Source organism: Desmodus rotundus, chromosome 1 (assembly GCF_022682495.2).
Source record: "Desmodus rotundus isolate HL8 chromosome 1, HLdesRot8A.1, whole genome shotgun sequence".
Classification (NCBI taxonomy): Eukaryota; Metazoa; Chordata; class Mammalia; order Chiroptera; family Phyllostomidae; genus Desmodus; species Desmodus rotundus.
The window spans coordinates 187882314-187954402 of NC_071387.1; positions in this window are offsets into that span (position 1 = coordinate 187882314).

The window sequence follows — 72089 nt, forward strand, 5'->3', positions numbered from 1 at the left end:
TGTATGTTGAAATGCAACTTTATTGCAATTTTATTACCCTGGAGGCATAATGGTAAAACAAGCAGTTATGCAAGTCAACTTTAAAGGAAACCGTGCAGGAAAGATTAGAGCACTTATGTAGAACTTCCAAGGGGTGAGACTAGAGTTGAGCCTTGAAACCTTAGGTATTAGCTTCCCATTGCTGCTGTAACAAACCACCACAAACTTAGTGGCTTAAGACATGCATTTATTCTTACATTTCTAGAGATCAGAAATTCAAAATGGGCTAACATCAAGGTGTCAGCAGAGCTGTACTTCTGGTGGGTCTAAGGAGGGATCCATTTTCTTGCCTTTTCCAGCTTCTGCTTGTGTTTCTTGGCTCATGGCTTCCTCCCTCCATCTTGAAAGCCAGCAAGTACGTTGCTCTAATCTCTGCTTCTGTCTGTATGTGTCTTTGCCTGATGCTGCCTCCCCATCCCCCTCTTTCACTAATAAGAGCCCTTATGATTACACAGGCCCCCGGAGGTAATCCAGTATAATCCCCCCTTCTCCAGATCATTAACCACACCTGCAAATACCCTTTAACCCTGTCAGGCAAAGTCATCATAGCTTCCAGGAATTAGAGCCTGTTCTGCTCACCCCCACTGGGTAGAATTGGGATAGCTACACAGGAATCATTTTCCAGGTCATAAAGGAATCAGTGTAGTGTGCTCCAGGGCAATAAGGAAGCTTTGTGGTGGGTTAAGAGTCTCATGTTGGGATTTACTGAAAGAATCAACAGTAACAAGGGAACCAGATTATGAGGAATCTTGGTTGCCAGGATGAGCAATATTTTGACTTTTCTAAAATCAATGGGAGCGTTTTGAAGCTTTTAAAGTGTGGAGTGAACGGTTCTAGAGAGGCACAGGATCATAGGGGAAGTTCTGACCCCTCCTCTGCTGATGAAAAAGGCTCGCTGCTGCATTACCTCAGCCACAGATATGGAATATTAGCTTAGGCTTTTCTCGCCATTCCATGGTGTTATTCTTCTTTGGAAGTCATGGTACGAGTTCTGTATGCGTTATCTGGCAGAAGTATTGATTTTAACTTTTCCTTCGGCCAAACGCAAAGAGATGGAATGAGTCTGGGCTCCTTTGCCAATCAAAACTTTTTGAATTTACAGATGCCAATTTCAATATAGGTACCATGACGGTCAATTAACATGTGCTATTTTCACATTTCGTGACACACAACATTGAGCCTTTGAAATCCATCAGGATTCGAGGGGGATTTTTATGACAAACTTAAAAGAATGCTTGTTTTGTTATTAAACCCTGAGGAGAATTTAATTCCAGTGAATATTCTCAACCTTCAACTGTATCGAACAAATTTCTTCTCAACGGTTTTGTTCTTTGAAATTCTCTTTCTTGTACCAACTTAAACACGCCACCCAATATTCTCAGAATTCCTTATACAAACATGCCTTAATAGGAAGGCCTGTATATTTATGGCTATAGACAGGATTTTCTTTACTAAGAATGGAATCAGAAATATAGGTTGTAAAGGAAACTGATACTTGAAAGGTTTAGGGATCAGTCTTTAAAAAAAGAACGAGCAGGTTTAATATTCTTATCTAGTTATTCTTCTTGATGCCTCAACTGGCACCATATTATTTCAAAGTTAGATCTGTGTAAGATTCACTTCAGATTTTAAAATCTTCCCCCTCCTTAATTTGTATACATTCATTTTGTTTAACATCTTTTTTTTATTGTTGTTCAAGTACAGTTTTCTGCCTTTTCCCCCCACCCCTCCCCACCACCCCAACCCTCCTCACCTCCCTCCCATTTCCAACCCCCCTTTTTATTCTCCATGTGTCCTTTATAATTGTTCCTGCAAACCCTTCACCCTTTTCCCCTACAATCCCCTCCCTGCTTAACATCGTATGAGAAATATGATATTTTTTAAAGTGAGCCCTTAATATCACTTTAATAGCAACATTACTGTGAAATCTAACAAGACTTTAGTTCTTAGTACTATCACAATAGCTTAAGCAATTAATATCTGTTGGTTCCTCAATAGGTACCACCTTCTTTTTTAAAGCTATATTTTTTCTACAAATGGAATAATCTTATACCTTGAAAATGTTACTTTTCTGAGCATAGCTCAATATACAATTAGCTTTTAAGGTCCTGGCATAATTGCTGTCATAGCATAATAATCTAGGAACTGGAGTTGCCAATGAGATGCCTCAATGGTTTTTTTACTGTGAGGGTATGAGGAAATAATTTGTTGTTTAAGTAAAGTATTGCCATATGCAGAGCATTCAGAGAGGTTTTGCCCCTTGATGTTTAATCGTTATACATTTCAGTTCAGTTGAAATGATAGCTCTTCATCATTGTATAACATATGAAAGAAGGTCATCATGTAGAAACTTGTGTGTCTTTTGTACATTGAAATAAAGGATGAAGGACCACACTGTTGTCAGGTCCTCATGCTCCAATAGACAAGATGTAGTAGCAGGGTAAGTAGAGGCCCATAATTTTCAGTCTAGGATGGCTCCTTTTCCCCTTAACAGGGAGACTTTTGACCACATCAGGGAGATTAGGAATCAAGGAATGATGAGCAGCTACTGGGATGCTTGCTTACCACTTTACACATGTCCTTATTGATCGACTTTCTGTAATCAATGAGATAAGCAACAATGGTGCTGTGACAATGGCTAACAATGCATGGTGTAACAGGCCCAGAGTAGGTGTGGATTATCCATTTAGAAAAGTTATTAAATCAGTTTCTGCAGAGAATAGAATATCAACGCATTGGTTCTGTCTCCAAATTTACCGCTGGTTGACCTTGTTTAAAGGCAGCCAATGCTAAAATTGCTGTAAGATAACAATGATTAACATTTAGGGCAAATTCAAACTGGGAAACCAAGTTCTAATGTTCCCTTGTTGAGGCAGGTCTGATGGCGAGCCTCTGGAGATTATTTTCTGTATCCCCTGAATAGGTGAGAGTCCCCTTGGATCAGCCAAAAACACTGTTTAATAACTCTTACACTAGGGGTTGGATTTTACTGTCTACAAATTATAGATGAAGTTTAAGACTTATCAGCTCTGTTGTATGGTTTGGGCTCTACAAGGTGTTCTTGTGGACTGGACTGGCGCAGCAGTGGTTTATCAGCTCCTGGATCTGGGATCTGAGAAGCTGGTAAATGGCTTTGGGTGATGTTGTCTTGTAGTAGAGTAACTGGATTCACTGTGGAAGGCCTTGGCCATGGAGGGCAGTGTCGGCAATCAGTAAGTTTTGGTAATGAGCCTGGCAGTGGGATTAAAGTGACATCTTTCTTTGACAGACTCCATCATGCTCATTTCAGATATTTGCATGGTTGTCTTATCTCCTTTAGTTTTTTGCTTAAGTGTTACTATTTAATGGTTACTCTGTATAAAATGGCAATGTGATGTTCCCCACCTTCTCCACGTTCCCAATACCTTCTTATGCTGCACCATTTCTTCCATTTTTCATAGTCCTTATTAATTTCTAATGTACCCTATCACTTTGGTTTTCTCAAAGATGAAACCTAGGGACAGTGACTTTTATACAGTAGATTCATGTAAATATGTTTTAAATGAATGAATTAATGAAAGGAGTGAATTTGGTCTTTGATATATTTCGATAATACTTTAAAATAATGATAACCTAGCATTATGCAACACACAATTGTTCTGCCACTGCGAGGCCCCAGGTAATAATAGAAAATCACAAAAAAACCCCACCCATTAATATTCAAAGCAGGGAGAATTCCAAACTTTTATTTACTGAATATCTCTAGCTCATCTAAGCCATGTGTGGGAAGAGTATGGCAACCTCCTTACTCTGCAATAGTTACTTTAAAGAAACGCTTAGTCCTTCAACTGAGCTCTTTAATTTTTCTTTCGGGAGACAGTTTCCAAGTAGACAATTATATTAGTCCTGGGCCTTCCGATTGCTAGTGTAATTAATACATTTTTGTCAATAACCTTTGGTGCAGGAAAATCTTTATCTGTAAGATCTGTGAAGATCAATATACTTTGGTTATGAGGGGAGATAGGGTTAATGAAAATTTAACTGTTTTGGAAATTCTATATGGGCAGGTTTTAGATTGTTAAAGATTTGTTTGTATTTAGTTATCACACATGTCACTAATTTCCAACCTTTCTTAAAAATTCATATATATTTATATATGATACATAAACATATATAAGCAAATGTGTGTGCAATATACATGAATGTTGTACACATTTAATATTAGGAATTTTATTGAGATTTAAGTTTTTTCTAGACTCTTATTCACCCTAGATTTTGCATGGTTGCTGTAATGAGATCATTTTTTCCCCATGGCTGAGAGTCCTCTTGAAGGGGAAATTAAATTCAAAGCTTTAGAAGTGTCTTTATATTTTGCTCAAGACTTTTCACAAAGGCATACTTTTTTAATGGAAGTCTTTAAGTCTCCCAACTTAAAAACTCTTGCTTAGGAAGAAAAGAAAAGGTCAAAGATTTCAAGCAATGAAAGAAATAGGTATTTTATGGCATTCTGTACTGAACAAACTTGGATTGGATGAGTCAAGACTGGAATTCAGACAGTCCTAGGTAAGCTAACAAGGATCTGCAAATTTCTGCTTAGGTTCAAGGTGCAAGAGAGGTGCCATCATCAGAAAAATCTTGGTTTCCAGGAGAGAAAAGTACAGGACAAAGAAAAATAACCTTTACCTGCAAATCCTCTCCTCACTCCCCAGATTTCATGGGTACCTTTGTGGAGAGGGGCAAAGCCAGGAGGGCAGCTTTCACCTCAGACAAGCCAAGCTTGGGCATAAGAATCTTTTTCAAGGTGGAAGCACCTACCAGCTTTTCCATTTAAGGTTCTAAGACTTCCTCAAGCCAATTGCATAAACCAGGCACTGGCCTTACTATTCATGGACCTGTAATGTCCCATTCGCCACCCTTGAAGTCTATGGAAGGGCTCTCAAAATCTCTCATTTCTGCACTGGTCTACTTCTGCCCACTGAGATGTTGAGACACCCAGAAGTCAGGGTGTTATGGGTGCTTCAAAATTTCTATTTTCATCTCTGTGATTCCAAATCCCAAGGCAAGAAACTCATGACTAAAAACACAATGTCTTGTATAGCTTCCTGGCTAGATAGAGAGAAGACTATCTTATTCTCTTCAGTGTTCTATATCTTTGAACACAAAAACTTAAATAAATATTTCAATTCATTACCCTGGCACATTTAATTCTCACAATAACCCTATGAAGTAACATTATAAAGCCTATTAAGAAGGAGGAAGTTGAGGCTTTGCGAGGTTTTAGCAATATACCAAGGTTACATTGTCAGTGGGAAGTCTGTCCAACTTCCCGGTTATAGCACCTAAAAACTATGTATGTGGTCATTTTAATTTTATTTGATAGTCAGCTCCAAGTTTTTTTCAAATTCTGAATCTCTTGGGTGAGGCAGGAAGGCAGTCTTTTGAATGTTTTGGAGCACTGAGAGAATGAAGGCATGGAGACTTTTGAAGAGGCTGGCTCCACGGAACTGTCAAAACTATACCCTACAAAAAACCACAAAAAACTCCACAGTAGAGTTTTAATGTTAGATTTCAACATCTCTCCTCCCTCCATTTCTGAATGTCTCAGGAAAATATTTGCTTTTTCTTACATAATTATCATATAAATGGCCACATGAAATGTTAAAATCTAATAACCCTGCCATCGTGTTCCCAGGCCAATTTATGTATAATTACCATTGCATCTGAGCATCAAATTTGTCTGATGAAACCTAGGGTCAATTTGCCAACAGAGCAAATGCTTTCATACTTTGGTTGATATTGTATTAAGTTTACAGAATAAATTTTACATGAGTTGGCAGGTTTATGTTATTAAGATTATCCAGGTTAGAACATGAAATACTTTTGTATCTTTTAAATTTTTCATTTATGACTTTTGGTGAAGTTTACATTTTTTCTTTCTATCGAGCTTGAACATTTCTCATAAAATTAATTTCTATACATTTTGTGTTAATTGGTGTAATATAACCAGGTTTGGTCTTGTTATATTATCACAGTGACTATTGGTAACACAAAAGATGTTGATTTGTTATATTTATCTTATATTAGACACATAGTTCTTAACAGATCTTAGGGGTTCCAACAGTTTTCACTACTTTTCTGGGATTTTTAGATGGATAAATCATATTATTTGAAATAATAATTATTTTCCAAGAGTAGTAACTTTCCCCCTGCCTTGGTGCATTGGCAGGAAATATAGAAAATGGTGATAGTTAAAAGGCTTAAATTTTTGTAGCAAGTGATACAAATCTGATGAAATCAAACTTCCAATTTAATCCTTTAAATTATTATTTTGGATTTGATTTGTTGAATACAGGGTTGTAGATGAATTAATTCAATAAACTTTAATTCCAAAGCAAATCACTTAAGAAAAACTTATCATAAATAGGAAATGGTTGAATTCCATGAAACACTAATATCTTCATGAGGCCAGATCTCTGTACCTGAAATGTCTAATACATGACACATGGCTGAGTGGTCCGTGTCCAGAGACTTCTGGCCCACTCGAATGCAGCGATGCTGCTTTTGTGTAATGTCTCCTTTGGGTGTGGAGTAGTACACTGGGAAGTTTGTATTATCAAAAGCAGCAGTAAATACAACATATCATTTGTTGTTAAAGGAATTTGGGAGTTTATTCATATTAGGTACTTATTTCAAGCAGGGATATATATACATGTAAGATTGTTCACTTTTATTCTTTGCCATGTACTCAAATAAAATGACATCATTAAAGATCATTTGAAAATAATGAAGATTGTGTCACTCCTTGGATTCTGAATGGGAACAAGTAGGCACATTTGCAGGGAAAGTGATGTGAGGTAGTGCTGGGGAAACGCCACACACTGGAAGAGACGGAGTTTGTTCACTGTGGTCTGACGTGGAGTCATGTGCCCAGGGGAGGAGGCTGGAGAAGTTAGACCAGTGGGGACGACTGACCCTGGCTGGGAAATGAAACAGGTGTCCAAAATCAAAAAATGGAAAGTTGGCTCTTAGGTTGGGACAGGAATCAAATCCCACGACGCAAAAGAAGGTTTCATAATCACCAAGACCAAACCTCCAAAGTGAATATAAAATGGATAATTGGAACAATTTTGCCTGATGTATTTTCTTTATTTGCCAAGGACATGTTTTAGTGGTGACTGCACAAGGTTAAAAGTACCTGACAATAAGCACCCAGGGGTTCTTATCTGACCAAGTCTAGATACTTCATTACATCTTTTCCTTGGTTTTAGATAGGAACTCTTGATTAGGCAACTGAGAGCAGAGCTATGAGTCTACACTTAAATGATCCCTTTGTTAAGAAAAATAGGTGCTTCTTGGAGAAAAATTGGCATGAGTAAGTTAAGATAAAGGGAGTGGATGATGCAATAGAACAAAAAAGAAAGGAATGAAGTACACATAGTAGAGCCTCAAGAAATAGCACATACATGGAATTGAGTTAACGATGGCATGAGACATACAGTTCAGCCTCGCTTCACACGGAACAGGTGTTCCCAGGCCTGTGAAATCTGTGTGATCTGCAGGATCAAGTGTGCACCTTACTCAGGGTTGGCCAATGGAGGATTTGTTGAGTAGGCTTTTCACACCAAACCCTGTGTAAATGGTACTTCCGTCATTTTGGTCCTTGATAAGACATATACTTGTTATGTTGTAACATTTCTTTAACTGACAGTGTAATACTCATGATGCAAAGAATGGTATTAATTATATTTAAATAATAGTATAGAAAACTTCCACTTATCTAGAATCTTAAAATTAGGATCTTCCAGTAAACCAATCATTTTGATTATTTAAGGATTATGTATTGACAATGCAAATCCTGAACAGAAATAACGTGATTTAGTCCACTTCCGGTAGTCCACAGGGACCCTGTTGCTCCTTAAGGTCCTTATTTTGCAATAATAATCATTGTATGACACCGTGTACAAAATCTTGTCATCTGTGATTTGATTTAACTGTTACTTAAATTTTAAGTAAATACAAGTTCTGAATATATATAATTAATTATATATATAATAATTCTGAATTAATTTCCAGAGGATCAAGACATGTCCTGAAAGAGCGAATACTTTTTCGAATGGCTTTCTTTGTTGTAATGAAGGTGTATTTCCTGGAATGTTGTATGTCTCCGTGAAATTTGTTGCCCAAAGACCTTACACATGATCAAACCTATAGAGTTTATTTAATTTTGTAAAGCACAAGGAGAAGCCTGTACTGGGAAGAGTAGGGTCCCAGTTGCTGTGGTTTCAAAAACCCTTCCAGCCTCATGGTACCTTAAAATAAAATCCGCGTGGGTCTAGTACAACTGGGCAAAAGAGACCGGATTCAATTTTCATAATATGAAGGACAGATTATAGCATAAATTAGTGGTGATTGTACAGGTTCTAAACACTTTCCACATACCAATAAATGCCAGAGCTGAAAGAAAATATGTAACGAGTGCCATAGCAGCCCTTATCTACTGCCAAATTCTGCCGCCCAGAAAAGAAGTCCCAACACTGCCACACTATTATTACATTCTGTGCTCTAGGTAAATATTTTGTTTTCAGTAAAAATCCCCATATGGCAGAAAGATTTAGCTTACTTTTGAAAGTCTTCTGGTATGACTTTAGAAGCAGCCGCAAAGAAGAAATCTTCAAAGTCCCAAAGCAGCTGTGGGACTCCTGCTCAGGAAGGATGGAGAATGTGCCCTAGGTCTACAGCGCCTCTCCTGCCTTTCCAAAGTGGGAACTTATGGATGACTGGCTCAGCATCCCTTTCTGTGTGACAATAACTCAGCTATTTAGACGACTGCCCACTCCTTGTCCAGTGAGAGTCCTGTCTGCCAAAGTTCCCTTCCTGTGCTGAAAACACGCAAAACTATTTGTCTTTATCCAGTTTACATAGTTAATAATAGTTAGCAACTGTAGCAGATAAAAACGAAATATCATAGTGAAATTTAGATCAGATAAATTTGACTAGGGAATCTTTGTTGGTATTAACAGTGGACAAAAAAATTACAATGACATAAACTCTCATCAATAAAATAATTCTCAAACTAGTTGCTTCAGAAAACAAGCTTACTTCAGCTTTCAAAGAGGGCATGATAAAAACTATGAACAATTTATGAAGAAATAAGCACATGCACACACGCATATAATGTCATACACGCGGTCACATAGAATATCAGAGATGTCCTTGAATAACATCCCTGAGTCGATAGAAAACATGGGCTCTGGATTGCTGATAACTCTTATTATTCCATTTGGTGTTCTTCAGAAGAAAGAAAAATTCCCAGATAATTGCTTCATGTTTTATACATATTGGTTTCTTCTGCATTAATTTACCATTATGTACAGACTATTTTAAATGTATTAATTCTCAATTTGGGACTTCTTAGCATATAGATGGCATTTTAAGCCATGAAAAGAAATTATATTTCCTACATGGACAAGGTAGACTGACAACAAAAAGTTTTCAGAACCAGGCCTTGGGCCATTCCAGCATCTCTAGATCTTTCAGAGGAGAACTCATCGAAGAAGATCAAAAAGGAAGAAATTTTTTTTTGTTGTAGAAGGAACACCAAAAATTAAGGTGGTGTGATGTCAGGAAGTTAAAAGAAGATGGATGTTGCTGAGATGTGAAGTAAAATGAATTTGGATAAGCAGCCGCTGTATTTGGAGCAGTGAGGTTATTGACTGGAATAGTGTCACCGAAGCAGTGAAGACGGTAGCTATAGTGCAGTGAATGGAGAAGGGCAGCTGAAAAATTAGAAACAGTTCCAATAGACAAGACTCTTGAAAATTCTTGTTTGAAAGAAAACAGGTAAATGGTAGGTAGAAATGGAAATGTATGTAAGGACAAAGAAAGAATCTGTTGTTTAGATGGGATGTACCAGAGCTTGACTGTATACTGCTGAGAATTATTTAGGAGCAAGGCAAAATTTGGTGGGGTAGAACTGAAGCCCTTGGGAAGGTGAGAGATGATGAGATCCATAGATCCTGAGAAATCTGTCCTGCTTCAGTCCCTCCAGCTCTCCTTACAGGAAGCCCTATGCCCAGGTCCCCCCTCCAGGGCACACTGGCATAATCTTACTCCAGAATCCTCTGTGTGATATCACTCTCTTAAAGATCCTCTCCCTGAGAAAACATGGGTTCCTTCAGTCAAGCTTGTTTAGATCTTAATCTCCTGCAGACAGATGCTGTGTCTGTTTTTTCTGTTGCAGAAGCAACCTTGGTAAATCATCCTTTGCTTTAAGACCAGCGAAAATCAGTGAGAGGAAACGTTGAAAAGCAGAGGCCAAGTCAGCCAGGAAGGTATCTCTGGGTGGAGAATTCCTTCCTTCCTCTGGAAGAATGAAGGAAATGGTAATGGAGGGGAAATGACAAAGGCCCAGGGGCTGGTCTTGAAGACAGCAGTTAAGATTGCAGGGGTGATTGCTTACTACATCTGCTAATCACACAGTCCTGGGGTGCATGGCCACATGGCAGAGCCTGGAAAACTTTCTTCTGTATGTTTGCAGGAGAGGAAATTCTTATCTTTTCATGTGTGTCAGGAAAGGCCATGCCCCTGAACTCTGAGCATAACCCTGAAACTCTTCATCCTTGGGTTCTGAATGCTGCTGCTCAGTGGTCCCACCCCTCTCTGTTCAGCTTCTCAAAGAGCTGCTTTTCTAAGGACCCTGACTAGCACTGCTTGTGCTTTCTCAACTCTTTCCCATCAGAACAGCTTTAAAATAATTATACCTTTTAAAATTAGAGTCATGGACAGAGAGCTGATCTGGGGTCAAGTCACTCATTCTGGCCTTAGTCCTGCTACAAATTAAGAGAGTGACTTAGACAAGGACACGTTGCCTTGCTGGCCTCAGTGTTCTCTTCTGTAAAATGAGATGATTGACCTTGGTTCTAACGTTCTGTGAACCAAAAAACGGAATTCCAGGAGGACAGACTGGGTTGTGTAATGTCTCCCTGAAGAAGGTGAAATTGTGCCCTGCTGGTAATGTTATTTTAATTGTTGTTCATTGAGATAATAAAGGTAAAACAAATGAGTGTCTTGTGCTGGTGTAAATACAGGAAAGTTGACCCTCCCAAGTCCACTGGTGAGGGTGCGAAGTGGCACATCAGATTGGACTGCACTCTAACAATAGTGTCGTGACATTAAAAGCATACAAGCCTAGCAAGCCAATGTCTCAAACACTTGTTTATATTTTTTTACTACGTATCTGCTGATTAACTATAAGAAAATAAAAAGAATGTGGGGAAGAAAAGAAGTAGGAAAGGAAATAAGGATGAAAAGGAGAAAGAAAGGAAGGGAGGAAGGAAGGAAAGAAGGAAGGAAGGAAAGAAGAAAAAGAACCAATTCTTTTCATTTATTGAGGTGAGAAAGAATGTATTTTTTTCCAGTTAAGTTGGAGATGGATATTAGACGTAAAAGTATAGTTATTATATAGGCTTCCAGATATAAATAAATTAGATATACCCCATTCTTTTATTCCAGTCTTTTTGCCTGATGGAATGGTTATGACTCAGTTGAGTTTGGAGTTTGGTTTTGGATTATGTAGTAGACTTTAAATGTAATAGTATAGGCCTAAGCCCTATGTGATTCAACCTTTGACTGGTGATCTTCAACTTCATGGTCATATCAGCATCCTTCATATATATAAAATTGACATATTTTGGGCACAAATAAAATTTTTAATAACATAAATTCCTCCTTGTTTGAGAAAGTCTCTACTTCCATAGACTGTTTTCTAGATGAATCAGTCCCATGTCAAAGATTCCTTTAGGAAGAACTGGGGAATCATGCACTTTGTACCAAAGGAATGTTTGCAAAAAGACTTCAAATGCCCGCACAGAAGGCTGTGGGTAAAAGGTGTCCACCATCTCATTCAGGAAATATGTTTATTTCACCATGGGAAAGAGCAGGAGAAATGAATCCAATTGTCATTCTGAAATATTTTACTGAAGGTGTCCTTTCTTGGTTTCAAATAAGTTCAAAGTAAAATCTTGTTCTTAAAATAAGAAAAAGGGCATCATCACTTTCCTAAGAAAGAACATCTCACTGGTTAAGTCACTAGTAAGAGAGAAATGATGATGGTTTTATTTTGCAGTCTTCGCTCACCTTTGACATTTCCTTTCAGAAAACCAAGCGGCCGAACCCTTTCACACACCTTAGCGGAAGCAGCTGTAATGAAGGGGGCGCTGGGGCTGATGAGTTCTGACATGTGATCAGAGGATGTCTGGAAAATTGAGCACCTCAGCTTTGGAATGTGGCATGTTTCCATAAATAGGGTGGTTTATCCTGTGAGTTTAGGGAAAACACTTGATATTTTATGAGGGATTATTAAAATAAAAATGTACAATAAATTTTAAAGAATTGCCCTTGCTGGTGTTGCTCAGTTGGTTGGATGTTGTCCTGCAAAGCGAAATGTCACAGGTTTGATTCCCAGTCAGGGCACATGCCTGGCTTGTGGGTTTGGTCCCCAGTGGGGGAGGGTACGAGAGGCAACTGATCCATGTTTCTCTCTCACTTTGATGTTTCTCTCTCTCTTTCTTCCTCCCTTCCCCTTTCTCTAAAAATAAATTAATTAATTAAAAAATTAAAGAATTAAAAAATATAATTGGTACAAATATTTAAATAACATGTTTCCACTTATGTGGAGAGTATCAGATGAATACACATTTATAAAGGAGAGGACTCGGGCTCTTGCCTTTGTCAGAATTATTTTTAGTGGAAGTGTCAGAAACAGCTCAACGTGTCTTCAACACAGAATGGGATTTGCTGGCTCCCACAACAGCAAGTCTAATGAGGCTAATACCAGGCAAGGCCAAAACCAGGGGTTCACGCAATGATGTCTGGAACCTGTGTCTCCCCATCTCCTGGCCCTGCTTTTTCTGCCTTGGCTTTGCTCTGAGGCAGCTCTTTTCTTCATGGTGACAAGACAAATCTAGCCAAGTAACCTCAAGGAGAAAAAATGCCCCTCAACATGCAACCTGGGACTCACTCTACTTGGCCTGGCTTGGGTTGAATGTTTGACCTTGAACCAATCTCTAGGGCCTGGAGTGGAATTTTATGTTTCAGTGAGTATGGGTCTTCTGCCCATGATTGGATTGCAGGGGTAAGGTTAGGAGTATTCCTACCTGAACCACTGGGCCAGAGTTGGATATTTTAATATATTATAACTTGGATAGTATAACTTGGACCAAAGCATGTGATATCTGAGAACTGATGTGTGTTCTTGCTAAAGGGAGCTCTCAGCTGGGCTAAAAACTGGAGCGGGCGCTCAGCACGTTAGTGAGACACCAGCAGTTCCTACTTTGACTGTTAACCTGCATTCCCACAGACACTGCAGTCTGGAAGGGTAGAGGCAACCAGTTTCAAGACTTCTTTTAAACTACATCGGACATTATGTTTTCCCAATTAACATTTATTTCAGACTTCCTGCCATAGATGGAAAGATTAGACAAAGTTGGCTGCCATTGTACTTGACCCCCTGACCTTTTTCTGAACATAGGAAGTAGCACCATCAGTTCAGATTTATGTCAATTACAAACCAGAGTGGATTATCGCCTACAATTGTATTGCAGAAGAATTAACTTTTAATTGAGGTGACCCAGAAAAGAAAGCTGTTTCAGCAGAGAACTTCAGCCCTGAGAAATTGGCTTTTAATGACCAATTTCCTTTCATGTCAATTCACTAGCGGTGATTAGGTTCAGGAATCTTATTTTTACCTACCTCTGATGGTTTTATCCACCTCTGAAAAAAATGGTAGACACTAATTAAATTTGCTTTTGTGACAGGGAACTGAGAATGCCATAAATCTGCTAAAGAAAGTCAAAAAAAAAAGGAAGACAATATTGTGTGTTGTTAACTAGGAGAACATCTAAACAATTAAACCCCTGACCTTAAAGTTCCTTATTACAGATTAGCTTATTCTGCCAGGATTTATAACATGATTATGGATGTAGGCTCATTAGAAATAATAATCACAGATTCCAGTTGCTATATGCTTCTGTTCTGCTTTCATTCATGGAATCTGTAAAAATGGACACCCATAAAGTAGCCCATTTCAAAATTGATACATTCGTTTAATTTTTTTGTTTCTGGTTTAATCTTTCCATTTTCTACTCCTCTAGGGTACTTAGTAAGAAGGTGCCATCATGGTAAACTTGTGGAACTATTTTCTTTCATGATTTAAGGAAAATTTGCACACTGTTTTATAGGTACCACCCATGCTGTGGGATCATCGTCTAATGACTTCACCTTTAAGGGAGAAAAAAAAGGGTTGTTTGCATTTAAAATATGCAAAACCGCATGGGATTATTTAAATTATAATCATGTTCTTATACTGACTCTCTATGTGACCCAAAGAAAGTGAAGGAACACACAAATTGGAACAAAGAGAACAGCCTGCTGAATAAAACAATTAATACTTAAATAGGCTCATTAAGCAAACACTCTTTTTGAAGGAGGTTCTATGTATAAATATTCAGGCAATTTTGCTTTGACACCCTTTTGATTAAAATGGGATTATTTTTTTCTCGTCACTAACATTTATTTTCTTAGAGGAGGAGTGGATGGAATAGGGGATAAAAAAGTATAATGAATAATTTTATTTTCAATGAATTTTTAAAATTGAAATTTCTAAATGTTACATATTAGTCATAGTAAAGCACATTATGAATCACAGAGTTTTCTTTGATGTTTAAAACGCTACTACATGGATAAAAATAAATATTCTTTTATATCAGTCATGGCAATAACAATTTGGGATTATAATCAGAAATTTTCTTGTTTGAAAGGAACCTTGAACACGTGCAGATGTTGGCAGATAGAAAATATGCGGGCATATTTTCAGTTTCAGAGCAGACAGTATTAGCCCCACCCACTGCTTGAAAACTTGTGTTACTTTAATATCCCAAAGAACAAGCCATTTTCACTAGTGAGCACAGTCATTACTGCAATAGCTAAACATGAAAGGAACATGTCAGAGAGAAAAAAATGAACATTAATTGTCTTACAAAAATCAGTAAGAATATCCATCTATTCTATTTTGTAAAGGGAAGTCAGAGACTTTTAGTAGAGTGTTTTACTTGTGATTTTAACTACTTCTTTCTTTCAATCTTATATCCTAAACTTTTAGGTTGAAAAAAGCAGCGTATGAGGAAATGAAATTGTGCTTCAAAGTAGGCTAGGGTCCTGAAAACTGGGGTCATCAGAAGACCCAGAAGTAGACTGACTGTGGTAGCATGGGAACGTATTATTGGGGTACAGGTACCCAGGGTTGGGGCAGAGGGGTCGCTTATAAGACTGATAATCCAAATACCTATTTGCTTCCCCCAGAAGAAATCCTCATAACAAGATCCCTAAGCCCTGTTAACAGCCCAAAGTGTCTCCATTAAAGAAAATTTATCTTTCATTAAAAAAACCTTCAGTTTTCTGCCAATACTCAGATTGACCTACCCTAAGAATTTTTCCTGTTTCTTCCTTTGAAGATCAGTGTTTTGCTCCTCGTATTCAGAGGAGCCAAGTAGGAAAAGCGATGTTATTTTATAGGCCCCAGGTGAGTTATTTGAAAACAAGAAGGTTATGTGCAGGAAGCCCCCCAGTGGGAATCATTACTTGGATGTTGCATGGTCTTTGATCTCTGTCCTCACTGCTCTGCAGGAAGAGAGGCTGCTCCCAGCCCCAGCTATGTTCTCAGCCAGAGCACTATTTTGATACCTGTGGCTTCCTAGCCTCTAGAGGTGGTATGTTTGGAGGCAGGGAAGGTGAAGGAGCATGGCAGCCGACTGAGGAATTCTGCTTGGAATGTGGGATTGAGATCTAGGAACAAACTCTGAAAAGTCTAGAAATCTCAGGTCCAGGTTTCGAAATGCTTGTCTCTACAATCTACTGAGCCTTCAATACCACTATCTTGGAGTCTGATTTCTGAAGGAAATTTAGACCAAGATGAGCTCAATGAAAGAGACTGGTAAAGATAGTAATATTAAATTTACTTAAATAGGAATAAATAATTAAATGAATTTAAACTGGACAATCAAGGCTTTGAAAGATTGTTATTTGTAAGTCCATTTGTCTATCCATCCCTTTGTAAAATTCAGACCTGTCTCAAGAATGCATCACTGAAATGTAATAATTGGAGTTACATGAACTCACACAAAATAATGATATGAAACATTTTTTTTACAGTAAGTCAAGTAATACTTTCAATTCTTGTTTATATTTAATTCTCTTGGGGTGAGCTTTCTCAATGTTACAACACGAGTCAGTAAATAGGGGCCAACTGGAGACAGAAATCTTGCCCAAAAGGAAGTGGGAAATTTTAAAATTACTACCAGTGCTCAGGAAGAGGTTCGGAAATCAGGGAATAGAAGGCAAGATGGTCACCTCACATTAAGATGAAGGATATCTTGGAAACGGAGAGAAGGTGGTTTCTCTTTGGTTTCATTTGTGTAAGTTAGGAGTATTCCCAGAATATTCAAAATAATGTCATATACCACTGCAGTGACTTCTAGAAACCACAGCTTTAGTTATGTTTTGAACTCCTTCATGGCTCTGTTGATTTCGCAGCTCTGGAAATTCATCCAGACAAGAAAATGCGTGCTAAGGGAAGCTAGGAAACCTCTAGAGGGTTACATAGCATAATATGGAAAGAAGAACGGAAGCAAAGCTATTTGTTAAACATATATTTGTTAAGATTCAGGAAAGTTTATTGGAAGCAAGATTGTATTTACCAAGTCAATATAAATTTCTTTCACTGGCATTAAGCAATCACACTTAAAATTTCTAATATCAGTTTTTGAATTGCCTTTGAATTACCCTTAATACTTTTTATATGACACTCATTCATTTCATTCATTCATTCATTCATTCACTCATTCATTCTTCTTCTTTTCATCAAAGATGCCCTTGGACAAAACAAAGGCCATCCTATCTTTGCTGTTGATGAGCCGGGTATCTAGTAAGTTTGCTGATGAATGATTTACTGTAATGCATATATTAACAACAATGAAAGGGTTTGAAATACACACTTATCAAGTGTGTGTTAGCACAGCAAATCAAGGAGGAGAACAAAAATGCAGACAAATCCTGAAGTGCAACTAGCTTGGAAGAGTTTTGAAGGCAGAAAAATCCACATTCTTATTTTGAGTTCCCCTAAGCAACTGGAGTATATTTGGTGGGTGTTCAAACTAACGCTGTTGAATGAATTCCACACAATAAAATGTTAAAAGGCAACAGACCATAAACAGCTTTCCCATAGGCTTGTTTTTGGGATATATTGAATTCAGAATCTTTCCACGGAAGGTTTCGCTCTATACGAGTCTTGTTTCCATCCTCCGTCTATTTTCAGCTATTTTCATTACATTACTCACATCTCTCAAGAGTTCAATTCTTTCTATTATTGTTTCATTGTTCTAGACAGGTTTTAACACATTAGAAATACTCAGCAGAGTGCTTTTTAATTCACTGTTTTGTAAGTAAGATTAATTTTCACATTTCCCACAGGTTCAGTCTTTAATCTTCTATATTGTATGTGTAGAAAAATATAGTAACAATGGGTAAATGAGGTTTTGAATTTCAAGACTTGGAGCCAAGGTGATGATATAACAGAAGGGAAAAAATCAATCAATCCTCTTCTCTTCTCTTCTCTTCCCTTCTCTCTCTTTCTCTCTTTCTCTCTCTCTCTCTCTCTCTCTCTCTCTCAGACACCAGTAATGTGCTTTGTGAATATTTCTTGGTACCTCTCAAATTTAAACCAAACCCAAAATGTAAGCAAGCTAGGGAATCTATGAATAAGTAAGAGCAGACTAAGTTCTAGGATTCTCAGTGGATTTGTCAATTCTGTATATTTCCTCCAGTCTTGGGCCTAAATCTCTCTTTATTATTCCTCAAAGAAGCATTTAAAAAATTTTTAAAAGATAGAGTGGCTTATTTCCTTCACACTGTTCTGTTTGTGACTTGGCAAAAGATCACCCTAGTTCTTTGGAGAAGGCCCCTGAAACCTGTTTTAAAAGGCACTTAATTGACTCATCCTGGGAAAAGCAACAACTCTTTTTAGAGTGGCCTTAGAGATTTTATTTATTATATTTACACAGAGTATGTCTCAATGCCAAAGGCTTAAGTTTAGTTCTCTGAACAAAACAAAATCTTTTCTTTTTTTTTTCTTTTGGCTATTAAACTTTTTATTTTTTTTCAATTACAGTTTACATTTAATATTATTATTTTCTTTTTTTCATTGTTGTTCAATTACAGTTGTCTGCATTTTCTCCCAACCCCTCCACCCCACCCTAGCCAAACCCACCTCTCTCCCCCACCTCCACCCTCCCTGTTGGTTTTGCCCATGTGTCCTTTATAGTAGTTCCTGAAAACCCTTCTCCCCACTATCCCCTCTGCACTCCCCTCTGGCTATTGTTAGATTGTTCTTAACTTCAATGTCTCTGATTATATTTTAAAACAAAATTTTTTCAGTAGAGTATTTTCTTTGGTTAATGTTAAGTGAAGAGAACAGAAAGTGGTCAGTGGCATTGCAATAAATTATAAGGTAGAAGAAAATTGTCAGAGTAGATCACCAAATTTAGTGAAGTTAAATAGAAACTGGGTCCGAGCTGTCAACATGGCCTTATAGAGGGATGACATGAATCTGAACTTTGAGGCCCATTAGAGATGCTTTTATCTCAAAGAAGGCTTGTTTTGGGCCTGACCATTTCCATCACTCTGGCACTTTTTCTCCTTGCCATTGTGAGCATGCACCTCATCTGGTCTGCCATACTTTATAGCTATTGACTTATATTCTTGTTTCTTCCTTTCACTTGGAAAATTCCTTAAAACTGTCTATTACATCATCCTCCATTCACTCTCAATCCATTATTGTCTGGCTTCTGCTTTCACTTTTCCATCAACAGTTTAATTTCTGGGGGAAAAAGAAAACAAGCCAATAAACACCAGAAAGAGGTTTTTAATTTTCTTGAATTTTATTTCCCTTTAAGATAGATATTCATGTCTAAATAATTTTGATTTTTGAATAACTGCCTACCTACTAATGCCAAATTAAAGAGAAACTGGCTTTTAATTTTCTTTGTTTCTTCTTTCCTTCCTCCCTCCCTCCCTTCCTTCCTTTTTGAAAAAGGAAGAAGGCATTTTCTGCAAAATGGAGAAAATTCCATGCCTTAGATTCCTTCTGACCAAGAGAACCAGTAGTATATTGCAGAGAGACAACACAATTTTATGGAAGAATCTTTGGTCTTTTTGGCAAAGCTTGGAAGGGAGGTAGTGAAAAGTAATAATCCAGTGGCTTCTCATATCTCATCTTACTTGGCTTTTCTGCATTTTCCCACACTTTTGTTCCCTAGCTGGCCACCTTCTCCCATTCTTCTTCACTCCTGCTGACTTTCTTACACTGAAGCTTTGTAGCTCCCCACCTGCTCCTTCTCAGTCTCATCCCATCTTTCAATGATAGAACTCTGTTTTCTTTCTGTCACAGTCCATTATATCTTATCTCAACTACTGCCCATGTGCTGGTGGCCTCCAGTCACTCTTTCATACCTGGCCCTTCCTTTGAGTTCAAGACCCACAATTCCCTCTTCCCCAGGCAAATCTCAACTCGCTTATCCCTCGGGTCCTTTATACTTAAAAGGTTCTAACTAGTCTTTTACTGCCCTTCCACCCTGCCTCCCCAAACATGTACTTCCTCCTGAATAAACTGCTCCAGAAAATAGAATCATAATGCTTCAATGTCTTCTTTTACACTCTCATCCACCCTACCCAATCATCCCCAAATCTCTTGTCAGGTCTACTTTCTAGATAGCTGCTTGGTCTGTTTCCTCTAATCCTCATGACAACTCACCACCTGTCATTGGGCCATTGAAATTGTCACTTGCCTAGGACCCTCACCCTAGCTTCTTCCACCTCCAAAGCTCATCCAAGCAAGAAAAAGTGATATTACTACCATACCTAAAATCTTAGAATGGCTTTTGATAACCTAAAAACCTAAGAGAAATTAAAAAGTTTTTAGCTTATTATTCAAGAACTTTTAAGCTCTGGCTCCAGTTTGCTTGCCAGCTTTGTCTTCTGCAAGTTTGCCCTTTGTACCAGGTCGAGCTGCCAGAATTCTCTGTGACTCCTTGCCAGTGCCTCCATTTGGAATCACCTCACTTTTCTCATTCCTATAAGGCCTACCTGCCCAACAAGACCCAGATGAAATGTGTACCTTAACATTGCCTCCTCTCAATCTCCTTTCCTCCCAAAGGTGTTGGTTCCTACCACTGTTACCATACCATAGAAGATGCTAAGGACATCTCACTGTAACCATAGGAAGCCTGAAGTTTCAACCAGTCAGTCTAGCATAGATTTCTGGCTTGACCACTTGCCTATTGTGTGACCATGGATAAGACTTATAACTTATTTTTAATAGAGATTTAATAACAAACCACTTAATAAATTTATGAAGGTTAAATAAGAAAAAATATGTGAAAGGACTTTGCAGATCATAGCATTTGGTAAATATGCTATTGTTCACCATCCATGAATAATTTTTTCTTTATGTGTATTATTCTCTTTCTAGGTATGAACAGCTACTTAATTTTTGTGGGATGGCAGGAAAAATATGTTTATGTCATTTACCATATTTTGATTTTATTACTGTTGTTTGCATACTTCAACCTTCTTGCCTAGTGGAGTATATTTTCCTAAGGTTGGAGACTGTTATACTCATTAGTGCAATCCCCATATACTGCCTAAAATATATCAGAGGCTTATTAATACTTGGTGAATTGAATACTCATCCTGGTAACCCTATTTTGAGTCATTAGAATTTAGTGAATATTAGGACTACTGCATATTTGTATGCTTTAAGCCAGCGGTTCTCAACTGGGGGTGATTTTCATCCCCTTGGGGACACTTGGTAATATATAAAAACATTTTTCATTGTCACAGCTGTGGAATGGGGGGAATGCTATGGCATTTAGTGGGCAGAGACCAGGGACACTGCCCAACATCCTACAACAGATGATTATGCTGCCTTAAACCAAAAATACTATGCATAAGAATACCTATTGGGCCAATATAGACTTACACTACGAATACCCAGAAACATGAAATAAATATCACTTAATTTGGCCCAGAATTTCATTAGAAGAATAACTTTTGTCATCTTGGGGAATTACCGAAAATCTAGGATTATTCTAGGATTTTTTTTCACCCTAGTGTGAATTTTTATTATCCTCATAGTTCATCTCAATTTACAGCATAAGTTCAATAGAGTAATACTTTAGTTGCTTTAAATATCTGGCTTAATATTTCATAAAAAATGGAAAACATCTCAACTTTGCATATATTTTTTAAAAGTACTGTCAGTGTTTTCAATACCTTGTGTTAAAAATTTAGAAATATGATCATAGACAAAAATGTTCCCATGAGCATATTTAATTTTTTATTATTCAAATACTATTTTGCAGTTGAGGAATTAAATGGAAAAGGCATGCTGAGGATAAAGAAATAGGGAATAATGGTCTTTATAACCTGAGATATCCACTTACTACTTCATCAGTCTGAGGCGCGCTGTGGTAATGGGAAGGAAGTGGCAGGATGGTTGGGTCAGAATCTGAGAAGAAACTGTCACAAGAGGCTTTTAAAGTAGAAAGGGGACTTAGCCTCTGTTCTCTTTCTCTACCACCGTCCTTCTCAGTTGTTAAGGTGGTGCCACTACCTGTAAAGCAGCCTCGCCCTTCGGTTGGACTGCTCAGCAAGGCAGTCCAGTTGTGTTTTGGGGAGTGCTGGAGCTGCGGCATTTCTGCCATCTGTCTGCTAAGACAGTGTCATATTGTCTTTTGACACTGAGGTCATACAGGGGAAAAGGAATAGGAATTAGTTTTCTGTGTCAAGAGGTAAATTTTCACCTTGTCCCCCTCAGCTTGACAAAAGGCGTACTTTTTCTAGTCCTCTTTCTTTAATGAGTATAATAGTAAAAATACTTATTCCATGTAAGTGAATTACTGGTTTAAGAATCGGATTTGATTATGTATGTGGCTTTTGAAAGCTAACACACCATAAAAATGATATGAATTATTATATAATAAGTATCTACTTGAGTTTTGAGGAGGAAAAAAAACAAAGCTCTTTAAAAGTTCTAGAAATCTCCTCTTTTTCTAACAACATGGCAGTAAGGGAAAGTATTCTCCTTTGAGGGTCTCGGGAGCTGCTATTTTAAGCCACTGTCCTTGAAGGTAAAGCAAGTTGTTTGTGAGGAAAAGTTGATAGAAAATGTGCTAACTCCCCCTTTTTTTAACTTCAAAAATCAGACTCTAATTACAGATATCTTTTCCAGATTCAACCACCACTAATTTAACAAAAAACATGTGTGTATAACAAAAGAACTCGTAAAAGGAACATTTGAGGTTTCACATGAATTTCTGCAAAAGACAAACACAGTAAAATCACAGAATTGGCTGATGGACACTCTGCTGTACTCAAGTTATAACTGTTTTATTGAATCCCTGGGACTTACAATATCCATTCATCCTTTAAGAGAAATAAAGGTCTTAATCCACAGAGGATCTTTCCACTGCTCACCAGAGAAGCAAGTCCTCCCACCTTCAACGGCACAGTACAGAGCTCCTGAGAACCCACTGTGATTTGCACTTCTGGTCTCCATCCAGCTCTGTATCAGATGTGCTATGGGGAGGTGTTAGCCCTGTCACTTAGCAAATGACTTGAAATAATGTTGAGCACTTAAAACTAGAGTTATTGCAGTATTTTCCTGAATAGAAAATTGCCTATTTTGAAACTGTTATCTTGGAAAGATGTCTAATAATGCCAAGAATACTAAATAGACATTCACCAAATAATATAAGTTCAATTGACTCGTACTCAAGATGAACATGCCCCAAATATGGCACCTGGAGACCACTTACTAACCAGGAGGGCCAATGCACAGAGGCGAAGTCCAAAAACAAAACCCCATGGAAAAACCCTCAGTGCTTTAGAATGACACTGAGAAAAATTATTCAATAAATTGAATTTAATAAACATTTCTTTTTCCTTGATTCAGTCTTCTAACACATTATTTCCTTTGTCTCTTCTCATAAACTACCAAGAGAAATCTTTCAGAAATTGAGCAGACAAATACACCAGACACAGATCTTAAAGGTATCAGATACATAAGATACACAGCTAATGTTGTAATGTTACACTTCTTGGAAATGAAGGTTATTGTCATGACAAATGTCCTCTGGATGTCAAAACACTAGAACTGAGAAGGGAAAAAGGGAAAAAGGGAGGTGGGACCTATTTACTAAATAATTACTTAACTCTTTTGTGAATTCTAGGAGCCCAGAACAGGCACATGCCTACTCCTGAGCACAGCAGGTTCTTCTGACACAAACAGAGAAGATAGAGACTTCTGGGGGGACGTGATTTTTTTTCCTTTGGATTCAAGGCATTTGGAGGTATTACTTTATTATTTATCACTCAAATTCTTCTCTTCTGGTAATAAAAGTAAGTGTGAAGGCATCATCTCCAATAATCACTGGGTTATCTGCTGATATGCATGCAAGTTGCTATGTAGAATATTATGATCATATCTGAGCTAGATATTTTTAGTAAAAATAAATTAAAAAGAAACACCCAGGTAAAAGTGGAAGATAATTCAGGATCCAAAACATTTTCTTAATATCTATAAAGACAAATACCATATGATCTCACCCACAAATGAGCAAAATAGAACCAGAGACATGGAAACAAGGAGCAGACTGACAGCAACAAGAGGGGAGGTGGGAGGGGGATCAGAGAAGAAAGAAGGGGAAGGGTCTAGTCGAGGAACAGGAATAAATGCCCCATGGACATGGACAACAGGGTGGGGATTGACTGTGGAGGGGCGGGCAGTGGAGAGCAACAGGGGAAAATTGGGACAACTGTAATAGAACAACAATGAAAAAAAGAGTTACAAAAGAAAAGTTAAAAAGAAAAGCTAAAATTTACTAGTAGCAATCAAACTAGGGAAATATGTAGTTTTAGGGTAAAAATTTCTGAAATTGGTAGCCAAGGAAAGAACTACAAATGGTTCTGCATCAATTTAAGCAACAATGAGTCCCAAAGCTGCAAGCATTACCAAGAAAATAATGATATTCAACCGAATCCTAGGGAATGTTATCGAAATAGAAGTAATTGGTCTCCTTTAATTAGAGAGCCGAACCAGTGGAACAGAGAAAAGCACACAGAGGTCTAATACAGGCAAGTTTCCCCTAAATGAAGAAAGATATAAACTGTAGATTGATATGGCATATGGGTACACGGAAACACTGATTTAAAAAAAGTTTCCATGGAAACCTCACTTCAAATAAAAGCCAAGACCTTTCATTGCCTCAAGGCCTTGTGTGCCAGGAGTCCCCATTTTCTCTCTGACGTCACCTTCTGCTTATTCTCAGCTGGCCCCTCTCCCCACTGGCCAGGCTTGCTTCCTGGCTGTCATTGAACACACCAGGTGTGCTAATGCCTTGTGACCTTTTTGTCCATTTTTCTGTATGTCTGGAAGGCTCCTCATCAGATATCCGTGTGCCTGGATTCCTTATCCCCATTAAGTTCTTGTTCAAATCTCATGTTCCCAGTGAGGCTTATCCTGCCCATTCTGTTAAAACTGATGCATCAGATCTAGCTCTTCCTATATTATTTCCCTGCTTGATTTTCTCCAGAGCGATTACCACCTTCTAATGTCTGGCCATTCATTTATTTTTTTTAATTTTTGTTTCTTTTTTAATATATTTTATTGATTATGCTATTACAGCTGTCGCATTTCCCCCCTTCACTCCTCTCCTTCCTGCACACCCCCTCCCTCCCACACTCCCCCCCTTTAGTTCATGTCCATGGGTCATACATATAAGTTCTTTGGCTTCTACATTTCCTACACTATTCTTACCCTCCCCCTGTCTATTTTCTACCTACCATATATGCTACTTATTCTCTGTACCTTTCTCCCTTCTCTCCCCCTCCCACTCCTCTCTTAATAACCCTCCATGTGATCTCCATTTCTGTGGTTCTGTTCTTGTTCTAGTTGTTTGCTTAGTTTGCTTTTGTTTTTGTTTTAGGTGTGGTTGTTAATAACTGTGAGTTTCCTGTCATTTTTACTGTTCCTATTTTTTATTTCTTTTTCTTAGATAAATCCCTTTAACATTTCATGTAATAAGGGCTTGGTGATGATGAACTCCTTGAACTTTACCTTATCTGTGAAGCACTTTATCTGCCCTTCTATTCTAAATGATAGCTTTGCTGGATACAGTAATCTTGGATGTAGGTCCTTGCCTTTCATAACTTGGAATACTTCTTGCCAGCCCCTTCTTGCCTGTAAGGTCTCTTTTGAGAAATCAGCTGACAGTCTTATGGGAACTCCTTTGTAGGTAACTGTCCTTTTCTCTTGGTGCTTCTAAGATTCTCTCCTTATTTTTAATCTTGGATAATGTAATTATGATGTGCCTTGGTTCCAGCTTCTTTGGGACTCTCTGAGCTTCCTGGACTTCCTGGAAGTCTATTTCCTTTGCCAGATTAGGGAAGTTCTCCTTCATTATTTGTTCAAATAAGTTTTCAATTTTTTGTTCTTCCTCTTCTCCTTCTGGTACCCCTATAATTTGGATGTTGGAATGTTTCAAGATGTCCTGGAGGTTCCTAAGCCTCTCCTCATTTTTTTGAATTCCTGTTTCTTCATTCTTTTCTGGATGTTTCTTTTTTCCTTCTGGTCCACACTGTTGACTTGAGTGCCAGTTTCCTTCGCATCACTATTGGTTCCCTGTACATTTTCCTTTGTTTCTCTTAGCATAGCTTTCATTTTTTCATCTGATTTGTGACCAAATTCAACCAATTCTGTGAGTTTCCTGATTACCAGTGTTTTGAACTGTGCATCTGTTAGGTTGGCTATCTCTTTGTTGCTTAGTTGTATTTTTTCTGGAGCTTTGATCTGTTTTTTCCTTTGGGTCATTTTTTTTTTTTTTTGGTCTTGGCACATCTGTTACGTAAAGGGGCGGAGCCTTAGGTATTCACCAGGCAGGGTAACACTCATGGCTGTACATGGGGGAGGCGTCTGAGAGGGAGTAATGGTGCTTGCTCTGCACTCTGCCGACTTCCAGTCACTTCCCCCACTACCCACAATCAAATTGGGCTCTTCTGGTGCTGCTTCCCGAGTGGGCGTGTGTGTGTACATTCTAGGCCCCTGTGGGTCTCTTTAACGAACTCTTCTGTGAGGCTGGGAGTTTCTCTGCTGCCACCTCAACCCCCACAGGTGTTTTCAATCAGTGGTCTGAGGCTCTATTTCCCTGGGCTGGAACTCTGGGTTGTGAGGTCTGTTGCTTGGTCCACCAGCTGCTGCCTCGCAGGCCAGCTGCAGCCTTGCCCACCCCGCTACACAATCCGACACCTTGCTGAGTCTGCCAGCCTCTGCCTTGCTGCAAGTCCTCTGCCTGGCTGCCCATCTCCGCCCCTCCTACGCGTCTGGGTGAGTGTTTCTTCTTTAACTCCTTGGTTGTCAGACTTCCATAGAGTTCGATTTTCTGTCAGTTCTGGTTGTTTTTTGTTTTAAAATTGTTGTTGTCTTTCTTTGGTTGTGCGAGGAGGCACAGTGTGTCTACCTACGCCTCCATCTTGGCCGGAAGTCTAACTTTAGTTTCTATGTGTCCCTCTACTATGTGTGTGCCCTGAAAACAAGGCTTCCTTTTAAAGCTACTGTATTTTAGTGCTGAGAAAAATGAGCAATGAATTGTAGATGAGAGATAAATATCTGTAAAATGAGTAATGTTCATGTATTATTACATGCAAATGTAAGTAGAAATATGTGTCTAAGGTATGAACACAAATTAAAAGTAAAGGCATCAAGTACCGTGCCAGCACTACATCTGGTTGGGGCACCGGGTGGTTGGAGCCAGTGCAGCAGCTCAGAGAACAGTTCTGTGTTCAGTGACATCCTTTGGTAGCTTGTCATCAGCCATGGGAACATTTACACCACGGAAGTCAGCAAATGCTACAATCGAGGGCTCTTTTTCCCGGAGAGCTGGTTATTAAACATCTGCCAGTGCATGACAGTGTAAGTGAAACAGAAGTAAATTTGGAATCAGATGGCTTCAGTTTGAATCCCTGCTCCACTGCTCATCAGTTCTCTAATTTGGGAAGATCACTTCATATTTCCAAATCTCAATTTCCTTAAGTGGAAAGTGGGAAGGCAGAAACCCATCATGAGGGATAGCTTGAAATAAAACACATGCAGGGACGGGGTTCCTGAGTCCAGCTCACTTGGCTTATACCCGACCCACCCCTCAGCCACCACCTCTTCCCGCCAGGCACAGGTAAAACCTTGACTGTCTGCTTCTGGATTGGCTGGGTTAGAGAATAACAGTATTCATTTGTGATACATTTTGGGACAGCCTCTAACACTTTGTTCATGATTTTGACTTTCAGTAATTTTGTAGCTTATGCTTTTCTTATCTATTGAATAGTTTTGGTGTCAAGGTTATACAAATATCACTAAATAAGTTGAGGAGCTTTTTCTAGTTTTCTGTTCCTTGGAAAAATTTTTGTAAGATTGGAACTTGCTTCTGGGCCTGGTGATATTTTGATAGGTATATGTCTTACTATTGACTGAATTTATTTAAATGTTATAAAGCTACTCAGTTTTTTTCTTAACTCAGTTTTTATGTTATATTTTTCCAATAAGATGTACATTTTTTCAAATATTCAAATGTATAAGCCCATATACATTCCTAATATTTATTTTTAAACTATACTACATGGTAGCTATGTACCATGTTTTATCTGAACTGTTCATTTGTAGCTTCCTTATTTTTATGTGTGAATCTTACCAGAAAGTTGACGATTTTATTAGTCTTTTTAGAGAACTCATGTTGGCTTTAGTGATTTGTCTCTACTAAGTTTTTATTTACCATGACAAGAATTTCTCCTATCTTTATTATTTTCTTCCCTCTAATTTCCTTGGATTCATTCTATTCTTTTTCTAACATCCCGTTACAAACTCCTAGTTTCTTATTTCAATTTGTCTTTCTTCTCATCTAATATCAGCATTTAAGAATATGCATTTTATGTAAGGCATATTATGCCTTACCCCACAAGTTTTGTTGTGTTGAATATTCACTATTACAGAGTTGTACCTATCTTAACATGCTTATTATTATTTTTTCTTTGAATCATGATTCATTCAGAATTATGTTCTTAAATTTTTAAGTATGAAGGTAGAGTTAATTTTTCTGTTTAATGCTAATTTCTAGTTTAATTTCATGATTGTCTAATAATGTGGTCAGTAAGAAATTTATAATTTGAAATTCATTAGCACTTGATTTATGGCTGAACACATAGACAGTTCTTTTTAAAAGTCCCATGTGTGCTGGAGAAGTGTGTGCATTCTTTAACAGAAACTGTCCAGGTTTTTTATTGCTGTTTTCTTATACTGTTCAGTTCTTCTATATCTGTAGTGAGTTTTATCTGTTTTGTTTATTTTTTAATTTTTATTTAATTTTTTAAAGTTTTAAAAATTGATTTACATTTTTATGTTTTTAAAATGTTTATTGAATTTATTGGGTGACATTGGTTAATAAAATTATATGGGTTTGAGGTGTACAATTATATGATACATAATTTGTATATTGTATTGTGTGTTTATTACCCAAGTCAAGTTTCCTTCTGTCCCCATTATCCCTCCTTTCTTTTACCTCCCCACATCCCCCTTCCCCTCTGATAATCACCATATTGTTTTCTATGAGTTTTCATTTTGTTTTGTTTTGCTTAATTTGTTCACTTTTTTCACCCATCACCTCAACTCACTGCCCCCAACAACTATCAGTCTGTTGTCTATAGCTATGAGTCTGTTTCAATTTTGTTTGTTAGTTTGTTTTGTTAGATTCCACATATAAGTGAAATTATATGGTATTTGTCTTTTCTCTGACACTTATTTCACTTAGCATAATACTCTCCGGGTCCATCAATGCTGTTGCAAAAGGTAAGATTTCTTTCTTTTTTTATGGCTGAGTAGTATTTATTGTGTAAATGTACCACAGCTTTTTTTAATCACTCATCTACTGATGGGCACTTGGGCTACTTCCAAATCTTGGTAATTATAAGTAAAGCTGCAGTGAACATAGGGTTGCAGGTATTCCTTTGAATTTGTGTTTTGGGTTTCTTTGGATATATCCAAAAGTGGAATTGTTGGGTCATAAGTCAGTTTTATTTTTAACTTTTTGAGGAAACTCCATACTGTTTTCCACAGTGGCTGCACCAATCTTCATTCCCACCAATAGTTCATGAGGGTTCCTTTTTCTCCACATCCCGGCCAAATTGTTTGTTGATTTATTGATTATAGAGATTCTGATAGATGTGAGGTGATATCTCATTACGGGTTTAGTATGCATTTCTCTTATGACTAGTGATGGTAAGCATATTCTGATATGTCTATTGGCCATCTCTATGTCCTCTTTGGAGAAGTGTGAATTAACTCAAAATGGATTAAAGCTTTAAATGTAGGACTCAAAACCATAAAAATCTTAGAAGGAAACATAGCCAGTAAAATCTTAGACATTTCTGGTAGCAATATTTTTTCTGATATGTCTCCTTGAGCAAGGGAAATAAAAGAAACAATAAACAAATGAGACAATATCAAACAAAAAAAGTTTTGCACAGCAAAGGGAACCAACAACAAAATGAAAAGACAACTCACTGAATAGGAGAACATATTCACCAATGATACATCTGATAAGGGGTTACTACCCAAAATTTATAAAGAACTTAAACAATTCAACACCAAACCTCCCCCCCGAACAATCCAATTGTCTGTTTTATCTATTAAATACTGAGAGGTGTGCTAAATTCTCCCATCATGCTGGTGTTATATTTTTCTTGTAAGTCTTTCAATCTTTGTGTATTTGTTGAATGTTTGTCATTAATTGCATGTAATAGTATATGTAATTTATATCATAGCTTCATGATAAATCTGTATCACTATAATGCTTTATGGCATCAAGTCTCTTTTGTGTGTTACTAACATAGCCATATCTCCTTTTTTTGGTCGGTTTTGCCTGGTGCATCTTTTCCCCGTGCCTTGGCTTCAATCAGGCTGTGTCTGAATGCATTAAGGCCGTCCATGGCAACACATGCACCTGGGTTTCATTTTTCTCTTTTCCTGCCTTTTCAGTGCAGTGATTTCTTAAATTCACTTTTTAAAGCTTTTCTGGAGGTTGTGCATGGAATTCATATCATTTTTGGGATTACCCTTAAAATATTAACATCAATAATTGATTTAAGATAGCCTAATGTTAGTTATTATCTTTATTCTTTTGTCACATAATACAAGGACCTAAGACCATTTTAAAACGAACCAATTCTCTCTTAAATACTGTATCTATCCTATGAACTATTTCAATAATTTTAAAGTGCTAAAATCAAATACTATTGTTTGAAACAGTGTTTGTTTAGATCTAACCATGTGTTTATCATTTCTTTTGCTCATCCCTCCTCAGTTGATCTCCACCCGCCCTCCTGAGGTCATCTTATTTTGTCATGACGTGCTTCTTTACTGTACTGTATGTTACTGTGTGTTCTCTTTAGTTTTGTCTTCATTCTTGAATGATTGTGTAGCCATGGATGGAATTCTTAGTGAACGGTTATTTTCTCACAATATTTTGAAGCTATTACTCCAGGGTGCTCTACTTTCCATTACTATTATTGAGAAATCAACTGCCTGTTTAATTATTGTTTCTTTATAGTTAATCTCCCTTTTGCTCTCTTACTCTTTTTAGTGATCTTCTCATGGTCAATATATGTAATCATTCACTGTCATAAATACCTTCCTTTATAATCTGTCTAAAATCTTATATATGTTAGAAAGGAATATTGAAAGAATTAGGAATATGTTTGAAGGCTACAGAGAACTTAGTATTTTATGTTTAAAAATGGGAAAATGTTTTAAATTTTTGATGAAATTGGGAAATGAGAGCTTAAAGATGAGAACAAAAACAAGGAGACAATCCTTCTATAAAATCTAGGCAGTAACAGAAGTTCAGGATAGGAGCCATGATGATATTAGCCCTCACCAAGGCTAGTATAGTGAAATATATTAGTTAGTATAGTTAATATAGAAGAAAAACTCTCTCGGGTTGGGAGAAAGAAGCAATTGATGACTTCAGTGAAAGTAATTTCTAAGATCTGCTGGGGCTAGATTGCAATAATTTGAAAAGCGAATGGTGGATGAAGAATTGCAAAGAGGAAAAAATTATTTTTTTCATAATTATGTTTTCTGGAGAGAGAAGAATAGCTTGAGGGAGACAAAGCATAAAGGAAGTGCTTTATTTTCCCTTTATGGTGGTCAAAACTGTGTATTGGACAGAATCAATGGAGAAGAAAATAGCGAAGAAACAAGAAAGAAGAAATACTTGATGGATTGAGGTCCAGAAGACTGCTGGGGACATGAGGACCAGAGCATTCTGGCTGGATGAGCTTTGAAGAGAACCTAAGTCAGTGGGGATCGGGGACTTAGCTTCATTAGGTTATCTCTGTTAGTGAGTGTCAGCTTTTACTGAGATGAGTGGTTGCTGCCTCCGAGGATCAAGCAGATGGTTTACATGAAGGAAGCTGACTTTCCCAAGCACATCTGCAGATGTTACACGAATGGTGGGATTTAGATGGCATTGGAGCTCTCAGGCTCCTGAGCCCCAGCAGGCTTGTACCTTGTAAAAATATTGAGGTGTATTTCTCAATGGGTGGTAAGACTTGAGTTCTTCAAAAGAAGCCAGAGCTTGGACTTCATTTGATATACCCCTATTTTTATTTTGGTCCACATATGATGAGAGAAGAAAAGACAAGCCTAGAAAAACCTATCATGCCAGACCTGGTCCGTGGACCAGTAGTCTGTGACCTCTACCATGAGAGGAGAGAGTGAAGCACTGGAAATGGTAGAGATCCTGAAGCAGAAAACAAACATCACATGAGTTTCACCATGGGAGCATCGATCACTGAATCAGTAAGGCAAACCACAGATAGGGACACAGAATCATAGGGAGAAGGATTATGAATTTTTTGACATAGTTGTCACTCTAATGGTGGGTTTTTGTGGTTGCTGTGAAAGAAGACATCAGTAGAAGTAAGAAGAAGCCAGCTTCTGAAGGTGCCTCTTTTTTCTTTCTCCACCTTACCCAGGCACTGCTGAGCATGCTCACACACTGCCCACTCCAGGCACAGCTAGACATCTTCCTCCGTGACCGCTGCTGCTCTCCTTTGCTTCTCCTTGGTACCAAAGCCTAAAGTGTAGGACAGACAAAGGGGAGTGGTTCAAGCTGGAAAGAAAAGAAAGATTTCAATCCAATTTTATCTCCTTTCCCTACTTTACCCCACCCTTAAACCTGATAAAAAGGATGGCAGTTTCCTATATTACAAAAGTAAGTTACATTCCATTAATGTTGTAATCTCTCTGGCCCTATCTTTAACCTGGCAAGCATGGAAAACATGGAAAGTTTACATATTGAAAAAGGACTTTTAGATTAGCTCATGTTTTGTTTGGAAAATGTACGACTCTGCCTGGAAATAGTAGAGTAATACAGTTCCTTTATGGTGTGGGGGGAATATTGTGACATTTCCTAAACATAATAGCTTCATGGTTTCTTGGGAGGGAAAGTGTCTAGAGGAAACCTGTACAAAGTTGTTTTGTAAACTGAACAGAAACTTGAGATAAAAATGTCATTTTTGGCTCCAACTTCACTAATTGCTTAGAGAGTACCATATGTGTATTTAAAGAGATTTAAAAATAAAATATTAAATCATCTGCATGCTGAATTATATCTAACTTTTTAGTAGGAAATGTTCAGTTTTAACATATTTCTAGTATTCTCTTACTGTAATGGTAATTATCATTGCCTCTCTGTTGTGCTAAACCTCATGTAAGCCTGATATACAGGGTGGGATAAAGTAGGTTTAAAGTTGTGAGTATGCAAAACACAGGGTTTATTCTTATATTATTATTTACTAATTATTATATTATTTTCCATATGAACAACGACAAGCCCACTTTTGCTCCATCCTTGTGTAGATATAACAAGGACAAATTTTCTAGGAATTCCAAGAGGGGGCTTTAGTTTTTGTCCCTACTGCAACTTTCCCGAGGTCTGTTCTGGAGAACACTAATGTGACTGAAGATGTTAATTGAGGTCTGCCACAAAATGTTTATGGCAGCCATGGAAGTTTAGGAAATACAGTATTTGCAGACTGTGTATCTGGATGAGTCTCAGTGTATATTAATTTATTAAGGGCTCTGAAATGTCCTTCAATAAAAAAAATCTGTCCAATTTAATTTATTTAAGCACTCCCAATTTTTTTTGGCCACGGGTTCTTTTTCTAATGGTATCAAGTGTTCCATAAAATGCCTTAGAAAATGCTGCGTTGCTTTATAGTAGTATCAGTCGTGCTGATTCTTAATATATTCTTAATCAAATCGAACAATAATGAAAAAGAAATTTGGACAGTATTTCTTTTCTGCTGCTTGTAAGAGTTCTCTTTATTTCTTTAAAGTACATAATAACCTTGGAAGTACATGAAAATATATGAGTGGTTAAATTACCTAACAGAGTTCTTTGGTTTCTAATGTGTATTTTTCTAAGTCAAAAAGATACTCTTTGGAAAGTGGGGAAATAGATACAGCCACCCACTTTAGCAACCACTTCTATTTTTTCCGCGATAAATTCAAAATTCCCCATGGTACAGCATTGTCAACATACAGAACTGATTCAATATTGAACATAAAATGTACAACTCTTGGAATCAGAAGAAAATGTCTCTTGATATGCTTTACATACCACAAAATATGAAATGTTTTGCGTATTAGAGAAAATTTGATATTGTCTGTGTCAATGTCGTAAGTACTGCACATTTCAAGAAACTGGAATTCTGTTTCTGTTAGGTTCGCATTCATTGTTCCACTCCTGGGGAAAGAAATTCGTATAGTAAACATATGAACTGAGCTGTTGACAACTGACAGGCTTTACTTAATTTATTTCAAAAGCTAAATGCATACTGTACTTCTAAAGAGTCTGATGTACTCAAATTTTAAAAGTAGAGCAGTTGGACTGCAAAAACAGACAGGTATGACTGGGAATTCAAGGTCACATGTTTTATTAGCTCTTCTCCCTCAGATGTGTTCTGGAAGGTTAGTAAAATTATTTTAGGTTTCATTTTTTTATCGAAACAGGTTTAACACAGGGCAGGATATGGATGACTAAGCCTGGCTGTGTCTTCTTCAAGGATTAAGAAAAACCACAAAATAATTGGGCTGTATTGTTTTGGAACTATCCTGCGCAGCTTGGTTTCCTAGGCTTTGAAAAAAACTGAATAGGTAAGGTCATGGGTTTGAACACCTACAGAGTGATGATGCATAGACACCAAGGAAAAGTATCTAAGGGACCAAGGGACAAGCAAAGTCGGGCATTACCATACTGATCTTTTCTTGTTCTTGATGCATTTCTTGAAAAAAACAATTAAGATAGAGAACTGCATATGGCCTAAGAACATGAATGTACCCACTGTTACTGCTACAAAAAAGCACATACGATACTGAAAGAGAAGTTTCTTGTAACATCTAGTGCATTGGGACACTGTTGAACATAGTCCTTTGCAGGAATCCAGAGTTCCCTAAACAGTTATGGTTCCAAGATGGTCATCCAAGTTATGTGACAAAGCTGGCCCTCAACTCAGCAGAAATACTTAATTATGTCTGTATTTGTATATCTATTTCTATATATCCCTCTTTATGTGTACATGTACATATAATTACATGCATACATGTATGCATTTTTTTGCAGAAAATCTTTATTAGATTATGAAATTGAAATGACATGTGTAGATAGCTCAGCCATCTCCACTCCTGAAAACACCCTCCTCCCTACACATCTCCTTCCTCCTTCAAGTAGGAGCCCTTGTGGTTTTGTGAGTAATTCTTCAACAGAGAAACCCCTCTAAGGCTTCTATTCACAAGGTTACAATCTTCCTCTTCTTACATCATTTCTCCCCAAATAGAGTGTTTGGTACTTCTGGAATGATGTGGTTGCAGAAGACAACCAATTACATAGAAATTTCCCTTTCAGTGTGGGCAGAAATGATGCTGTTTGCCTCCCGTGCCGTTTCCTTCCGTAGGAAGACTGCATTCCTCAAAATCCCTTGCTGTGCGTTGGGGGCTATCATACTGTCACTGTACTGTACATGGAGGTGGTGTGTGCTACCCCAAGGTCTGGCATTTGAAAACATCCCCTGAGATCAGTTCAGATCTCCTGACCCTCCATCCAGAGCTGCTCAAACTCCACCACACTTTGTATGAGTGACAAATAGACATTTTTGTATTAGTCACTGATCTGGGAGTTCATCTGACTATTATCCTGACTAATAAACTCAGAAAATAATCAAATATGGTGGTAAGCAAGTATCTCCATCAAAGTTGGTCCCCCTAAATATTTTTATATTCGTTGATCTCATTAATAATGGCACAAAAATATTCCTAGGCCCCTCAAACACTTACCAACAGTCTAGGAATGTGGAATCACATAGAAACAACCATTGATAGCTTGAATAAATATGTGAAAGGGTTATTTGGTTGTTATTTTGATTAACGTGATAGAAATCTTCACTGCCAGAACTCTATTTCAGTGTGAAATAAGTTCTTTTCAGTTTGTTGGCCTCAGGGATTTTACAAATGTATGTTATAGTATCCCAGAGAAAAGAGGCTCCTGTACAATTTGGGCAAGAATATTTCTTAATTTTAATTTTATACTTAGTACTCACTAATGCATACTCACGTCTGCCTCATGCTTCCATTTCAGTCGGCCCCGTGGAGAGTCATCCTTTACATCACATTTCTGTTGCGAGATGGAAAAATGGAATTTAGAATTACATACAGGTAATCAGAAATACAGATAATTTGTCTGCAGAATAAATAGACACTCTTAGGCAAGATAACACTCTTGAATGTAGGGACAGATTGATATGTCTGCCCAGCTAATGAGGTGATGGAGGGAGTGGGCCAAGTAGAAGAAGCGATAGTCTTGGGTCTGGAAAGTCTGCTGCCAAGTCCTTTTTCTGACAACTACTGGCTATGACCTTGACATTGATCAGGAATCATTTAGTCTTTGAGAGCTTCAGTGTTTTAATTTGTGAGATGGAGATAATAATATCTTCCTGGCTTATTTTGTGTGGTTGTTTCAAGTTATAACTGAGACAATGTGTGTGGAAGTGGGTTGTCAAGTGTTTTATACCCATGTATTACAGTTAACCAGGGATTCTAAGGGAGTCACAAAACAAAGTGAAAAAGGCAGAAACGTGCATGCCATTCCCTTAGCAGATGCGGAGACCCCACAGAGGAGCTGTGGGAAGGGGCCACACTGGGAACTTTCACCACAACCACCCCAATTGCCCATTTCTTAGCTCTAAGAAGTTGGGGATCCCCCTTCCTTCCATCTTTGGTGGTTGACTCCTGTGGGTGCTCTAGCCTCACCAATAAAATGATATTTTTACCTCTGCATTAACTAGCCCTTTAAGACGAAGACAATTGACAGACTTCACTGGAGGAGCTTTCAAACAGGGAGAGAAAGCATCCCAGATACACACAGAATCATGTGACATGGATCATAAAATTTCTCCTGAGCTGGATTTAATTAGAAATTGCTGGAACTCTCTGGCATGCAAACAGCTGCTGTCAGGTCTGCACAGCATTTCCCAGCCTTGGAACAGCTGTATGTAGTTTTTCTTTCTCTTTCCAACTAGACCTATGTAGAAAACCTGTTATGCTCTGGCAAGGGTTTGGAGTGATTCTCGTGAGCTAATCAGATCAGCCTAGACAATACATGAAAGAGATTTGAGTGTTTTATATCTAGATAATTCTTTATCTTTTTGTTGTTGAAGCTTTTTCAGCGTTTTCAGTGTGAGCTTGTGAAATTTATGGAGGGAAATGTTTCTAAAGCACTTTGGAAGCTCTAGCCATGCTGTAGTAGGTTCTATTGCACTTGAGCAGGTAGAGTTTCGGGGTCCCTAACCTCATACGTGAGCTGGAGGCACTTTTTAGCTCAAACATTTAGAATACACCACTCATCATAATGAGGTGGTGGAGCAAGGGGCCTTTGAAATTTGTACTGAAAAATTAGATGCCTAGAGAGACAATGCTTCATGCCCTGGCCAGCCACCCCGCTGGGTTCTGGGGCTACAAGAGGAGGATGAGTGTTCCTGTGTGGCCCAACCCCTCTACTATGGGAGACGTTCATTCCAAACACATGCTTCACTTGTGATCAATAGTACTATGTAGTCATAGCAAGGGAGTACAGAGTGTGTGTGTGTGTGTGTGTGTGTGTGTGTGTGTGTGTGTGAGAGAGAGAGAGAGAGAGAGAGAGAGAGAGAGAGAGAGAGAGAGAGAAAGCTGTTCTGAAGAGCTCATGGGGGTTAAGATCTGCTATGAGGGTCCTTCTGATTATGTCAGTGCAAATCCCCTCCTCCAGAGCAACTCTAAACCAGGCCAAAATGGTCAAAACCAACCAGTCTAGAATCTGATCAAAAGAATGCAACAAACCGAACAGGGTTCATTCGTGAAAACTACTAAAGCTAGGGTAAGCATGGCATGAGTCTATGGCCTCATTCCCAGGGCTGTTGCTAACTCTCCAGTTCTGTCTGCAGGGCAATTCATCCTGGGCTGGCAAGGAAGCCCACCAGTGTAACTGTCCCTGCAGAAAGGGGTTCACTTGATTTAGAGCATTGTCAGTTAAAGGGGCAACTCTCTGACAAGCCAACAGCGAGGGCCAAAATCTCTCTATCCAAGAGCCCATTTTGGGCAAGCAATATTCAGGCAAACAAGCCAGGGATTTATATGGAATTTCCAAGATGTGAGACTACTTTGGGAGTATGCTAAGCTCTCCTATATTCCAGGTGGACTGGAGGCTGAGGACACACACTGTGGAGATTCAAGCAGTTGCCACCACACCACATATTCCAGCAGATGGAGGCTGAGCAAGGTGCAGAGGAGGTGGAGAAAGCCAGTCATCAGCCACCTTCTTGGATGTTCTTGTGTGTACCACTAAGTTCATAGAATAAATCCTTCCTGCAGTGAGATGCCACTGTGACTTTGGAAGAACCACTCTCATAACCATGTGGAACTGGGGACAGGTATGAAACCGACAGTGTAGTACTTAAATTGTGGCCCCTTGTCCTCTAATGATGGAACCACATTAGAATCATTTAAGGGTGCTATGAGAAATGAGGATCCCTGGGTTCCTGTCCAAACTTACTGAATCGAAAGCCTCCATGGTAGAGCCCACGGAATCTGCATTTTTGCAGCCATGGCAGGTGATTGTGAGAGAACAGAGATGCAGAGCACTGGTCTAAGTGAAATTAGGAAGAGGAAAAGAATCGAGGTTTTCTGAATAGAAGGAAATTTACTGGTAGTTCAGTTGCTCCAGCTGCAACATATAAAGTATATATTTTAGCAACTAGAGCTTCCCTTTTAAATGATAGAATATTATAGCTTATTTGAATGCAATTATGAATTATGTATGTATAACACTAATTCCGACTGATAGATTTTGGTCATTAATTTAAAAAAATAAGAAATTACATTTACTAGTTCACTACGTGATCATATAATTTTTCACAAAACAGATATTTTGTGAGTTAATACTAAATTTAAATCATAAAACATCTTGAAGTATTTACTTATTAAATTACAAGTTGATTTTATTGCATTGGTGGACTAATATATAATCCTATTTATAAAACTATGTTTTTAAAGATTTTATTTATTTATTTTTAGAGAGAGGGGAAGGGAAGAGGAGAGGGCGAGAAACATCAATGTGTGGTTGTCTCTTGCATTCCCCCTACTGGGGATCTGACATGCAACCCAGGCATGTGCCCTGCCTGGGAATCAACCCAGCGATGCTTTGGTTCTCAGGCCGGCACTCAATCCACTGAGCCACACCAGCCAGGTACAAAACTATTCTTAAAAGTAAAATTATTCAAAGAAAAAAGTAACATAACTATGTGCAGCATAGTAAGAGACCACTGTATATGTATCATCTGAATGTTTAAACTAACATGAATAGAACAGTCATTCCTGGAACATATTCCCATACCTCATTCAGTATTTCAGGCATTCTCTTTCTCTACTACCATGTCATTGGTATTTTCTAAAGAGCTTTCAATTTCAACATAGTTTTTTTCCCCATAAAATTACATACCATCTTCTTTAAGGTTGTATTTATGGCTAATATATAAGTGTTGACACATTCAATCAACACTATTTATTTGTTTGTTTGTTTGTTTATTTATTTATAGAGAGAGGGGATGGGAGTGAGAAAGAGAGGGAGGGAAATATCAATGTGTGGTTACCTCTCACCCACCCCCAACTTAGGGACCTGGCCTGCAAGCCAGGCATGTGCCCTGACTGGGAATCAAATGGGTGACCTTTCTGTTCACAGGCCTACACTCAATCCACTAAGCCACACTAGCCAGATTGACACTTTTTTGTAGACTATAATATTTAAAAACTCTTGACCTGAATAAACATTTCTCTGAAGAGGACGTACAGATGGCCAATAGACATATGAAAAGATGCTCAATGTCACTGATCATCAGAGAGATGCAAATTAAAGCCACAGTGAGATATTTCATACCTGTCAGAATGGCCTTTCATCAATAAATCAACAAATAACAAGTGCTGGTGAGAATGTGGAGAAAGGGGAGCCCTTTTGCACTGTTGGTGGGAGTGTAGATTGGTGCAGCCACTGTGGAAAACAGTATGGAGATACCTCAAAAAATTAAAAATGGAACTGCCTTTTGGCCCAGCGATTCCACTGGAGAATTCACTGGAGGGTCTGAGGGCCGAGTTCCTCTTGCTCAAATGTGTGAGACCTGAGTTTAGGGACTTGATGTTTCACCCTCAAGGCTTCTGAAAGGTTGATGCTGAGACAGACACAGAGGCCATTAATTTCAGGTATGGGAATGGTACTTCTCATCTCTGTTGCACATTTGACTCACCTGGCGGATTTGTAAAAGTACTGATAACCGCGTACAGCTCTCATACCCTAAATGTTCTGATGACATTGGTTTTGAGTGACATTCGAATATTACTATTTTTAAAAAGTTTTATAGGTGGTTATCATGTTTATCCATGTGTGTGTATACCTAAGTCAGATGGACAGAAGCATCCAAATTTTAATGTTTAAAGAGAGGACTCTAAAACAAAGAGGAAATATGGATTAACTAATATGGATAAAAGAAAAGTGGCCTGGAACCTTTGCAAAGCTATGGAATCCACTGCACGGGCAGGAAAACATGGTCTGCTACACATTTACATGGTTCAAGTTGGTTTTCATAAGGGGACCTGTGGTAGTCATTGGGACAACTCCCCAAAATTCACTTATCCTCTCCAGGACTCATAAAAATTGAATTTCTGGACCTGCCATGCTTTAGTGGGTCCATGAGAGTAAAACTGACCAGTGAGGTGAGGATTGGGTTGTTATTTACAGGTTCAAGACCCTCCAGAATGTTTTTTTCTCTCTAGAATAGAAACAAACACCATGTGAAATATGGCTGTGCTATCGGTGTGGATCACTGAGAGATTCTGCAGAACAGGACACTACTGCAAATCTCTGATGGATATTTTATATGAGGGAAAAATAATCCATGTTTTCTCTTGGGCCACTAAGATTTTGAACTGTTTGTTACTGCAGCATAACCCATCCTACCCTGACTAATACAGGGTCTGAGCAGGATGGCCATGAATCTTTCTGCAGAGGATTAGAAAGCAGAATTTCGAGTTCTTCTGAAGTCAAATTTTGCCCTGGAGAAAACTAAAAGACAAAAAATATACAGAATTTTCAGCTCATGCTTCTGAATTAAAGCAACATTCTTTGACTTCATGTCAGAGAACTAAATATTTTATTTTATTTAGAAACCAGTATTTGGAAAGCTGGCAGCTTTCACCTAAGGGTAAATTGAATATGATGCCAAGTTCACACTCATGGAATTAATTGACTGCCCTACTTTCAACATAAGGTATCAAAGCTTTCCACATTAGTGACCCATGTAAAACAAACCTTACCACATGGGCTGTGGTTTTCAAGAAGGCTTCTATTAAATGAACTACTCAATATGAATTTACCCTAGGGGGGTGTGGATGGAAAATCATACACATACTTAGAATACCCTTTTTTATATTTCTTCTAATTTTATACCCAAAGGCTTAAAAAAAGACTTTTTGGTGTTCAGAAATCAACATTTGTGGCAGAATTTACTTTTACTCACAGACTTCTTCCTAGACCCAGAACATAGGAGAAACTAGTTTTTTTTTTTTAATACTCTACATGTAGAAATCCTATTGATTGTGCATTTTGATTCATTTACTGAGTTTCTGATCCTTAAGATCACTTTCAGCCACAGCCTGCTTCCTGCAGGCATTCATTTTCCTTTTAATGGACTTTGAAGATGTACCTTATGTTCATTTCCTGTCCTTTCCTGGGGACCTGTCCTTTCAAGACCATCCTTGAAAAAGCCTCACATGCTTGAAAGCAGTGCACAGCTACTGAAGTGTCGTTTGTGGAATTAACTTTGTACTTTCCATCTAGTGTCTCCTTTTTCCTCTTTCCATTCAAAGAAGATTAGGACAAAGGACAGGGATGAAAATAATACTATGGTCTCTGACATTTAGTGATTGGGCTAAGTAAATAAGACAGGTATGGTATTTAGACGGAAGCAGGAAGGAAAGTGGAGTTTCTTCTAAATCTACAAAACTACAAAAGATACCCCTGAGTAGAGGGAAGAAGAAAGGAGAAGTTTTGGTCTGTAGTGTCAAGAGTTGATAGAGAAGGTGGTTGAGGTGTGGGCTCTGGACTGGTTGATTTGCATTTGAAAAGCACACTTGCAGGTGAGTTTACTGTCTCCACTATCTCTAGGTTTTGGCTTCCCCTGGGGGAGGAGTCAGCAAGGCCCCAGATGTCAAAGTATCAGAATACAGAAAATAAAAGACTTTGTTACTAGAAGGGATTTGCTCCTTAATTCCTGGCATCAGTAAGATCTAAGACAGGTATGTCAGGCCCAGGAACAGAAAAGGCTCTCTCTTAGTGTAAGAAATTACCCCCAAATTTAGTGCCTTAAACCAACAAAGATTTATTATCTCATGGTTTCTGTGAGTCAGGATCTAAATTCACCCTATACTGGGTCATCTACTCAAGGTCCCTCACAAGGCTTCAGCCACCTCATGTCTTGACTGGGGGATGATTTGCTTCCAAGCTCACTCATGAGCTGGAAGAATCCAGCTCCCTCTGGGTCTTTGCTGGCTGTTCTGGTGGGCCTTTCCATAGGGAAGTTTGCAATATGACTCCTGTCTTCCATCAGAAATGAAGCAAGAGAGCCATGGAAGCCAGCGTCCTTTTGTAACCTAATATTGGAAGTGACATCCTATCACTTTTGCTGTATTCTGTTAGAAGCATGACCCTAGGTCCATCCCATGGTTGAGGGGAGCATGAACATCAGGATTCCACATGGACAATGAATGACATTGTATCAGAGAAGCAGCCAGACCCTCGAGGGAAATGTCAACTCTGCATCAGGACGTGGACAGATTTGGAACAGTGGTGCTTACCAAGTATGGAAGGGAGGTGGCAAAAAGTCCCAGCCCACAGACATTATTGTCTACACATGCCAAATGATGGGCATTTCTGAAAAAACCTGTGTAATTTAATGATTGGATCCATGTCGCCTCCACTTACACTAAAGCATGTAAACTTCTAGGAACTTTGAGGTGACTTGGGGACTGGGGAGGTGACTTACCAGGGTCACCACATGTGGACACCAGGACACATTAGAACGTACTTCAAATTATGCTGGGATAACCAGCATAAGCCAGGACCATCCCAAGCAAACCAGAACACACGGTTGCCCAGTACTCACCCTAAGGAAGATGAATTTGTTTCCAGCCATCCTGCTGAATAAAGGGAGGTTCAAAATGCAAAGTTGAGATCTGGAAAATAAAGTGTCTGAACTGCAAGTAGACCTGCTATCTAAGTCATTTGCTTTGTAAAGGTTTTGTAGTCAATGTCTAAGAGGAAGTATTTGTGGGAAGGAAGGGAAAAGCTATCAAGGAAAGTTGCAAATTTGCCAGTAATCACATGTAGTCATACCAGCCATGGTCTGTACTCTGTTCTCTTGCCCCATCGTATCTCCATATTCATCAGGCCTGAGTGTGGACAGTATTAGAAGTCCTTTCTCACCCAGTCCCTGCAGTCCCCTTGGGGAATATATCTACTTTTATGTGAAGGTAGAGTTACGACAGGATGGGACCGGGCCATTTGGGAGTTCCCAGGGCCTCCCAGCCCTGACAGGAGCATAGTTGCATGAGGCAGAAAGCTTCCCTCTTCCTGCCTGTCAGTGTTGGTTAGCACTAGAATCACACTCCAAAGCTCCCTAAATCCTTTTCCTTAAGAAGTGCTATTTTAGCTCCAGGTGCAAATGATGAAGTTTTCAGCATGCAGATGATAACATAATATCTTTTGTTTGCATGTGTATGTTTTGAAGGCTTTTAAGGTATCTGTAAGAATGAACAGATGGTGAATTAGAGGTGGACACAGGTGGCTCCTCATCACCAAATGTGGTAATCCCATTTTCATAAGCACTCCCTGTACACCTCTTTGGGTAGGAAAAAGTACTTCTGATTAGTAGTTGCTTGATGTGGGAAAGCATACATTTCATGGATTTTTATGCTTTAGGTTTATAGTGCTAAAAAAACAAAATTTAACTGAGCAAATGTGACGATTTAATTGACTTTATTAAACAATTCACAAATCGGGCAGCATCCCATCATCTATCAACCGGAAGGGTGCCCTGATGGGTTGTACAAAGTGCAAGGTTTTATAGAAATAAGGGTGGGGCAAGGAGGTCGTAAACAAAAGAAAAGAAAGAATTATTTTTATATCAGAGCCTCTTTATTTTAGGGGAAGAGAATGGCAAAGGTTTTATCATGCTGATTGTTTTTTCTTTCTCTGGGAGATGTAGAGGGCCCAAGGGACAGATTACCTCATCGGCGTTGATCTGAAAATTCCAGATTGGTTGATTAAGATTATATTTCTGGGAGAGGTTAACAGCAACTAGGTCAAGTATTAAATCTAGGTTTGGTACCATGGGCTTTAGCACAGTGATGCCATTCTCGGCCTATGGTTTTCTCTGTAACAGTAGATAAGAGATACCTATATTTTGTAATTTAAAAAAGTCTAAGATCTCATACAAAAAAACCTAATTCCTTGACAATCTAAAGGAATTTTTGAGCCTAGACTTTATTATAATTTTTTAAAAATCTAAAGCAAAGAGTGACAAAGACCTCCATTAGTGTTTCTGCAGATTTCTTGTGTAAATTCTCATTTTCACCAGCAAAGTCACCTTATCTTCTATTGTTTCTTTTCATAAAGATGATACACTGATAACATTTCCTGGGAAATTTGTGAGTCTCTGTGAGGGAGGAAGGAACTTTCCCCTACCCTTCTACTTTCTTCTGGCTTGTCTAATAATCAAATCACATTGGACAGATTAACAAGAGAAAATAACCCAATATAATTACATACATGCATATGGGAACCTCACATACATGAGAGAGTCAGAGATTCCACATACATGTGAAGTTCAGAGACAGACAGGGAAAATGTGGTACATCTGGCATCCTGAGCTAAGAATGAGGTAAAGGTGCCTTCGGGCTTCAGCAGGGAGGAAGGTCATTACAAGATGATAAGAAGAGCAGATGTTCAGTAATTAGATGTTTGCTGTGGCCTATAAATAGGTCATAAAAAGTTATCTTTGGTAATAACTCCTATTATGGGCAAGGCCCCTAATTTAGATTCTTTAAGGGAGAGGTAGACATTTCTCATGAGCCACAGGCTCTCCATTGCCTTCAGCTCAAAATAATTCACATGCCAAAGTGGCACATCTTGGGGAGGCCTGTTCTAAACACCTTCAACTACAACTGACATTAATAGACACATTGTTTTCCATTTTTGCTCTGCTGTTATATATATTCTATTTTGCAGTTCCTCAGGACACAATTTTTGACTAGTACTAAATTTATAGAATTTGCATTATGTAAGTCTTGTGTCTTTAATATCATAACAGTCTTAGGGATTTTCAGTATCTGTTACAAAGAACCTGAGAAGGGAATAATGCCAAGGATTTTTATGTATTTTTTTGAATAGTAAGATTTATAAAGAGATTGGGTATATATTTTTTAGATATCAACTCTTTCCTGTCAATAGGATGTATAAAATCTGGATATTCAGTTTGATTTCTCATAAAGCATTATGAATGTAAAACAGATACGACATTATTTGTGTGTGTATTGGATAGCATAATTGGTACCAGGAGTAGCTTCAGGAAAGAGAACCTGAAAATGTGTTTCTGGAATTGGGTAACCCTTACTGTTGGGTGGGGTCTTAAATAACCTTGTTGCCGGGGGAAATCGGACACTGGTAACTTATGGCATGCAGTAGCATCATGGTAACTCCTATCATCACCAGTGATAATGGGATGAAGTGTGTAGGGTGGGACATTGCAGATGTAGTAGCTGTGGCATTTAGTCACTACGGCAGCCCTTGTGGTTACCTAGGTTGCAGCCTCACCTGATTTGGTAGAATGGAGTATTGTTTGATGCCTCTTCATTAACCTTTCCCACTGTGTTGTGTTCTACCAGCCTATCAGTAGTGATGCTGTTGACTAGGAATGCTTGGGGCCCTCATTTGGGTGCTTACTACCTATGTTGAGCCCCCACAGACATTTCCCAGATGGGAACCAGTCTTGTAGCCAACTCACCCTTGTGGTTTTCATTAGGATTGCAAGATGCACTTCAGCTACAACCATCAGAGAACTTTGGAAAAAAAAAAAAAAAGACATTACTCACAAGTCCTAGAGGGTACTCAGCACGCTCAAGGACCACACGGTGAGCTCCTGGGGGGAACAAGGACCCACAGCTCTGTGTTTATTGAAGTCGAGGTTGTGGTATTTAGGGTTTCAAGAGCTCCCTCTTTATTGCCAAATTTAAAACACAAGAGCAAGAATTAAGTCACGGGAAGGGAAAAGTGGGGTCACTCAGTTATCTAGGTTACCAAGGCCTTTCTAGAAGGGGAATGTTATGGGTGGGGCAGCCTGTTTTCTTACTTAGTGGTTTTACTAGCCACTCTGTTATGCAGCTGGCAATATGTCTTTGCAATGGATGCCTCAGCAGTCAAAAGCTTAACATCAGACACGTTACAATAAAAACATCTTAATTCTAGGCACTTACACTGCACCCTCCCACTGGGACAGAATGTGTTTTCTACCCCCTGACTTTGTCTTGCTTTGGACAATGGAATCTGAGCAAATGTCATGTGGACAGAGGTAATAAATAAATTGCTCAGTGTTTGTTTCTCGCTTATGCAGCCCCAGGATCACAATTAGAAGAGCCTGTCCATGCTAGCTGCTGGTTCTTCAGCCTGGTCCTCGTAATGGGCCAAGTGGGACAGATATTAATTAACCTGACCTGAGGCCAACCCAGCTGAACTTCTACCCAAAGCCACTTCAGCCAATCCTCAGTCCTGGGATCAAGAGAAGTAAATGCTGTGTGACAAGTCACTGACATTGGGGGTAGGTTATTACATGGCATTAGTTGACAACAGACAACATCTGACTTCTCATTGTATTACATCAGAAAAAATATTCACTTACGAACATCCATGGAGAGGCAGATGGCTCCAATGACGTTTAAGTTGTCCCTTGTCTCCTACAGACTCAGAGCAGATCTGCTGAGGATCGAGCTATGAGTCTGATTTAAGGGTTTCAGGGACGTCAGGCCAATTAAATGCTTCAATCTGCCTCTTACTCTAAAATAGAAACTGCTTGTAGTTTTGATTTGCATTTCCCTAATAGCTAGTGAAGTTGAGCATCTTTTCAATATCTGTTGGCCATTTGTATGTTTTTTTTGGGAGAAGTGTCTGTTTCAGTCCTCTGTCCTATTTTTTAAATTGAATTGTTTGTTTTTATTGCTGAGTTGTATGAGTTCTATATTTATTTTGGATATTAACCCCTTTCAGAGATGTTGTTTGCAAATCAAGACTACAATGACATACCACCTCACATCTGTTAGAATAGCTATTATGAACAAGACAAGCCATAACAAGTGTTGGAGAGGTTGTGGAGAAAAAGAAACCCTTACACACTCCTCACCCCTCATAGGAATGTAAACAAGCTCAGCCACTATGTAAAGCAGTATGGATGTTCCTCAAACAATTAAGAATAGAGCTACTATATGACCCAGAAACCCTTTTCTGGGTATCTACCTGAAAATTTTGAAAACATTTGTTGGTAGTGATATACAAGCATGTACACCTATGTTTATTGCGGGTGTCCATTCATGGTGGCTGAGACATGGAAACAACTTAAGTGCTCTTCAGCATGATTGGATAAAGTAGAGGCGGTACACATACGCAATGGAATACTACTCGGTCATAAGAAAAGATTAAATACTGCCTTTTGTGACAACATAGATAGATCCTGAGAATATCATGCTAAGTGAAATAGACAGAAAGTCAAGAATCGTATGTTTCACTCATATGTAGGATATAAAATTGAAAGCAACAAATGAACAAATAAGACAGACAAACAAACAAAAATTTATACACACACAGCTCTGTTACCAGAAGGAAAGAAGGTTGGGGGGAGGTAGGATAGGGTAAGGGGGGTAAATAATATGGTGACAGAAGGAGATTTGACTTTGGGTGGTGAACACACAATGCAATATACAAATTCTGTATTATAGAATTATACACTTGAAATCTAAATAATTTTAATAACCAATGTAACCCCCAATAAATTTAATAGAATTTTTTTTCAAGTAGAAACTCATGTGAAGAAGGGCTCTGTCAGGGTTTAGAATGAGTTACCCCAGATACCTCTGTGATATGGGAGTTGTTTTGAGCTAAAGACAACTGAGACCCTGCAGACTTGAAAAAAAAAAACCAAAAACTTTCTGCCCCACCCCCACCCACCTAAGAAAATTTAAATTAGGAGCCTCGGGCAAATAAGATTACCAGAGATAACCTTCTGACCTCTCTATAAGGCAGAGCAAACTACTCAATACTGAACATCTGCCTTATCCTCCTGCAATGACCTTCCTCCCCTCTGAAGCCCCAAGGCACCTTACCTCATCCTTAGCTTAGCCTGCAGTACACCTGTGTACCGTATACCTCATTTTAACTTCCTATCCCTGAATCTTTCATATACGTGGGCTCTCTGACTCTCTCACGTATGTGGGGTGTCAGTATGTATGTATATAATTAAACTGGTTATTTTCTGTTTTTAATCTGTCTCAGGCAGATTTAATTATTAAACCAGCTGAGAAAATATTGAAGAGTAGGAAAAAAGTTGTTCCTCTAAGAGGTAAAAATGATGATCTATGCTGCCCTCCAGCACCTCCTTGCTGAGGCCAACATTGATTGGCAGCTCCATGCCCTTGTCTTTCACCATGTGCCAGAAACTTCCAGGCGTGCCCAGGATTTTAGTTATCTGAGAATGATGGGAGATACTGAGCCACAGTTTCCTGCCATAAGTGAATTTCTTGTGGAAAATCCAAAGCTTTTAAAGCTCCTGACTGTGAGCTACGTAAGTGTAGGGGCTACAATTCAATTCTTCTCAGTTTCGGTATCAGTGCCTGAAACTTACAGCAGCTCAATCAACCAATATTGAATTTTTGTTCCCTATTGAAGAGCTACTTGACACTTGCAATCTTTTTTTTTTTTTACATATATAATTAAGAAAGGTAATAAAGCATTTGGATGACATTAAAATGAAAGGATTAAATATTTGTTATGAAAAATTTCACACTTGCCTGAGACCTGCCCCTACTGGCTGCCGCCACCCCGCAAGTCACCTGAAGCACTTATGCTCATGCTGTTATTCTCCTGTTCAGGATTTGGAGGATTTTTTTTCCCTCCTCACTTCTCATTGTCACTTCCAAACCATTATGGTCCCCCTCTGTTCCTGAATAGTTGACTATTCAATGTGTCCAGTGGTGTAGGAGACAGATTGGAAAGGTAGGTTGAGTCAGACCATGAATGGCCTTGTGAGTCCTACTATAGAATAGCAGGACTATAGAATAAATAAATTTATTTAGCAGAGGGCTATTGAAAACTTTTGGCCGGTGGCATGACATACCACATTTGCAGTTTTGAAAAATTATTCTGGCAGTGTGGGAAGGCTGGGTTACAGGGGTTAACGCAGTGGGGAGCAGTTTGGATGGTATTGAAGCAATCACGTGCAGGCTAGAATGCAGCATGGAAGCTGGAGGAGGACAGATTCAGAAGGTACTAAGGTGGTTCAATAGTTAGCACTGTTGTGACGTCCCTGAAAGGCTCTTTCAATGTTTACTGACACCCTGTCCTCCCATCCATAACTTCATGCGGTTTAGGTTGGAGGAGCCGTCTGAGTGAAAGATGGCATACGAAATCAGAATCCTCCTTTTTCTGTAACTGTGTTGATGTAAGAAACATCAAACCCATGGAGAATTTTTATGAGTTTATTTGAGCCAAACTGATGACAATATTCTGGGGAGCAAGATCTCAGATGCTCTGGAAAATAACAGTTTTGCAGCTTCTGTTTTGCACTTGAAATTACGGAAGATTAAAAGCGAGGATGAGATTGGATTACAAGACTGTGTGCTCTCTGGAGTATGGTTATGGCTCTTCAAATATGTGTTAACCTAGATGCACAGACACAATGGTCAGGTCTTGCTTAGAACAAAGATAAGCCTTGCAGTAAAGAAGTTATATGCCTGGGGCTATATGCTTAGTGACTACCCACTATGACCTGCCCAGTAAGGAATTTATGATCAGTTCACCCTGTGAGGTTTCTTTCCAGAGAATCCCTTTATTTTTTTCATCCACAACTAACCCATTCTCACATACCCTGTATTTCATATCCTGTTTCTTCATGATGAGTTCTCTAAGACATCCGTTACATGAGCAAAAGTTGCTGTTTACTTAATATTATGTTATTTAACCCTTTTCTGAATACCAGTTGGCATATAAGAAGAGGAAAACATGTTTTGTGTTAAAGTCACAAAATAACAAACACAAATAATTACCCTTGACTAATGAATAGTAAGATGTGCATAAGAGAATCTCTCAAAACTGCTTCTCTCAATTTAAACATTACATGTAATATACCCAGAAAATAATGGAAAAGTAATAATTCACTTCAGTTACATTGTTTATCTTACACATGATCAACAGTGTGGAAATTGCTGTGGTTTATAAATAGTCTCCATATGGTGTCAGATTATTCATCCTGTCTAGCAATCTGCAAATAATTTGCTCACATGATGTCAATTTTTAAATGTATTAAATATGAGAAGTTTACCCAAACACCCTAAATTTGTACACGTTTTCTGAGATAATACTCATGGTTTATCTAACATTGTAGAAATTCACATACAGATTCATTTGAAATTATATTTGCAGTGAAAAATGCAAGTTTCTCAACAGAACTCTTCGTGGACTTTTTTTCTCACATTTTCTAGCTTCCTGATGCCATTGTGGTGGTAACTAGGGGTGTGTATATTTAGAAGTCAAGACAAGGGATGGGGAGATTTTATCAGAGGGTGTCATCCTAACAGGTCCCACTGAGGGGCAAAGATCTCCTCAATGCTAATGAGTGCCTTGTGGGAAATTGGGAGAAAACCAAGCTTCTATTTGCATGAATAAAATCTCCATATGGCGTCAAGAAGTGTGTTGAGATGTGTGTTTTTAAAGTAGCTCACTCTTTCCCACGATCATAGGAAGAAGATCATGCTCTAAGAATTTCAATGTACAACAGCCATGCAGCTGTGGTTTTAAAAAAATCAATAGTTTTGTATATATGTATGAAGTAAATATTGAAAGAAAATAAGTCAAGGGACAAAATTATGTGAAACAAAACACAAAACGTATGTTACTGTAATGACAGAAGTTTGGTGACTTCTCTACAACTTACTTTCAAGACACTTATGCAAAGCTTCAGTGCAGAAAAACGTCACTTCTTTTTTTCCTTGCCATATTCTGTCTGTGTGGATGGGATGGGTTACAGAATGTCCCTGCTCTTTTTGAGAGTGGGGACTGTTCACTCTTTTCATTGCCCCATCCACTCATTCCACACCACCTAAAAGGACCAGCCATGACTCTCTAATGATGAGACAGAAGCCATTAAGGACATTAATCTTTGTGGCAGGGATGAGATTAAGGTGAGGCAAATGAAATACTTTCCTTAGGTTGAATAGTGGCCCCCAAAATATATATCCCAGTCTTAACCCTAGGAACCTGGTAATGTGATCTTATTTGGATAAAGGCTCTTTGCAAATGTAATTAAGAATCTCCAGATGAAATCACCTTGGATTTAGAGTGGGCCCCAAATCCAATGTCAGGTGTCCTTATCAGAGAAAAGCAGAGCACAATGTGACATACAGAGACACAGGAAAGGTCGTATGAAGACAGGGACAGAAATTAAAGAGATGCTGCCATAGCCAAGGGATCTCTGAAGCCACCAGAAACTAGAGGAAATGAGGAAGGATTCTCTCTTGGTTTCAGAGAGAGTGAATTTTGTTGATGCCATGGTTTTGGATGCCTAGCCTCCAGAATTGGGAGAGAGTACGTTTTTACTGTTTTAAGCTGCCTAGTTTGTGGTAATTTGCTATAGCAGTCCCAGGAAACTAATACAGGTACAACATTTAAGAAGTGCCAGAAAACTTGGTAATCAAAATAAACAATACTTTGATGTAATATTTTAAAACATCAAAATTAATGTAAAAAAGATAACTCATGATGAACAAAATGTTAATTTTATTCAATAAATGCTGTTGGGAAAATTGGACAGATACATGCAGAAAAATGAAACTAGACCATCTTCTTATACCACACACAAGAATAAATTCAAAAGTGGATCAAAGATTTAAATGTTAGATCTGAAACCATAAAAATTATGGAAGAAAACACAGGCAGCAAAATCTCAGACTTGCTCATATCAATATTTTATTGAATGCATCTCCCCATGCAAGGGAAACAAAAGAAAAGATGAACAAAAGGGACTACATCAAATTGAAAAGTTTTTGCACAGCAAAGGAAAACTTCAACAAAATAATGACACAGCCCACAGAATGGGAAAACATATTCACCAATGCAACTGATAAGGGGTTAATATCTAAAATTTATAAAGAACTTACAAAACTCAACACCAAAAAAATGAACAACCCAATTTAAAAATGGGCAAAGGACCTGAACAGACACATCTCCAAAGAAGGCATACAGAGGGCCCATAGACATATGAAAAGATGCTCAATGTCACCAATCATCAGAGAGATGCAAATTGAAACCACAATAAGGTATCATCTACCACCTGTCAGAATGGCTATCAGCAATAAATCAACAAACAACTGTGGGGGAGCTTTGCCCGCAGAGCCCCCCCATCAGCCATGGATGAAAATAAGTCTACCAAGACATTATCTGCTTGGGGAGGAAAGGTGGCTGATCTCTCAAAGGAGAAGGGCCAAGAACCTTTTCCTCAACGGGCTTTTATTGGGTTCATTTTGCACAGGAACAAAGGTAAAGCTCATCAATCATTGTCAGGCATTAAGGATCAAACAATAGATAACATACAAAGAACTCTGAGGGCTCATTCTGAGCCAGGGTCAGTTAGCTAAAGGGCTATAAAACTTTGGGAAACAAACTCATTTCATGCTTGGACCATTATCAGAAAATTGAGGACATTCTTAGCAAAGCAGGTTTCACAGGGTTTTATGTATTCTTTCTTAGGCTTGATCGCCCCAGGGAATCCACCCTTTCCAGCACAGGACTGCACCACCCTCTGTCATGGTTTCAGGCTTAATTAAGGCAGGGGAAGTAAGGAAGCCAAGAGATTAGGAGACTTCTTGCTCAGGCTATGTCAAAGCCGAGGGGCAAAGGTCCATCACCCCCTTTTTCTATAGCCCCTCAAGTTCTTCCCTGTAGGCCTCTTTGTGACCATCCCTGTCTTAGGCCATTCCTCCCTTGAGGAATCTTACCCATCATTGGCTAACTGGTCAGGCTCAGAGCCAAGCAGGGTGAAGTAAAGTGGGCAGGGTCGGCGCCCCTGCCAGGGAGATAAGCTTTGTCTCCTTAGTGGCTTATGGTCCCAAGGTCTCTGACTCAGCCTTAGCCATGGGGGGTTTACAGCTTCTGAAACCAGGCAGGGTGGTTCTCAACAAACAAGTGCTAGTGAGGATGTGGAGAAAGGAGAACCCTTTTGCACTATTGGTGGGAATGCAGATTGGTGCAGCCACTACGGAAAGCAGTATGGAGATACCTCAAAAAATTAAAAATGGATCTGCTTTTTGACCCATGATCCCACTTTTGAGCATATATCTGAAGGAACCCAAAACACTAATTTGAAAGAACATAAGCACCCCCATGTTCACTGCAGCATTATTTACAATTGCCAAGATATGGAAGTAGCCCAAGTGTCCACCAGTAGATGAGTGGATAAAACAACTATGGGACGTTAACACAATGGAACACTACAAAGCTGTAAAAAAGAAGAAAATTTTATGCTTCGCGACAGCATGGATAGATCTGGAGAACATTATGCTAAGTGAAATAAGCCAGTCAAAGAAAGACAAATACCATACGATTTCACTTATACATGGAAACTAATGAACAAACAGAACTAACAAGCAAAATAGAGACAGACTCATAGGTAGAGAGCAGAATGACAGCTAAGGCAGTGGGGGTGGGGGCGGGTTAGGGGGTGGAGGGATTGAACAAAACGGAAAAAGGACTCAAGGACTTGGACAACAGTGTGGTGATTGCAGGGTGGGGTGGGGTGAGAAGTATAAAGGGACCAAATGGTAATGGGAAAAAAGTACAATTAAAAACTTAAAAAATAATTTAAGATAACATCTGTGAGGTTGTGGCAGGGATGCCAGGTTGTACCCTGGATAGGCTGAACCAGGAGGTTAATAAATGGATGCCTTTTATACACAACAAAAACAACTTACTATCTATTTGGATCAGAGGCAAAACCATCCATGGGAGAAGTAGGAAAATTGTAGCTGCATCCAAATCCTCTTCTGTGGTTCAGACCAGTTCAGCCCTGGTCCCTAGGTTCTATGAATCTCCAAAGTGAACTGGACCTGAAGCAGATAATGGTAATGTTCCCTGAGATGGAATCTCATGTTCTCTGAGAATCACTAGGTATGTACTATTTTCTTCATCTGGCTACATTTCTTTTGAGTTTATGATTCCAGCAATTGCCTGCCTGGCTGCCTCTGAATTAGACTTTAGGTACATCTGTATAATATATTTTATAGTCACCTGCTTTAACCTGGGAGTGTCAAAAATAAACTGAGTATAAATGGAGGGACTACTGTCAGCGGAAACAGCTGTTTGTGCTCCTCTCTCATCTTCTGTTTGGGGTCATAAGTCTGTCTTCCTGGTCCTCCAAGATCATCAAGGGCTCTCAGGAAGGAGAGGTTGAGGTGGGATGCATCTGCCATCCAGCAAAGTGGGATGTTCTTACCACCAGAGACATACCTCATATCCGAAGGTCAAATCCCACATATTTGTGGTTCTCCCCTCTGCCAGACTGCATGCTCTCTGAATAAAGAGAGCTAGTAGTCTTGGAGAAGGGTCTGCATGCTTCCCACAAACTCCTGGCTGTGAGCTAAGATCTCGGAGGGAGATCCAGGCTCTGCCAAAAGCTCTAATTCAATCATATTTCCAAACTGTTATTGAGCTCTTCCAATGTAGCAGGTATCATGGCAATTTAGAGCAATGGGAGAATGACTAAGAGAGTGGAGTAGGATAAGTTCTCCAAAGAAGTGAAACTATCTAGCGATAACTCCCAAATCTTCATGGCTAGAGATATGTGAAAATGCAAGAGAAAGAAACATCAACATGGGTGGCTCTGGCACGAGGCTTAGGTGTCTTTATTTCTCCCTAGGACTCTTTTCACAGCCACAAGTTCAGTTTCCTTTGATTATTCAACCCATGCCAAAGATTGTCCATGGACTGTTTTCTATACATGGAGACAGCAGAAGAAAGAGTGTGCACTTCCTCTACAATTTGTATTTACTTAAAGTCAAGTCACAGAAAGGACTCAGGAATATAGGTGTTGTCCTGTGCATTCCAATAATCAGTGACTAACTGAACACTGTTTTCTGTAATGTAGCCATAATGATTTTAACTAGAGATTTCATGGCAGTTATTTTTTAATGTATGGTGTGTAACATTTCAATTATGGGGGTGTCTTATATTAAAATGTATGCAGATAACAGTAGCAAATACAGTAACTAATCTAAACTTTTAAGGCTCTAACGCTGAGTAGCCAAGTACAGCTTTCACTTGAATAGATGTAACATCAGCTGAGAAGTGGATGTAGCTCATATGGCCCAGGTCAAGCAAGGCTGAGGCAGTTAAGTTCTGCATACGCGCGGTGGGCTGGTGGGAGCTGAACCGTGCTCTGCAGGAAGTGTCATGGTGTCCACGTTTCTGCACAGTGTGGGGTTCACTTTCATCTTTCTCCCTGAGCAGGAAGTGACTCTTTCTGCCAAAAGAGTTTAAAAATCCATCCTATCACCACAGCCTGCAGAAGACTGATGATCCTACAGAGAGAACACAGCTGCCAGAGAGAGCACACTGGTTCCCACCAAGAGACTGGATGAAGCTGCTGGCAGACACAGGAGCCTGAGATCAGAGAGAAATGCAATGAGGAAACACAGCCAGAGCTAGAATTTTGCATAGAATTTTGGATGAAAGAAAAGCCTTCCACTGAATTAATTGGCAAAGCTTTAGCTTTTAAATGATGTATTTTGAGGAAATAGGTATGGGGATATATTTACGAAGATTTAGTAACACAGGCTCGAAGCTAGATATGGCCATCCCATACCATTGCATGTGTGACAAGAACACCCAGAACACTTTAAATAGAATCCAGACTCAACCAACATGGTTTCTGTAGACGTAATAAAAGTTATGCTATATCAAAAAAGAGAAATTATAGACTGATTTTAGAAGACCTAAAATAGATTCTTAAGTTGCTAGGTATGAATTTCAAATCACAAACTAAAGTGTTCTATAATATACCTCCATTTAAAAAATTTTTTTATTGTTATTAAATTACAGTTGTATGCCTTTTCTCCCCATCCCTCCACCCCACCCCATCTGAACCTGCCTCCTTCCCCCACCTCCACCCTCCCCCTTGATTTTGTCCATGTGTCCTTTAGAGTGGTTCCTGTAATCCCCTCTCCTCACTGTCCCCTCCCCTCTCCCCCCTGGCTATTGTTAGATTGTTCTTAACTTCAATGTCTCTGGTTATATTTTGTTTGCTTTTTTCTTCTGTTGATTATGTTCCAGTTAAAGGTGAGATCATATGGTATTTGTCCCTCACCATCTGGCTTATTTCACTTAGCATAATGCTCTCCAGTTCCATCCATGCTGTTGCAAAGGTATACCTCCATTTTTAAAAAAAATGAATTTCATTCTATTTGGAGTCCCCACTCCATCAGGTAGTGGAAATTTAATATCAGGCAATTCAAGTTTATCATGTCATTTCTGTCCCTTTTTCTCCAAATGTGTATCTACACACAGAGGGGACTGGGTTGTGCTCTACACTGGATGGGGGGAAGGAACTGGTTTTCCCCTCCTCTGGCTGCCCAAGTATCTGCCCTGCTCTTTTGTGCCATCCAGCCCATGGAGGTCAATCTGAAGATGCTGCTGACCCTTCCTTCAAGGCCAGTTCAAGGCCCTCAGCTCTATCTTTCTCTTTGCTATTTCAGAGCCATTTGGACACGCTAGAGCATTGAACATCATCTAAGACTACCTGGGGATTTTTCAGCTGTTCATGCTCTACTGTGGACTAAGGGCATTCTGTGATTGTCTATGACCTCATCTTCTTAGATGGTTCTACAGCCCTTATTACCATGGGGTCTTGCTGCCTCCTCAGATCTCTCTGGACATGGTCAGGTGAGGCCTTTCTGCTCCTGATAACTGGGGAGGGGGAGAATGGCACGGTCTACACTCCTTCCTAGAGACCCACATTATCTCATTGCTGTCCTTCTGGGTCTTTCTTATCCCCAAGCATTAGGAAGATTTTTTTCCCCTTAGTTTGTAGTAGAGAGGAAGGGAGAACCAAGAGCAGAAGATGTGCTTTTCTTCAACAGATACTCCCTCAAATCTACTGTTTGTGCCTTTTCTCTGAGCATGGAGCTTCTGAAACCAGGAATGGTTCCTCTGATTCCTTGACTTCTGCTGCAGCTCCCCTTCTGGGAAACAATAGTGCAGAGTGTCTACTTGTTTGAGTGATAGAAGGGCTGAGGGGTAAAGGAAATAGCAGCAGTCAACAGTATGTTGGTCGGTGTCTGATAAATCAGCATGCCGTGAAACTACACTTAATAAAATGGTTTATTAACTACACTTAATAAACGTAATAAACTTAATAATTATGGTTTTCACAGAATGTGAGTTTTCAATGGGTATCATTATTCATGAAGTTCTAGGTTTAGGCAACCTTTATAGTATTACCAATAAAAATATTTCTGGTCTTGGTGGATTCTGTATAATAGAACTAAGATTCTTGTGTTTGCAGTAGGAATCATAATATGAGCAGTATCTTTCTAAGAGATCTTGCTTGGAAAGCTATATTTGATATCAGTTCATGGATACAATCTCAAACATAAATGGAATTTGCTAAATCTCTAATAGCTAAATCCATTCAAATATAGCCTTTGAAAGTCAACCTTGAAGTGAATTACTGGGAAATAAGGATCTAAGCCCAAATCTTAAACAGTAAAAAGATTCCATTATCTTTGTGTAGTTAAACACATCTTGCTCTTTTAATGTGACCCAATAAAATAAATCTGAAAACTAAAAATCTTCATTGAGTCTATGCATTACTGAGAAGTTAGTTATTTAGGAACTCCTCAAACCATTACTCACTTCTTGATGAACTTGATATTAATGTAGCAACCAAAATATTATCAGTTCTAGAAAACTATAGACTCTAAGTAAAATAACCTTTTCTTTCTAATACAAAAAACAATTGAAGTGTTCCCTGTGTCTAGTTCAAATCTACCTTGCAAGATTTTCTCCTTCTTACAAATTCACTTAAAAGAAAGTGGTTTTTAGAATTGAAAATAGTGTTAGAAGAGAAAGCTAGTAGAAACGTCAATGAAATGAAAAAGCAACAAATGTCAAATAGAGTTTAGGCTTATTAACACCATTCACCAAAGTTTTAAAAAGGTTGACAGGCTCACATTTATCTTGAATGGTTAAGGCTCAGCTCTTACCTCCTTGAGGAAAAGCTGCCAAGGAACCCAATAAACCGTGGGCTGCTTACCAGAGGTGGCTTAAAGATTTGTAACCTGCAAAGTTGCACAACATCTCAGATCAAAGACAAGGACCTCCATCCTTCCTGCAGGTTTTGGCTCCCCAATTAGGACACTGGCTTTATGACATTTGACCTGAAGGTGTGCATATTTCACAGTGGAAATGTACTTAATTTGAGGATAAAGCAATTGGAGGCTAGAAGTCCAAGACGAAGGAAGCATTGGTTCTGGTCCTGGTGAGAATCTTCCTCCCAGCTGTAGACAGTGCCTCCTCTCTGTGCCCTTACCTGGCAGAGAGAGGAAGGGGTCCAGCCTCTCCTTCTCTTCTTAGAAGGGCACTAATCCCATCATGGGGGCTCCACCCTCATGACTTAATCACCTAATCCTAACCACCTCTCAAAGGCTCCACCCATGTAATAATGCCATCGGTTGTTAGGGCTTCAATTTATAAATCTAGGGGAGGGGGACTCAAATACTCAGGTCATAACAACCAGCAATGAATTCCTGCAGATGTGACCTCCATAAGCCTTTCCTTACATGTCGCTTTGGTTTGGGTTATTGGTCTCCCTATAGGCGATTTCAGAGCATCCAGATTTCCCTCTGTTCGATTAGTGTACAAGAGTGGGTCTGAATCTCTGAGAGTTTCTAGTGGCATTTATCTTGTGGTTCATTCTCACCAACAGAGTGATGGCGATTGATGTACAGCTTCGCAGTTCTGGCCCATAACCCTTCTACACACGAGTTTTGCTTTTCCTCTGTCCTCAGTGATAGAACATTTTGAATCTTGCTTTCTACCACAGTAAAATACATACACAGCAAGTCCATTTCTTTTATCAAAAGGTAATTTAAATTTTATTATAGTTTTACAGGATAAATGATTGGAACTGGCTACTGGTGAAGAATTGAAAATGACTGTTGACAATGCATCACTTGTTTCATTTTGGATAAAAGTAAAAAAAATAAGTCTTTTCCGCTTTTGATTTACTTTAAGATTTCTTCTGCTTCCATCAAATACCACTGTGGAAACAATTTTCCTGCTATGAGGATTATAAAAACAAATCATAGTAACAGTTTAGATACACATTATCCACTGGAAGGAATTGCTATTAATTCAACCTAGATTATGCGAATTAACAAACCAGAAACAAGCTCATATTTTACATTTCAAACTTTTTATATTGATATGTATAGTGTTCATTCAAAGTTTACATAAAGGCATTTAAAATAAGAATCATTCTTTTGCTTATAACCAGGATAATATAATTATCTATATTAATCTCCTATGCATACACTTTCAATGAGCAATGGGGATAACTTTATGAGCTTTTTGGCTTCTTTGTGCTAAGTTTATTAACATTTTATCTGTTGAAATGTAATATTGTGACTTTTGAATCTAATATAAAAGATCAAGACTTGTGTTTTGTATGTCTTTTCCTTTTTATTTTTTTTCCAGTAATTTATTTGAATTAAAAATTGTGAAGTATCAGTTGCCAGAAGTTGCCAATTGACCCCAAGGGAGCATAATCACCCACTGAGAGAAGTTTGCTTTGCAGCAGCAATTTTCTGAGTAGGTACTATTACCATCTGCATTGTATAGATGAGGGCAATGAAGTGTAGGCTCATTAGTGAGGTGGAAGTAGCCCAAGGTCAGGAAGCTAAGAAGCTGCAGAACTTGGACTTGAACTACAGCAGTTGGCTGGGATCCAGAGAGCAAGATTCAGGCAGCCTGAACTCCTCCCAGCTTCTGAAAGATTCTGGTGGCTTTATCCCTTTGAATGCCACAGTTGCTTTAAAGGGGAATATTGTAGCTGTAGTGTCTGTGACCTACTTCAAAGTATTTTTTAAAATGTCAGTAGTTTTGTAATGGAAATTAACATTTTCCTTAGAAACTTCTCCTCCTCTCTTTTGTTTCTCAACAAAATGGCACTTCTAATGACCTAGTTGGTCAATTCAGAAATTGTCCTCCTCTTCCTAAAACTTATAACCCATTTCCAAGTTGTGTACTATCAAGCTCATATATTCAACTGAGAAATAACTTGAAGTAACAACCTGATTTTTTTTCCTCATGAGACAATCTTAAGAATATTTCCATAGATCATTAAATATTCATCTTCAACATAATTTTAATGGTAGCATAGTATCCCATCTTTGGGATGGACCCAAATTATTTAACTAATTTCCTGTCATTGAGCACTGCAAGTTTTTCTTCCCTTACTGTTTCATGTACTGTAACAGTTTTGTCTGTGCTTCACCTACTACTACCTGCAGAGCCTCAGCCAGCACCAGGGTCCAGGGTTTGCAGACTCTCCTCTCAAACATCTCACCAGGGGACTAACTGCACAGGCTCCTTAGAGACACCGAGAGATTTTAAACAGAGGAGTGCTGTGGTTGATTCTGATTCTAACGAAACTATTTTAGGTATAGATTTGAGGCTGAAATGGGCAGAAAGGAAACTGGATTCAGGAAGAAGAGTTAGAAACAACTGAGATATGATTGGCTCTGAGGTAAGGCAGTGACAGTGGGAAAAGGCTTAAGGGATATTAAGGAGTAGGATTTACAGGATCTGGGGATGCTAGATGACAAGGTTAGAAAGCAGGAGAAGTTTAAGATAACTTGTGGATCACACTTGTTTATCGTCCTGATTAAAAAAATTAACTATGGAGGGATACATTGGATTTCAGTTGATTAACGGAGCCAGACAAAAAATAATCTGAGAACTATTTTGTCTACTTGAAATCTAAACCATTTAACTTCCATTTGGAATCAATTCTGTTATTCATTATAATATGAAACATTATACTTTTTTATATCTCTGAATGATGAAAAAGAAACTGGTTCCCACCCTTCCATTTTATTTTATATTTTTAAAATATGTGTGATCTTTGCATATATAGTCTGAATGAATGAACAACCTTCTTTGATTCTTCCCTGTATAAAGGACAGGCAAGCAAGAAAGGAAGGAAGATAGAAGTTGCTGTGTATCGTTAATGGTCTAGTGACCAATTCAAGAACAAGCCATTTACTGCGTAACAACTCCATGCAAGGCTTTGGCTGGGTGCCGAGTTGTGCCATTCCTAGACCAGCCAGGCTGCTGAACATGCAATGCCCAGTGACAGGACCTGGGTATCAGAACAGGTGACCAAATGACTCATCTGTGGAATTGCTGAGACAGAATCAAGAAATGAATTTGGAAGCCTGGAAAAAGACCCAGAGTAAGAGTTGTAAAACCTTCTTGTGCTGAAAGTTTTATATGTAAAATGATTAAAATAGTGTGTAATATTTGATTTTTATGTTATATTTATAACTGCAAGATACAATTTGTGAAAGGCTGCTTAATTATTTTCTTGGAAATGTTCTTTATCACTCTAGTAAGGAAGACTGAGTGATTTCCTACTCCTATTAAGGGGTGATTAAGTCTAATACCTTTGTTTTATATCTCAATGTATTTAGATCTGAAATAAACAAACAAAAATTCAGAAGTAGTTTCTCTTTAAACATGAATCAAAAGATGCAGAAAGATCCAATAATTAAAAATTTTCCTAAAAATATTTTTATTTAATAAATAAAAGACCAAGATACCATGTAAAGCATGGCTCAAAGAAATGCAAATAATAGGTACAATGTTAATACCTTCTTCAACTAAAATGAAATCATTTCTAAATTAACACCTTTATTCAATAATAAATTTTTGTCTTTATTTATTCATTCAGCCATTGACAGTTTAATATGTTATAGTTATTGGTACAAGTAATGGTGATAAATTAAATAATACAGACAAGACCTCTACTCTTATTAACAGAAACATTTATTTTCCATCACGATGCTATTAGGTTTCTTTATGCATAAAGGAGACATGAAGATAGTCAGTGGTTAGGAAATTATTTTTCTAATCATTTCCATAATGTTTACCAAGTTCCCATTGTTTTCACTGAACATCAAGTTTGGTTGGGTCTTGTGAACATAAAGAGGATATGACTCCCACCGTTTAGTGAAAGTGAGTCCAAGACAATGGAGATAAAGTAAAAATTAAATATAAGTCTTGCAGGTGAGGTCTTTACAAAACGATTCTTTCCAAATTTTATCTCTTTCATAATACTCTCCCCTGTATAATCAGCTTGCATAGAGCTAGAAGATACTAAAACAAAGGAAAAGGAAAATATGTTGATTACCACTAAGTGTCTCTTTGTTGGAAAACCTCTTAATATGGCAAAAATTAATGAAAGTCTTAGGCTATACTGACAATTTAGTTAGCACTTAATTTTTGCAGTCATTGTAACAAATTCACTAGGAAATATCTACAAAACTTGAGATAAATTAGCTGTCAAACTCTGTAAGAAATGGTTGATAATAAGTGACTGAAAAAGACTGGCTTCTTGAGAGCATTCGAGTTGACATATTTGGCTGGAAGAAAGCAGAGAAGGCTGGCTTTTGAAACTCAGAGAGAAAGTGTATATACGTCTCACATCGTAAAAGGAGGGGAAAGGAGGACAAAATGTATTCCTTACTCTTTCCCAGGTTTGGAGCCTGCAATTAAACAGCCATCAAAATGGCCCAAGGCTCTAGTGGGACAGATTCTTGCACCATTGCCACAGATAGTTCCTTGCTGCTCAGTTTCATTACCTGGCACAGAGATGTCATGAAGAAATGGCAGCCTTTCAGCAGCAATGGAGACATGAAGTTGAGTAGGTTGTGCCAGAAGCACTGGGCACCAGTGGCCTTACTGCTATGCCAAGAGATGATGGCATAAGGACATTCCTGGGCAACTGGGGTGCTAGGGGTGCAGATGCACAGAAAACATCTAGTAATTGTAAATAGTGGCCACTTGCAGTTTGTGAGTTACTTGAGTAGTCCCACCCACCTACCTTTCCTGACTGGGAGAAGGGCTTAGTGGGTATGAAAGTTCCCAAGGGTGAATCTAATGCAAAATAACACTATTGTAACAGTGGGGAATTGTAACCCACTTCACCATTCTTTTGACATTGTTTCTGTAAATGCTGACTGTAATATGTAGCTTGTAGATAAACAGCATGTTAGTATAAGAATCCTAGAAACTAACTTCTAAAGATACAGACTCCAACCTTCAGGCATCCCAGCTCCGGGAACTTTGTTGGCCTTCAACCAGGGAGCCAGGGTGATGTGAAGCCAGGATGACTAAACCAGAATGATTCACACCAGATCACCATTGCCTTATTGGAATGGACTGTACTCATCTGCACTTAGAGAACTTTGCAATCCTCTCCCTTGATCTCTTTGTTCTGCTTTGCCTCTCCCTCCTTATAAAAACCTCTACCTGCACTGAGATGAAGAGATGGGCTTAGAGACATGACTCCTCCATCTTCCAGGTTGCTGGCACCTGAGAAAAACCTCTTTCCTTTACATCAGCACATATTGGCTTGCAAAGTGCCAGGCAGCTGGACCTTTGTGCAGTTACATTATCATTATCTGATACCTAATTACCTGAAAGAGAGAGATGATGCAGATAGATATAGTGATAGAGGGAGACAGAGTGAGAATGAGAGAACACACTAGCTGTACCAACATTCATTCTTAGGCATGATAATTGTGTCATTAATTAATGATTGACATCGGTTGTGTTTATCTCAGGGATCTCCAAATAGGCCTCCGCTCCTCCACAATTCTCAGCCTTCCTTGTAGTTGGGTTTGATTCTGGCCATTGGGATGTGGACAGAAGTAATGTAAGGCATTTTTGAGCCTGATTCATCAATAAATTCTTCAAGATTCTCCAGCGCTCTCTTTCCTTGCCATGTGACTGAGGAGGACCCACATGGCACAGGGACAGGAAGGGTCACTGGACTTGCAGTGGGCTTCATGGAAGCGGTAAGTTCCTCAGACTCATCTGTTGCAGCAATTGACAACCTTTCACTGCTGAAGTAATGGGGTCGAATTGCCACTCCCTTCTCTGAAACACCTCTTTAGAAGGCCCTTTTATAGTAATTATTCCCACCTTCTTTCAGCTTGGAGGCTGCCTTTTTTTGGTGTTGTTAGTTTTAAACTAAGAAGGGCAAGAAGCTAGAGATAAACACAATGTGTATGACCTCTACTTTGGCTCAAGAATGGCTCTCTAAGGAGTACGAACAAATGGTATCTATAATCCGGATCATGTGGACTAGTGAGAAAAATAAGATGCAATCAACTTGGAACCATTAGAAAAAATCATTGCCAATGCCAAGTGATCCCTCCCTCATTTCAGGACACATCCATATTGTTAATTTTCTGCATATGTTGTTAGAGGACAGAGATTCTGGACTTCAGGATGACTTTTATCTTAACCTGAAGAGTTCTGTCTGTCAGATATTAGCCTTCACTCTTCTTTTCTAAGAGGGTATGTTCCTTCCCAACTCATCAATGATATGAATTTTAGATAATATATTAGATCTTGGGACAAACCAATTACAGTTATCTCTTTATCTCTGCACAACTCGATCTGGCATTTCGAATTGGCAGACATGTTTCTAATACACGTTCTGGTTGGTCTGATGTCACTGGAGAAATAATACATTTGGGAAGCAGAATGCTAAGGAGCAATGTATATATCACTAAGTAACATCCCTTCCATTCAAAATGTTACCTTCAGAAAACAATGTCTTTTGTATTTTGTTGCCTCTCCCTTAAAGAAAATAAAAATCCATTACAGTGAAAAATAGTTTTCCTAATCAGCATTTGGAACATGTAACTAGAGAAAATAAGCTTAAAATAGAAGAAGGAAATAATTAGATAGATGACTGTGAAAGTTTATTATGCAATTGGCTGCATCACACATTTGCTCATTTTTCATTCTAGACTACTATTATAATTATAAAAACTTTAAACAAGAAAAAATGAACAAAGTTATAAAATATGTAGTTCTGCTTACAGTTCAATGATGACTAATTGAGATTATCAGATGGGTAATAAAATAGGAAGTTTTCCAATAAAGCACATCACTTAACATCAGATAAAGCCTTCTTTATAGAGGTAGAAAAGATACAATTTTACTTATCAATCTTGATTTCAGTAACACAGCCTGAAGATATGATGTGTCTTGCCCATTTAACTCTGGAATAAATACCTTAAGAGATTTGAATTGGAACAAATATTACATCCTGAATTAGAGTTATCAAAGTTAATGATTACTTAATTTCTGGTTTTAAAATGAACATTAACATTAATCATGTTTTCATGATCCATATGTTATCATTTTTCTAAGGCAAAGTGTTCAAAATTAATGATTTGACTTTAATCAGGAATGTATATAACTGGGCACAACAATATAGTGCTGATGTCATCACAAATTTACAGTAAATAAGATAAGATACTGCAAGGCAGATGGCCTGAGTTTAGCTACATTATTATCGATGTAATGGTTAATCTCATTTTACCTCGTTTTCTTATTTTATATTAGTTTTTCTGTCTATATTGTTTAGATAAAATTATTCCTAGTTCTAATTGTGCTTTTTTTTAAAATACGAAAGGTAATATGTGTAGAAATGCATCTAGATATAAAATATTCATATAAAAAGAAATAGTATATTAAATAATGATTGTTTACATTTATTTTAGGTTCTTTATATGCATATTAAATTGTCTCAACAAAATTAAGGAAGTTCATAATTATTAACTCTAATTATAAAGGAGGAAATGAAAGTTTAAAGGTTAAGAATATTACCCCAGTTCATCCATCTGGAATTGATAGAACTGAATTTATATTTGAGTTATAATATAAACTATGATAAATCAACTATGGTTGATTTATTTAGTTTGAGACACTGAAAAGAAGTCCAACTGTGGAGATTTCACTTTCTGTCCGTGGTTACCGTGTTGGATGCTCTCTGTTGAAACTTGGTACCAGCCCTGCCTTTTAAGCACTTCTCCATGTCTCAGGGGTGGAGAGCCCCACACTTCCTTGCCTGCAGGGTCCCCTGTAGGGGTTCTTAGATTTGCAAGGCAGAGGAGAAGAAGCTTCTACTCTGGTGACAAATGGCTATGGGATGTTGCCAGTGGCTCTGTGGTGACCTCTTAGAACTCCCTACTGTAGTGATGCAGGCCTGTAAAGTCATCCAGTGCCTATTATCTGGGATCAGTACTTCTGATCTCCTCTTGATCATAGCAGCTTTCCTGATTTTCACTCCTCTAACCTGCACTTCACAATGACTCTGCAAGCCTCTACACATATCAGCAGTGGTTTTTGATTTCCTGATTACTGCTCTTGCGTATAGAATTTGGTACCAAATTTTCATCCAGGTACAGAACTTCATAGATGGGAATCTGAGATTGGGTATCTGACTGGTTATTTGAAGGCAGTGGTAATGATCCCACTGCCAAAGGAAAATGGGCTATTATTGGTAGATCACAGTATAACAGAGACAAAACGCTTGCTTATAGTAACATCTGGAGACACTTGCAACTATGTGACTGCTTAACTTAGACATGGTTAAGAATTGTTAGAATTTCCTTATGGAAACAGGGCTAATATAGGAGGAAGTGCTAAGTGGAAGTCTCACAGTTGCTACCAAAAAGTGAACAAGAGACAACACAGCCCTGGGGAGCCTGCAGAGATTAATATCACTCCCAGAGCATGAAAGATACTGTGGGTTGAGTCTTTTTACATCCCTCATTTAATTCACCTAATTGGCCCATGGGAAAGAGAGTTGGGTCTTTGAGAATAAGTAGATTATTGTAAACTGAAGCAGATATTCACTTTAACGAGAGCAACTTCCGGTATTCAGCTATTGATCTAGAAAATGTCTTTTTATCTTTCCTAATTAATAAAGGAAATTAGAGGCAGTTTGCTTTCATCTTAAAGAAATAGCAGTGTAATTTAACTGATTTATCTTAGAGCAATGTCTGTTTTTAGTCATTTGTCATAACCTACTTTTTTTTTATGTTGTTCAAGTACAGTTTTCTGCCTTTCCCACCCCCCCGCCCCAGCCCAACACTCCAGCCCTCCCCAGTTTCCTTCCCTTTCCATACCCATGTGTCCCTTATAATTGTTCCTGCAAACCCTTCACCCTACTCCCCTGAAATTCCCTCCCCTCTCCCCTCTGGTCACTGTCGGCCTGTTCTCGATTTCAGTGTCTTTGGCATAGCCTACTTCTTGATTAGACTGTACAACTTGTGTCACGGTCCCGTGAAACATTAAGGTTGTCCACTATACTGATAATATCATGCTGACAAAATCTGATGAGCAGGATGTTGCCACTGCTGTAGGTTCCTTGCGGAGATACATGTATGATGAATGACGAGGAATACCTTTATTAAAATTCAGTGACCTGTCACCCCAGTGAATTTTTTAGTGGCCTAGTGGTCAGGTCTGGTTGAGATATCATGTATCACATTCAGTGTGAAAAACAAGTTGCTGAAACTTTAACTCCCTATCCCTAATAAAGAAATGAATTGCTGGAAGCCTCGTTTCATTTTGCAGGCAACCTATACTGTATTTGAATGTGTTGTTCTGACCCATTTTCTAAGCGTTCCTTGAGGACAATAACTTGTCCCAGCCACTCTGCCAACCACGTCTTTATGACCCACAGATCCACTGGAGCTTGCATCGTCTATGTTGCAAACAGAAATGTGTGTGGAGTCACTGGCAGGCTCCCGAAAGTGTTTTACTGTGAGGACCGTATGGTTTTGGAGCAAAGTCGTGCTCTCTTGTACACAAAACTTTTTCCTCTTTTAAATAACTTTTTTATTGATTGATTTTTAGAGGAAGAGAGAGAGAGAGAGAGGGAGAGAGATCAAATTCTTCTTCCACTTATTTATGCATTCATTGGTTGACTCTTGTATGTACCCTGACCGGAGATTGAATCTGCAACCTCGACGTATCAGGATGATGCTCTAGCCAACTGAGCTACCAGGCCAGGGCTCAACTTTCCTTTTTTCGGAAATTGCTCCTGGTTTGCTACTGGGCACTGACAGGGAGTAATTGTGTGGTCACAACTTGATCACATGACCATAAAATGGTTTAGTTGCTATATAGCAAGATGTCTTGATATATCTCAAAAAGACACAGAATGTTGGGCCAGTATGGAAGTACTTTTCTTCAGGGGGAAGTGGCATACATACAAGGTCGGCCTTAAGGAGGCTATGAAGGCTAATAACTTTAACGAGCAGATCACTCGGACTCTCAGGAAACAATTCCTAATGTATTGCTACCTCTCCCTCAAGTCATGCTGTATCCTCATGGTGAGCACCCCTTTGCCAATTGACTGAGAAATTTGGAGCCACAAGGTCTGCTGGTACCAGTCACAATTGGACGGCTGCAGCTTCACATCTCTGCCAGGGGATGCCCCGAATGCAATGGGGAAGAGAAGTACTTCCAGTGGAAAGAGCTCCAAGCATGTTGTCTTTTGTTGTGCATGAGAGGAGAGTGACCAGAGACACAGGAAGGTATAAGAATGGAGCTCTCAGAGGCACAGAGGTTATGAAAATATTTGTTTTCCATGAGAATGCTGATCAAAGGTTACTCACTGTAAATGTCCATCAGCATCTTTTTCCAGCCACCTCAGTGCTTGCCCTATGGGCCCGCGAACTAAATAGCCATGGCAATGGGATTGAGGTTATGACTAGGATCCGAAACATGGCCTTCCTCTAGCCAAGTGTGAGGTGGGCGTGATCATGCTGGGTGTCCAACCTGCCAACAGCAGAGACTAACACTGAAACCCTGACGTGGCCTCATGTTCCCTCTCATGTCAGGTGGACTATGGGTGCACTGACTGACTCTTTCATGACAGGTGGATTAAGGGAGTCCTTTATCATGGAAGGGGTAGTGATTGTCCTCACTGGAATAGGTATTTCCTCCTGTTATGGATTAGCCTCTGTGCTCTCAGTGATTCTGCCTGTAGCATCATTTATAGATTTAATGCAAACTCTATGATCACAGTAATAATGAATTCACCACCTGTAACCAAAGAATTGAGTTTACAATAAAAGAAGCTAGCCCAATAGGAAGGCCGAACAGCCTATTGAAGACCGAACAGCCACATGACAGTATGCGAGCCACACTAACCAGACTCACTGGCCAATAGGCTTTGGTTTAAACTCTGCTAATGTAAGGCATTTTTACAAGATTTGAAAGTGGCAGATAGAAGGCATTTTTCTCCAGGAGCAGCTGGACACCTGTGGGTGGCAGCTACGGGTTTGTCCAGTAGCTTCGGGTGTCCTGCAGTGCTGTAGGAAGCATAGGTCACCGGTACGGGCCTAGTGGAATTCTTCTGTTTTCTGAATGTTTGCTGCTATTTTTTACCCTCCTTGGCTTTGAAATAATTGTGTAAGACTGTACTTCCCTGTGCTATACCCCTTCCTGTCAAAATACCTAGCATCATTTCTATTTTTCTGACCAAATTCTAACTGATAAATGCACTGTATCTTTATTAGTATATTTAGTCATTGGCTCCACTGAAGACTTGATAAGACCGTGGTGTGCACATTGAAAATGTATTCCCCCCAAGTTTTCAAATGGGATGCCTAAATAGGTGCTTATCTGCATCAAGCATCTGCATCTTATCTGCATCTTAGGTAGTTCATATGTGGATTACATGTGAATAAATATACAGTATATTATAAAGTATAGCTCAAGTGGTTCGGCTATAGTAAGTACAGAATAGATTTAACTAGTCTGCTTGAATATTAAGCCAATTTATTGTGTTGGTGTCTCAAAACGTTATACTGCTAAATTTTCTGCCAGTTTAACTTACTGTGAGTTTGCCAACATAAACGGGGAAAAAACAACAGGTTTAGTGGTATGAAAGTCATTACAGATCCAAGCATATGCCTTTTGAAAACTTATTATTTTAGATTTATTTCTCTCTCGAACTTTATCTTTTGCATTAGAAAAGGAGAAGGAAATGAGAGTGATAGTTACTTTCAGCAGGGAAGACTATATTTATTTTTTCTTTTACTTAGACAAGCTACCTCTCCTCCATGTCCTTTAAACAAGCTGTCTGGAAAATCTTTGTATTTATAATAATGTGTCAGTGTTCTTTGAGTGACACTATGCAGATTTAAAACACACCACATCACTTTCACGTGGGACCAAGAACTTCAGCTCCTGCTTGGGCAGTTCTTGGATCTGAATTCCTTTAGCAGTTTATAAATGTCCTCAGTTGTTTATCAGTGTTTCTCCACTGGATTGAGTTCAGTAAGTGTACAGATTATTTTATTCATCTGTGCTTAGCAAATATAGATAGTAGACACCAACACATAGTCACTAAATAAATGAACTAAATGAATGGATGAAGAAATTAGAGGACTTTCGATTTAGAAGAAATATTAGGAGTTCCACTGTCCAAATTCCATGTTTTACAAAAGGAAAACGAGGCTCAGTGAAGCTTTGTTTTGGACTATTTTGCGCAGTAGAATCTCCCTCAGCACTGCTGGTTCTAGAACACAGGTGCTTCAGCTTCCTATTCAGAGGCCTTTCTACTCTTTCATTCCTGGTGAATTCAGAATTTTGCTTGAAGAGATTGTGGTTCACTTTCTAAATATTTGCTCTGTAATATTTCTAACATCCTTGGGGATATCATTTACACTTTAAAAATAATTAAAGAAAAGGACCTATGACTTCGGGCATTCAAATAGCTACAGTAGCCTTCTAGATTTTCAGCTGGCTCTTTGCCTGTTTAGTATTTCATCACTTTCATAAACAGCAGCACCCCTGTGGCAGTTACTTATAAAGTGTTTTAGCATCTATATTGCATATAGACTCTGTAGTCTATATCTATGTTTGCATTTTGATTATTGAGTTGTAGGAGTTCTTTATGATTTTTAGATACAAGTCTTTTGTAAGATAGATGATAGATGGTAGATAGATAGATAGAAAAATAATTTCCATCGAGAATGTGACTAGTCTTCATCTTCCTAGTATTTCTTGAAGAGCAGAAGCATTAAATTTTTATAAAGTCTTTTTTGTTTGTTTTTTAATGTCCCTAAGAACTCTTTGCCTACCCCAACATCATGAAGATATTTTCTAATGTCTTCTCTGAGAAGCTGGATAGTTACTGCTTAAAGTTCAGGTCTAGTTTTCTCTTAAAGGGTGTGAGAAAGGATTTGACCTTAATTGTATGTATATTCATCCAATTGTTCCAATATTATTTATTGATAAGATTTTTCTCCCCCATTTAGTAGATTTGACATTATTCTTTTTTTACTTCTTCAATCTTTTAATCTTTTAAATATATTTTGTATTGTTATTCAAGTGCAGTTGTCTCCATTTCTCCCCCACCCCAGCCATCTCCACCCTTGATCCTACCCCTCTTTGGCTTTATCCATGTGTCCTTTATACATGTTCCTGAAAACCCTTCCCCTGACATTATTCTTGAAAGTTAAGTCATTATATATATGTAAGTCTATTTCTGGAATCCATGTTCTGTCCCACTGATATATTTATCTATCTTGCCAAACTCACTCTGTCTTGATTATTGTAGTTTTATGGTCTTTAAACCAAGAGGCTATAAGGATTGCAGTTTTGTTCTCCTCTTTCAAGGTAGTTTTTTTGTTTGTTTGTTTTTTTGTTTGCTCTTCTAGGTCCTTTCATTTCCATATAAATTTTAAAACCTGATTGTCAAATTATACCTTGCAATTCACTAAATCCATAGATTAATTTTAGGACAAAAGATACTTGAACAACATTATTTTCAACCTATGAATATGAATTTTTCCCCTTATTCATTTAAAT